Below are 72,089 nucleotides of genomic sequence, written 5' to 3' on the forward strand. Positions count from 1 at the left end.
CCATTTATTGTGCAACCATTTTCGAGTGTCTTTTTCCAAGACACTCATGCTTATATACTTAATTTTAGGAAATGCCACTGGATGTGGTTCAAGAACACGAGCTCACTGCCACAGCTTTTTTTTCCCCAGCAATGAAACCCTTAGTGCTACACAACACTGTTATTAGGATTTAATGAGCTCAGTATTTTTAATAGCAGCCCTTTAACTGTAATGCAAAAGAACAACACTATTTTAGATAGTTGCTACCGTAAGATGAAATTCTACATTACAGTTTAGGAAATCAGGTCCTGGGGATCAATTTTATAATTTTAATTTAAAAAGGCAGATTATAGAAATGTCCTCTAAAGAATATATACTGTAAAAAAGCAAACTAATAAAATCAGACACTTTCTCCAGGCAATTAGAAATAATATGGGGAGAAGAGAGAGCAGAAATAGGTTGTATTGTGTCTTGTCAATGTTGGGGATTTCAATCCCATCTGTCCCAATCAGCACAGATAATGACAGTGATAAGTAGTACATTCTAAAACACATGTGGGAAACTAAGTTATCTATCCCCGAGAGGATGAATGGCTTCGATTCACGTTTATGAAATCACAAAAAGTGTCATGGAAGATATCACAAAATTGAATGAAAAAAGGAAGCTGGAATAAAAAGGAAAATGAAAGTACTTAGACAAGGGATTGTAGAAATGAAAGAAAAGGACTATTCATTCCAATAAACAGTGTAAAATCTAATCAGTAGACCAACAAACTGGATTAAGATTGAAATGGAAAAAAGGCAGCATGTGAAATTAATATATCACTGTATGAAGTAGATGAAAACTGAACGGTATCACTGTATGAAGTAGATGAAAACTGAACGGAACAATTTGATTTATGAAGTACAAATATATAGTTTCATGACAGAGGTCAGCAGAAATATTTTAAAAATGGGTTGTCCGAAACCCAACACAAAATTTCCAGAATTTGAAGAACTATCTGAACTACAAGGAATGCCAACCGGGTAAGTATTAATTTTGAACCACTTCTTACCACACCCAGCTAGGTGACAGAATTTAGCCAATGCACTGATGATGTTACCTAATTTGGGTAATGACTCAAGCTCAGAGAACACCAAAGGTCCCTCATTTCAACCCTGAGCTACAAATATTCTCCTTTATTGAAATTTAGTCAATCTTGACTGCTCTCAAGAAGCCACACAGAATTGGACCTGCTTAATTAGTACACTTGGCTGGAATACATTCAGAAATACCAGAACTATAAACTGCATTAGGAAATTCAACAAACATCTTAGAAGAAGGCAACAGTAACTCTGCATTGATTACACCCCAAAATGTCTATTGAAACACTAAGAGGCAAACCAGGTTTGAAAGAGGTTTTACTGTTTATCCTGTCTGTATTTGCCTATATATGCATATGCGCACCCACCCACCCACAAACACACACACACACACACAGAAAGAGATCAGACAAGACACTATTCACCAATTAAATAAAAACTTGGCTTTAGTGAAGCCCTTACTCTAGTATTAGAATTCCACAAACAGTAATAGTTGAGTAGGAATGGGGCTATAAAAATGAGGTGACAACCACTGGAATTGCTTCTTTACTGGTGATGCAAGTTAAACATACAAATGATGATTCATTATCAAATTCCCATCCCTCCAGCTTAACACAGGATTTTAACCAACTTTGGAATCTCAGCAAATACACGGGTGCGTAAAAAAGCCAAGTTACAGAATTCTGCTATTCTAGGGCAAAAGGAATAGCAACAATATCCCCAGCAATTTAATTCTGTAGTTTATTCATGCACCATCAAGTTTATGTTTTAGCAGGTCACAGACCGAAATATGTTCCCCTTAATTATGGCTTCATAGAAAACATCTATATATGAGATATGGGAAGATCACTTGTAGTATTTAAGGAGAAAGTGATAACTTACCAAAATTGTTTATTTGTGATGAAGTAATTCTTATATGCAAAATTTATTTTCTTTATTATATTTTCTATTTTTTCTTTTCTGCACTTTATTTTTTATATTTTTCCCTTTTTAAAGTTTTTATTAGGTTATATCTTTATAATTGTAACATTTAATAAACTGACCATAAAAATCTATGTACGTAGAGGAAAAAGTGATACTAACTTTCCCTGGAAAACAGAATCTAGGCAGTTCCTGGTAATAGACTGAAGCAACATAAAATTGGGTTTGCTCATGCTGAGATGAAAGGCAAAATGGAAGACACCCTGGACTCAGTAGATCAGAGGTGGAAAAAACAAAGGCAATCTTCACTCGACATGATGGAGGTGGGCAAATTTTATTGTTCAAGGAATGGCCTGTTTCATTCCGGAATTATTGCTGGTTCAAAGATTAACTTTCCCCCCAAATGCTAGATCCCTTAATGATGGAATTGGCAGAGTTTGAAGAAAGAAAACAATATTTTAGAGCTCTCCCTAACAAAATATTTAACATATAGCTAATGCTAAGCCACTTTTTTGTTTAACCATAGTTTACAGAATAAAACATAATTAACTGGTTTTACATAATAAAGCATCCAAGATGATTTACAAACCATAACGTTTGCATTCATGTACCACATTAAGCAACAAACAAGCAAATTATCATTTGGTTTACTATGATGTGTCAAACTAGTCATTGCAGTTTGAGTCATATGGCAATTTGAAGCACAGCAGATTTATTATATAGCACACTGTATAGGGAACTATGTTTCACTATTCTTTTGCTGCAGCATTTTAATGGAGATAGCCCCCTGGAAAAAGTTATTCAAATAAAGTTATGAGAGCATTCAATCACTATGACTGGCTATCTTGTTGCTCTCAGGTGTAACCCTTCTTCTCCAAAAAGACAGCTAAGATTAAATGCAGAATCACATGCTGGCCAGGAATGTGTTTTTCACTAAGCTGGTCCCTTGGAGAGGGGGAAAGCTGGTAGATTCTAGACTATGGATGGGAGAGGTAGAAAAGAAAAAACACATAGGTTTGGTTCCTGGGACAAAGTCCTCACTATGACAGAGCAGTTTATATCTACTAGGCCGCAAAATCCTTTTCAGCCAATCTGCTTGGAGGGTACTCTATATACTCAGATGGTTTTAGTAGCATCAGCCAATCTTGGTGGATCTGGATCAGAAGATTCTAGCTGTTTCTAGATGACTGAGTGCTCTCTCCTGGTGGAATTTCCTGCCAACTAATTTTAAGTATTACATAAGGCTGTGCTTACATTTTTATGTAAAGAACATGTGCCGTTCTGGTGCTCTCGGCCCAAAATGCTATTTATAGACTCCTGGGATCATGCTGGTTATACTTACAGACTCCAGAATACATTAGAAACCAGAATATTTCATTCATCTTTGCTTCATCCTCCAGCTGCCTTCTCCAGAAAAATAAAGGGAAGGAAAACATGAGCATCTTAGTGAAAAAAGACATTTGAAATTGAACATCCTTCAATGCAGATTCTTTTCAGAGTGAAAGCATCCTCCTATCTGCTTCTCAGATTGCATAATTTTGTTTTTCTGTTTTGCTTTAAGAGCTTACTGTTCAATCCTGAAAGCATTTGCTGTGGGTTTGACTCCTGTTACCAGAGTTTTCACATTTACAATACAAAGTTATTGATTACCTCCGTTCTTAACATGCTGATAATCACACAATAGATTAGTAAGCATTTACCACTGATATTACTATTGCCACATTGAGGTCCTGAAGGAAAAATACAACATAAATCTAACAAATAAGTATTGCTGCTCAGTACAGATATAAGCAAGAGGTTTAGAAACATCCCTCTCTTAAAATTATGAAATTTAAAAACTTTTATAGGAAGTCATTTAACTTTTTGGAGCATAAGTATGTGAGATTCAGGATAGGAATTAAAAGGTATTTGACATTAAAGTATTGTGTCAATGTTGTCCATTATTATTATTATTATTATTATTATTATTATTATTATTATTATTATTATTATTATTATTATTATTATTATTATTATTATTATTATTTTTCTTCTGTTGGTTTTAAATCAGTGTTCAATATCCAGAGCTGTAATTATGAAATTTGTAGCTATATAAATCAATATAAGAAATATATCAAGGACTGACTTTGCTTAGTGTTCTAGATCAGTCAAAGCTGACTGGCAAATATAAAACTAGAGGCCCCACTAATTTGAGGATTATGATCCACTGTAACTCACAAAAACACTATTTTCTATTAAAATGTACATAAATAGGTTGCAAAATATTTGAGTTAGTGTAAGGTACATTTTGTGCACCTGCTTTTTACAATCAGACTTTCTGTAGGATAGACTTTCTATAGCCTGCAAATCATCAATTGCTTTTCGAGGTCTTCAGATACATATGGGAATGTCCACAAACAAGCCAGCACGGCTTTTAACTAGATTCTTATTTAACCAAAGATACCAGATAAACTATTACTTGTTTAGAATAATCTGTACTTCCATCTGCACACTCCTTTCTTTTCTCAGTATTAACATTTTCAACATCATCTTCCTGAATGCCCCGGGATTGTGAATAAATAAACTGTGAGAAAATAAAATAAAACCATTTTAATAATGAATCATTACAGTCTGCTCCATTGGGAACTTTGGAAGACAATTATGTTGGGAACTTAGCTAAACTGGACATTCCAGTTTAGCTGTGTCATTACTGGATGCTTAGGTGTTCTCTCCTCTCTCCTCCCTCTGAATTTGTCTGAATATGGTCTAATTAACGTCCAAATGCCAATTATAATTTATGAATTATAATTTATGAATCTTCTCCCCAATATATGTTGCCATATTAGTAAGTTATGCTTTTTTTCTTCCATTCAATTGTGCCCAATTCTCAGAGACTGTCCAGACAATTCCCTGAAGTTTTTCCTCAGGCTGAGAGAAATGACTGGCCAAGTTTACCCAGCTGGCTTTTTGCACCACACGAGAGTAGAACTCACAGCCTCCAGTTTCTAACCTGGTGTCTTAACCTCTACACCAACTAGCTTTCTAAATTATGCTATTTCCACTTAAATTCCATTACATTTGTTGCTGTTCATGTGAGGCAAATTGGCCTATCCTCAACTGGCCTATATCAGATGTCAACCAGCCTATAGCTTTTCTGGATGTTATCCTTCAGCTACTTTTCTATTTTGATTCATTTATGTTTCCAGGAAAACTAGTTCAGAATAAAGTCCTTTTCCCTTGGTTGAACAGCAGCTGCAAAATGAGGTCCAGGGAAAGGAGGATTTCCCCCAAGTATTGGCTGAAACCGACCACAAGCCATTCCTCTTAACATTCTGGTATAAAATAGAAAATGTGTGAAAATAAACCATTTTCCAGTGTGTAAAATTATACGGAAAAAAGGAGCGATGACTAAAAATTACATGTCTGAGCAGGTACATTTTATGGCAGATGACATTGAAAGGAAGAAAAATTAAACAGCACATGTAAAGCTACGTTTCTGCATACTTTTGAAGTATTTAATAAATGATTTAAAACTGCATTGTTGTTTTCATCAAAATTTGAGGATAGATTCCACTGTAGCTTCAATAGCATCAGGCAAACTCTTCCCCAAAATGAAGGAACAACATTCATTCCAGGAGGAAGATAAATTTAGGAAGGAGCAGGACTCCACAAATATCTTCCATACATAAAAAGGTAATTGAGATTAATGCTCCAAAGATTAGAATCTCCTTACCTGTTTGAAGAATACATTTCTCTAATATGCTCATTACTGTGTACCATGACAGATCTTAAACTCAATAAAATCTCCTTTATGGAAGTTTTCAAGAACACAATGTCTGTCTGACTGGATGAGATGCTCTCTGTACGTGCATGTTTAAGGGAGGGGATGTTCAATTCCTTAGTTATTTTATAATCTTTCTAGGCAGATTAGATCTCATCACATAACCATTTCACTGGAAGAACATGAGCCATTCCAAATAAATCCAGGCCTTTTCTAGTCTAAAGTTCCTTGGAAAAAAACCAGCCTGCTTAAAATGATAACAAATGCATTTCATTCTGAGGCTTTCCAATACACTCAATGGGAAAAAGCATTCTGAGTGCCAAGGCTACTTTCTTGCAGTAGCCATGGCTGTACAAGCAGTTAAAAGGTGGACGTTCAACTCTTTAAGAGAAACCTTTCTCCTTATTGCATTCAGGTTGGAAGGGCAGTCATCAGGCTCCAAGACGTAGCCACTTCTAGAGGGAAGGTGAGTTACTGAAGAAGACACAGTGATGTCCGAGAAGCAGGTTAGCCGCTGTCACACGCACAGTGGGGACAATAGCAGCACAATGTGCGTTAGTCAGTGGCTCACCTGCTTCTGGAGAATTAACCAAACAGGCATCAGCTTCTAGGGTACCAATGACAGGCAATCACCCCATCTCACCCCACCTCACCCTCTAATCGAGCACCTGAAATAAAAACATGTATCAGCAGGATCACTGTCCTTATTAACTGCTTGTCTGCATTATTTCAGAAATTTCAGACCCGATTCTAAATAATCTCAAGGCAGTTTCCTTTTCAGTCTCCTTGTCCTTTCCAACTTGTGTAACACAATCGCAAAACAGCAGGACTTTCTGCCACAGCCTTACTTTCTCCTATGCCCTCCAGATCTGCAATTCCCCCCCATTCCTCAGACAGTATAGCCATTGGATTTGAGTTGGGGCGCATGGAACTGTAGTCTAACATAACAGGAGAGCAGAGGAGCGCTTTATATTTATCCTCAGCTCTGTACAATACAAACCCACTCTTTAAATATATTATTTAGGGGACCTTCCTCTCCATCACCACTCACATAGCCAAGGCAAAATTGCTTGGGAAAATACTTAGGAAAATACTGTATCTACATTACCCGAAGTGTTTCAGAGAGGCAAGAAATGTTATTGGGGAGGAATGGGGGGGGGGGGGGGGACTGTTGCTATAAGTCCCGTCTCCCTCTGGAGAACAATTCACCCACTTGTCAGAGTAGCAACAAAATTCCCATTGATTTTAGCGGAATGAATCGGATCTTTGGTCCCGCAGAGGTTTCCTTTCGGGTATACGGCACATAGTCCACGGTGTTTGTCCTACATTATAAGCCAACTCTTGTTTATCACTTTCCAACCCCGCAGTTCAACAAGTCGTTTTGCAACATCCTCCAGGAGCGAAAAGCTGCTGTTTCCTTCTCTATTGCGATCCTTAGGTTCAGAGGGGTGTCCAGGCAGACCGGATAAACTTTCCCAGCGATAAGGCCAACTGGGCAAAGCATCACTCACAATTTGCACTTTCAGGACGCCGCGGGCAACGCGCTAAAAAAGCAAATCGCCACACCGAAAAGTCCAAGAGGCGCCGAGCGCTCTTTTTTTTTAACCTGCCCGGGTGCGAAGCCAGGTCTGTCAGTGACCTCGCTCGAACCCAGCGACTCCGCGTCCTCGGCGTACGTCCGGGAGAAATCACGCAAGCCAAGTTCCGACCCCGCGCGCGTTTTTTTAGTCGCCCGCGCGCAACTCCCTCGGCCGAGCTCTCCCGCTTCAGAAAGAAGGGGCTTTCCTCTAATTGCGCCCATTCGCCAGTCGAGAGGCGGCCGGAGTCCCAACGCTCACTTCTCCACGCAGTTCTGCAAAGTACCTGAACTTTGCAAGCGCTTGCCAGGCGCTGACCGGTACAGCTTCGCGCTCTCCCCTTCCACAGCGCCAGCTTCCGGGACTCTAGCCTGCAGGGACCATTTCCCGTTGGCGAGGAAGAGGGCGGTGGCAACCTCTCGTTCTCTCTGCGCTCCCTAAGCCAGTCAGCCCAGCCCGGCGCGCCACAGACCAACCCATGCCGCGCGACCACTGCAGCCCGTGCAACCTGCTTTCCCTTTTGCTCCTCCACCCCGCCCTAACTTCATGCAAATCCAGCTCGTGACGTGACGCTACGATTGCCCAATGGGAGCTGCGCCCGGCTACCCGGCAGTCGCGCCCTCCGAGGGGCTGGCCAATCTACGGGAACCTCTCCGTGCCGGGGGCCGGGCAACTCCCTCCTTCCCTTCCCTATGAGTTACAGTGCGGGGTGCGGCGCGTTCGTTTCTGCACGTCCTTACTCTTTTAGGGAGGAACCAACTGTACTTGCCCGAGCTTCGGAACCGCGCTCCCGCCTCCCTTCCCCGCAATGGTTGCCGCTAGCCAACCTCCTTTTTCATCGGGGACAAGCTTTCACGCCAGGCTGAGTCTCGGGACTCTGTACATTTGCTTTTGACACGCGTGCTTCGGCTCGCCGCCTTCTCTCCCCCTTTTGGGGCGGGAGGATGGTAAATGGTACAGCCCGGCTTGGGCTTTGCCATGAGGACAGTGTCAGTGTGCACGTAGCAAGCGCAGAAGCAGCAGAAGGACGGGTCCCAAGCGACGCGCGGGGCCGACGGGGCGGGCGCGCGCGCGCCCCTGGATGTTCCCCGGACGGCCGCCGAGGCAGCTGCTGTTTGCAGCTGGCGCGCGCTGTCCTCAAAGGCTCTTTGAGCTCCGGCGCCGAACCTTCCTTGGCCCCGTTCCTAAGGAAAAGGGGAAGAAGGAAAAGGAATCCCGCCCCGCTCTTTTTTACCTCATTTTTTTTTTTTTAAGGATGCGCGCGCGCGCGTGTGTGCGTGCAAAAAACTCAAGGGACCTGGTTATCTTTAGTACTGGAACAGGACATTCAAGACGCTGCAAATCTTGCATGCTGCCTGGGATGGTACGCTTCCTGGGCACCCCACCTGAAGTCTCCTACTTTACACGTTGGCGACCCTTGTAGCTTCCAGACAAATTCTTAGCTGGCCTTTATAAACAAATCACACTATCATCAGAGAAGATGCATTTAAGACTACTGGAAAAAAAAAGTCCACCAAACAAATCCTTCTGGAACGCTTTTACTTCCATTCGTTACAGAGATTTCCAAAAGGGTGTAAAAAGATGGATAATAAATACAGTATAGAATGTCTGTTTGTCAGAGCGTGAATTTGGTGAGAAATCCATTATAATGGTGGTTTAATCTACCAAACCATTCTTAAGTTTATTACGTTCCAGGATTTATCCTGTGGCATAGAAGAGCACTGCACATTTGTCTATGCAAATTAATTGAAGCATACTTGTGCACATTTATATGACTTCTAGACTGATTGTGTGTCTCGTGGTTCGCCACATGAAATCAACGATCCTCACAGTATGAACAAAAATGACAACTGACCGTGTGTTCTAACGGTCCTTCAAATTATTTGTATAATTTGTCATTTTATAATGCGGTTTTCAGAATGGGAACACTGCACTACCATTGTGCTGCTTGCTCATGCAGAAATAACACACAATATTTAAATAAACATACAAATAAATAAATGTAAAATCTTTAGGAGGAATTGGACTAATGTATCCAGCACTTCTGCTTTGGCCCTGGTCTTGAGGAAGAGCTTGCTGCCTTTTTTTACTTCAACCCACCTAGGTCAAGGGTCTGCAACCTTGACAACTTTAAGACTTGTGGATTTCAGCTCCCAGAATTCCTCAGCCAAGGTTGCAGACTCCTGATCTAGGTGCTGCCTTCCTATGGGCCTATTGCATGCAGAAAACTTTGGTGCCCAAACCCCAATTATGCTGAAGGGATTAGGGATTAGGATACACATATATTAGCATGGAGGAACATGAAGACCTTTATTGACTTGTCCCCTTCCTTCATTGCTGGATGATAACAAAAGGCATGCTGGGCCTTTCCTTCCTTGCAGTTCACAGAATGTTCTGGCAACACCAGTATTCCTTTCTGAACACATGACATTGGTTTATCTCATTCCACACCCATGTTTTAAACAGCCTTACACAGATTCTTAATATTCAGGAAAATAACTGGTTCTTCCTGCTTCATTCGACATTAAACATAGGGTTTAAACTTTATAGTGCTTCTATGCACCTTTAGAGAGGTATGATCATGTAACCAGGCCATCCTTGGTCAGACTTTGGTGCATCTCCTGAAAGCAGTCTAGCTTAGTTTAGCAAAATCAGGTCTGCATCTTACCAGCAAATCGATACAGGAAGGGCTGAAGTATGCTAAAATTCCTAGTGAGGAAAGGCTCCAACTCACCAATCTTGCAAAAAAAGGTCACCGTAAGTACTCAGACACTATATAGTAGATTCAACAGGAAAATAGGCAGAAAATTGTGTCTTTCATATAAATACTAGAATAAACCACAAGTACATGGGGATCTCTCTCTGACATACTTCATGAGCTGGGCTAAATCGGGTAGGCAACTGTAGCTTATGAGATACATGAATGTTTCCAATTCCATATTGGCAGTCTCTATAATACTCCAATTAGCCAAAATCCAGGCCAAAATATCCATGGTACACCTCTGCTGGGCTAGCATCCATTTTATTTTATTTTTTATGGATTTTTTTAAATAAAAAAAATCAAGATAGCAAACATACCTAATACTCCTTCCTCCTCCTACTTTTCCCCACAACAACAAACCTGTGAGGTGTGTTGGGCTTAGAGAGAATGATTGGCCCAAAATCACTCAGCCAGCTTTCATGCCTGGGATGGGATTAGAACTCATGGTCTCCTGGTTTCTAGTCTGGTGCTTTAACCATTAGACCAGTCTAGTCTATTTCACTTATATATTTTATATTACATATTCAATATTACTACTATTCAGTTCCCACCCTCCCCCAAAATGGGAAGAAAATTTAGCTTTGCGTCCTTTGGGATATCATTGTTATGACCTGAATGGCTTTAAAGACTTTTTTAATATGTATACATGTTGATTTCTCCCTCTCCTGACAAAGCTTGCCCTTGAAGAAGCCCTCATGCATGAAGAAAATTCAACTGCTTTTCTGTCTAATATTTATGTGGATAAAATCCTATGAGAACAGTAATATGTTTGCAATTTGGTATTCTCTGAATTTCAATCAGATCCAATGTTGAGATCCCTTTTAAAACTCAATAGATTAAATTTTATTTGTCTTCACTTGACTCACTTATGTGGCTCAGAGAAAAAAACTTTACAGCCAGGCAATAAAACAGAGCACTTCATGATGGTGTTTACGTGGAAAATGTGTCTGTAGTTCTAATTATCCCAGTGTTTAGCTATGCATGACATACAGAGAGGAGGACACTGGAGTTTGGAGTAGATTCAAATCCATTCTGTGAAGACAAAGGGTGTGATCATCCCGGTCAAAGTCAGGGATTACAGATATCACAGTCAAGAAATAATCATGATTCCCACTAGAAGAAATGTGACACTTGTTCTATAGAATAGATTATTTTAGTCCATAAGAAAACTTCACATTATTAAATAAATTGAGCAAGTTATTTAGAAAGTGTTTCCATCGTTGACTTTATTTAGAAAGCAAATATTTTGTGCCTTTGGAGGATCCTTATGGAAAAATGATCCAAAGGTATATGAGCTTTTTTTTTTAGATAGCTGAACTACCTCTTTCCTACCTATGTTGTAAAGTTAGAGAATACTTAACTTCCTCACTTCCAAGAAAAACAGTGGAAAAGACATTGACATGATGAAGATACATGGAGAAGCTGAGGCAAGATTTCCCCCCCCCCTGCAATTTCACTTTTGGGGGTTGATTAAACGGTTTTTTTTTAAACCACAAGTGTAACAACTTTTTAAGAGTTGCTAATTCTTAATCCATCTAATTATTCCATCCATTATCCATTAAACATCAGCAGAAAATAATTCTACAGTTGTTTAAAGGTTTTGGGAGATTCAGTGGACCCTAAAAAAGAGAGTTGGGGCCCACAAGGGGCAAATTATCTTGGAGCTTGAGCAATGCTTTCTCTTTTTAATAATAATGTTTTCCTGGCAATGTGGCTCTGAGCTTTCTATATTTTGAGGGAGTTAAATATTATAATCCTTTATTCTGGAGAATGCATTTGTCCAAACCAGAAATGTACGTGCTATATACTGATGTGCATGTCCATTTTTAGAGACTCACCAAGGCCTATGAGTAATATTTTATATTGCTGAGAATGACATTAGCTATTAACAGTTGTTGCCTTGCCTTTTATGTACCTTACTAGTATAATTTACTATAAATTATTTAAAGCATCGGAAAACAGTAAGCTAAAAACTATATCTGCTAACTAGTACAATATTCTATCTAAACAAAAAAACAAAAACAAATCCTCATTATGACACCAGAGTTGCCTATTTTTTAAGATTGTAGATATGTCTGGGATTTTGAAAAGTTTTATTCAAATGAGTTGCTAAGGGAGGTGTGTGGTCAATCCCCAAATATTGAGCACAGCCTAGTTTGGGCTATCAGTCAGTCCTCTGACTTTTAGTTTGTTTCTTGGGTTCCCTTCAAAGTATTTGTATTACCTTTGCATTTCTGAACAGCCTAATACTCTATAACTTTATGAATTATAATCTCGCACATATCATTACTTGGACTCTAAAGTAAGCCTTTTAAGATTCTCTCCAGTGGACCTCAATTCTGCTAACCATATGGAAGTGTTTGCCATTGTCTTATTATGAATATTTCCAATTTAGTTTCAGCCCTGGGATATCTTGGTGGTTTCCCATCAAAGACTAATCATACCCAACTTTGCCTGGTTAGTGAGGTAGATGTTGCTATCTGCAGTGACTCTGCCATTTTTAAGAAAAGGTGCAACAGAGAACATTTCAGCAAAGGTGCCCCTTCTATGGAATGGTCTCCCTGGGAGGTTTGCTTAGCATTTCTGGATCAAAAACAGGGAGGGATGATAATGTAGACTTCTCAAACTCTAGGCTGATTCTGCAAATCACAGGGCCTTCTTTTCCTGCATTTCCCAATGAACTGTTGTGTTTTGCAACAAGAAAAACAATGGTCTCTTTTTTTGGAGTAGTTAAAATGACATCTGTGTAGCCATTTTTTCATAGTGGATGTTTTTGTTTTCTCCTGAATATCCAATATGTCTGTTTCCCCACTCTTCTTGCTTCAGCTCACTGTTGAAGAGGTCAGAAAGGGACAGCTGACATGCGCATGTACACCATGCTTGGCTGTATTTAGTATCATTGGGGAAATGCACTCTCTTTTTGTAATGATTTTGACAAGGAAGCATTTTCAGAAGCACGATTTGTGCTGTCTGTAGAAAGGAAAGAGACAGGTTGCTCTATACATGTTCCAATTTTCTTGTATTCTTTTTTTTTCACCCATACCATCTTAACTAGGTTTTTTGACAAACAATTCTGTCCAATGCTATTCAGATAATCTGACTTTGCACGTAGAAGGCCCTAGGTTCAGTTCCAGGTAGTGCTGAAAATCTTGATATGATGATGGAATTATTATATTGCAGTTTTATTTATTTATCAGATTATTTATTATGTATGTATTTATTTATTTATCAGATTTATTATACTGCAGATTCTACTATGAAGCTGAACCTATGTTTGAACCAGTTGAACTAATGAATTGCTGAGAATGTTTACACCAAATTAGATTCTAATCTGGACTGCAGAAGTTACAATTGCTCTGGTTCCTATAAATCCATAGGATAAAAACTGTATCAGAATATTTCTTCCAATAAAAAAGGGTAATTGCTGGGGAGTGTTAGCCTCTCCTTTGAGAAACAAACATGAGGAGGACACACCTAATTTATTCACAGTCTTGCTAACAGCATCCAGAAACAGAACACAGTTTCATTCCTGATAAGGTGCCAAAAAAATAATGCTTTTCTTTCTCTTTCTCTTTCCCTCTCCCAATTACTGTTTAATCTTATAGGCTGGGAAACTATTACAAAGGACTGGGATGAAGCATTCCAATAACAATATCAGAGAAAATGTATCACAATGCATTTTAATAATAACGTTATTATGCTCCAATCCTCCATATTGAAATAGTTGTCTTTCTTTTAATTAAGCCATTTTCTTCCCCAGTCTTTTATTAATTCTTAAAAGATTTTGTTGTAGAAGTAAAATACAAGTCTAATAAAGAAAAAAGAGAAGAGAAAAGAAAGAAAAAAGATAGTGAAGTGCAAAGGGAAAAAAAACCAAATAAGATCTCCAGCCTTTTCAACAGATTTTAACAAACCCATCATCTCCCCTTCCTCGTAACTATTCCAGAAATCCAATCTTTCCCCCCAATCTGAGGACTTCTAAATACTGCAATCCATCCTTTTCTAGACAAGGTTTTTCAGACTTTTTCACTATTGCCTCATTCCCAGTGCTGGGAGAAAGTGACTGGCCTATGGTTACCCAGCTGGCTTTATGTCTAAGGAGGACTAGAATCTCCCAATCACTTTCCCTCAGTCCTGGGAAGGAAGCAATGGCAAACCGCTTCGGAAAAAACTTGCCCAGAAAAGTGCAGCTATTTGTTCTATGAAATGAACATGATTGAATAGAAGAACACACACACACACCCCTCAAGGCAAATAGCAGCTTGGATAAATAATTAGGAAACTGTGGTGTGAAGGACAGAGTCTCTTTCATATCCAGCATTGCAATCCCAACCTGATTTAGAGGGAATAGCTAAAGCAGCTCTTATCTTTGAGGGTGGGTGAAGAGGAGACAGTTCTGAGCAGTAGTGATTGCTTTATTTATTTTTATCTTGGAGGGCACTAATATCAACTGATAAACAGCAAATGGGAAGTTTATCCTTGCAGAAGTGCTTCATTCCCACTCAGACACATTCATCAATTGGCAATCCTACATTTAGGATCTCCTCAATCTTTTAGTTAAGCATCCTTTCCCTATAAGACCCAGAATAACCCTAAATTATTTATCATTTTTTCTGGCAATGGTAGGCCACCAGCTTGATACGGAGCAGGTTATTAATGGCTTGAAGACTGACGTTTTGTTCAGAGTCAGAAATGTAGCACAATGCCATTTCTTGGGGAACTATTTGATCAACTGAACAATCATCGCCACAAAAGTCACTGTACAATAAGTGGATACTGTATACTTGGATTTCTGAGCCATTCTTTCTAAGGGCTCAGAAAGATAAACCACTACAAAATAAGTGGTGGGTTTTGCTTCTCCTTTTCTCAGGGTGCTTCAAAAAAGAGAAATTCAGAGAGATAGAAATATTGTATCTTCTCACAAAAGAGGAACCTACGATTAGAACTGCAGAATAACTTCTAGCTGAAAATAAGCCTCCCTGAATAGAAGTAAATATATGTATAAATGTGCTGCAAAATGACTGGCAGGAAAGACGACGAAGGGTTATAAAATTATGCATGTTAGGATGAAAGGGAGCAAGCTTTTCCTCATAATTATAAAACCGTACCTTGGCTGGAAAGAAAGCATTTCCTCTTAACACGCAAGCAAATGAGTGGGTTTCACTGCCAGCATGTGCGCGGAGGGCTGCCTAGTTTATGGTCTGAGCCATAAAACCGGATCAAGCCAAATTGATGTACTGTACTCCTGGCAGCATCCGATAGCAGTTTGATTCGTCTATATACTCTTCTAGAACCGTGGTTTATACAACAAAGTGCCACTAAGCGACGTAACCTTTCCCCCTTTGGACCGTGTTCTTTCCATCTCCAAACGTGTTTTTATCTCGCTGAGCTATTTGGAGCTGTACACCCGGGTAGGTTCCTGTTTGCATTAGCGACGTAATCTTTATAATCCCGAACGCCCTAGCGAGAGAATAACGCTGGCGTGCAACCCTGTCCCCCGGTTCCGCGGGGTTTAACACGCACGGCTCGCTCTTGTCAGACTGCAGCGTGTGGGGTCACGGGAGGGGTATTGCAGAGACCTCTTGTGGTGGAATGCTTGCTCGTTTCTTCTATTGGAGGAAAACGTTCAGACGTTCGCAGGAGCGGACGTGAGGGAGCCCTTAAACTAAGAAAAGATCCAGTGGCATCTTACAAGGCAACTTTATTTGACTCAGTGCTACTAATTAGCTAGTAATGTTAATTAAGACTAACTGTTGTGTTTTAGCTTTTAGCAGAACAAATAGTCTCTCACTTAACTGCTTTAAAGAATCCCAAGAAACTCCACTCTTGTCTTGAGCTCAGCGCGTTTCGACTGATTCGTCTTCCCTTTTCCAATTAACCCATCTAGATATGCGCCTGTCTAACTCTAAACCATCATGCAGCTTGCTTGCTTTTTACTGAGTTTGCTGTGTGAACTCGACTATTAGTTTATTAATCGTGCTTTATAAGAACTGGGTTCCTACAAGCCGATTTAAGAGCGTACGGTAGTGCATTTAAACCAACTAATTGTATTTTATTCCATAAACCTTGGTTAAATCACAAACTATGCAAGATGATATATGAATCTTAATACTCATTTGAAAATCGGACGTTTTAACTTTCTATCAAAATCATTAATAGGATTTTATTTTCTTGCAACTTATAAGAGGGGTTTTCGACCTTTCTACCTTTGCGTGAAAGATTGTGTTGCTCAAACTAAATGACGTGTAAGCATCACATTGACATTTCTTGAACATATATGCACAAGACCGGGCTGTCCAAAGGACCAGAATGTGTGTTCGCCTTTGCAGCTGGACAAAAATAAAGCGCTCCGAACAACGTGCAAAGTCCACAGAAAGAAATCGCGCTTCCTTTTAGACTGAGAACACCTATCCCAGGGGTAGGCAACCTTGGCTCTTTTATGACTCGTGGACTTCAACTCCCAGAATTCCTGAGCCAGCTTGGCTGGCTCAGGAATTCTGGGAGTTGAAGTCCACGAGTCATAAAAGAGCCAAGGTTGCCTACCCCTGACCTATCCCTATCAGAAAGTAAAGGCTGATGCCTCCAGTTAAAAAGATCGCTGAAGACCTGTTTGACAGCAGCTGCCGATTACAGTAAAATGTTAATAAACCAAGGAAGGTTGAGAATAAAGCAACTTGGCAAACGCCACGGCAGCAATCCTATGGCTGCCCTATGGCCAACTTCACGCTGAGATCGTATCCTGAACATCTGCGGCGGGAGCAGATTCGAAAGTGCACCTTTAACGCTAATCTTCCTTCGGAATTGGTGCAACCGGAACAATGATCCACGCGAGCAAACCTCGGGCGAGCGCTATGCTCTAAAACGCTCTACTCCCCCACCCCGAAACAAATGGAAGACTCCTATACTTTCTCTTCCTCGCATCTGGCGGATTAAGTAATGTTATCCGGAAGAGATTCCAACCTCTTCCGGGTCAGTGCAGCATTGGCGGTGTTCTTGGCCTTCCAGGAGGCCCAGATCCCTGTCGTTTCGGTTCCTTCCGGGATCTTGGTTTACAAACGGTAGTAACGGTAGCGGAAGCCCCTGCCCACTCTCCGTCCGCTTTTCGACATTATTCCGCGGGGTCGCCTCCTGGCAGGTGAGTGGAAGTTAGCCGTCCGGGTAGTGTTACATTAGTGCCCCCCCCCCCCCAGCCCGGGATGCGACCCTCCCGCTGCCCAGGAGGGAAAGCGGCCAGGCAGCTCGAAATTGAAGAGGCCGGAAGATCCCTAAAGAGACGCGTTTGATCTAGTCGTCTGCAACCGGCGACGGGCGAGGATCCTGTGGAGTTGCAATCTGCGGCTGCTGGCACAGAAAGAGCGGAGCGCGGGTGTATCTGCGGGGTCCTGCGAGAACACCCCTTTTCGTGTTATTGTATTGCATTTGCTACCCGTGTTTCTGAGCCCGGTGTGGCCTGGGACTTGGCCGAAGGGCCCCTTTCTCCCCGTGGGTTTCCTCTTGGGCAATGTTTTCGTCTTGCACTCAGTGACGTGGCCGCAACGCTTGTGCTCTGCGTGGTTTTCGCCCGGCTACTCAGGCAACGGAACTCTTGTTAAAGACCGAGCTGAAACGACGGAGCGAATTGTTTGCTCTTTAAGTCAAGCATAAAGCGTATGCACACTTACTCTTTATCTTAGGAAATCTCCAAGGTTGCTTACAAAGATGGTAGAAAAAAAGAAGTAGCAGGCGGTTAGTAAAAACGCCTTGGAAAATGCCAAATGTCTCCGTTTGGGACAAGAAAAGTATGTTACTGGGAAGGGCAGTGTGACTGGGAAGGCCTTGAAGCTGATCTAAGCTTCTATTCTTGCAAATGCCTTTGGCAGGGACAATTGCTTGAGGGTTTCTGAGGATGATTGGAAAGCCTAGGCCAGGGATAGGCAACCTTGGCTCTTTTGTGACTCGTGGACTTTTGTGACTTGTGGACTTCAACTCCCAGAATTCCTGAGCCAGCCATGCTGGCTCAGGAATTCTGGGAGTTGAAGTCCACGAGTCACAAAAGAGCCAAGGTTGCCTACCCCTGGCCTAGGCAAAGCCTGTATGGGAAAAAGATGTCCCTTGAATGGTCTCAAGCCATCCAGGGCTTTAATGATTAGCACCAACACAGAGAATAGAGGAAATGTTTCTGTTCTATATACCAAGCTGATTTAGTATAATTACATATACTTCTGGACTGAGATTCTTTGAAGATTTAAATATGAAGATTGATTTCTGTTTGTGTATGTCAGGACAAAACCAAAATGACTAAGGCTTCCAGTGAAACAGGAAGCAAGTATGTCAGCGGAAGATATTAAAATTCTATTTAATCAACAAGAATGCATCAGTTTTAAAATGTTGCATAGTCTAAATACAGAAACATATAGTATATACGGTAGTTATCTGGAAGTATATTATGAGTAAATTCTTACATGTGTCTGTGTATGTGTGTGTACTCATATAATCCCCATTATCTTCAATAGGACTTCCAGATAAGTGAGAACACAGAGATAAGCAACAAATATCCCCTGATTAATACAGGTTGAGATGAATTGATTGCAGCATGCTGTTTCTTAGCATATACTTTATTAATGTCTTTCACATTAATTACTTGCACATTAACTGTCTTGCACATACCGTATACAAAAATTTTAATCACCTGAAGTTTCAGGTGATTAAAATCTTTCCAGCATTCTAGTATTGTATTTGCATGCATATCTTTTCCAACAATATTTCATTAAAGTGATTCCTGAATAATGTAAGAATCTAATCTAATATGGACATATGGCTGTATGCTTTTCAAATCAGCAGTTAGAAACTACTGTGTGTGTGTGTGTGTGTATGTGTGTGTGTATATGTGTGTGTGTGTGTATGTATGTATGTGTGTATATACACACACACACACACACACACACACTTTATTCTTTAAAATGCTAAAAATGCGATCCTGGGCATCATATTAGCCTAAGTTAAAAGAAAGAAAAACGAAAGCTTAGTGATTTTTTAACCACAGGCTTGTTTACATTAAACAGTCTGGTTTATTCTATCCTGGTATTCGTTTTTCTTTCTTTTAACTTAGGCTAATATATATATATGCCTTATTTTTTCAACAAAGTTGGTAAAGTTGTGTATTAAAACTGAGAAGGAGGGATCAATTTTTAATTTTCATTCAACATATTTTTGAAAATTTGGCTATTATAACCTGGAGATGTAACTGTAGAACTGAAACAGAAAATCTTATTGTTGGATTCATTCACCTCTTCGCTATATTTTGAACTAAAATCCATAAAATTGTTAACATAACCCTGATAATTCTGTTTATTAAAGACACTTATATAATCTTATACTGTTATGCATATCCATAGGATACAGGTAGGACTAGAAGAACTACGCCTGATGTATATAATTGGAATGCTTGATATATGTTCTTTGTTGATTTTGAACTTTTTCAATAGATAATATGTCTGGGCCATGGGCCTCAAATGTGAAAAGGGACCCAGATCCTGGCTGTATGAAATACTTTCCTCAGCAGCTATGCATTTTAATTTTAGTTTTTATAGCTATAATTGCTGTTCAATAAATTAGAAATAAAGAGAAATATTGTGTATAGCATTTGCTAGATTTATATTCTGCCTTTCATTTAAGGTAGCAGGCATACTAATTATTCTTCGTATTTTTCTTCACAACTATCCAGAGGCACCAAATGAGGTTCTGAGGATGGACTAAAGTAATGGACCCTAACCTTTGCGGATTGTCAGCCCGGCTGTGGGGTGGGAGAGGGGAACCAGACCATGTAAGTGGTAGGCTGGTGCGTGCGTGTGCATGCTGGCCCACTACTTTTGCAAGTTGAGTTGCATGTGCGCGCACCAGCCCACCACTCATGCAGCCTGGTTCTGAATAGACCACCGCCTGGTAATGGGCTACGGCCCGGAGGTTGAGGACCTCTGGACTAGAGTATGGGTCTCCCTGGTTTCAGTTCACCACCCTAACCATTGCCCTACCGAAGGGATAGGCAACCTTGGCTCTTTTATGACTCGTGGACTTCAACTCCAAGAATTCCTGAGCCAAGAATTCCTGAAAGTTGAGGTCCACAAGTCATAAAAGAGCCAAGGTTGCCTACCCCTGCCCTACCGTGTCATTTGAATGATCTGGTCAAATTTACTTGTCTAGTTTGCATTGTATAGCCTTAACTTTTTTCTCTTCATATTCAAACATGTATGTTGGAATATAATACATTATTGTCATCTCCAAAGAGAAGTTACTATGTCCCTTTTAAAAAAAGAGAGAGAATTAGGCTGGCTCTTCATAGGTAGAAAGGAAAATACATATTGTGTATATTCAGAGGTATTCTTATAATGTTTAGAAAATATTGCAGAAATATATTCTGATCATATGTTTGTATATATTGAAATTAAAATTCATAGGGTCAAAGAAAATGTATTTAGGGGTTTTGGTATTTTCCATTTTACAAATAATTTCTTTCTGCTTGTAGGAAGCCAGTTCCAAATGCCCCGCAATGGATGAAGACAGCCAGGATGAACTCATAAACAAGAATGCTGCAGTAGGCAAAGTTAAAAGAACAAATGCGCTGCTCTTTAGCGATGCAGGTAAATGAAATTAGTCAGTGTGCATTCCAACTTTCTGGTCTTTAATAAGCTAGTATTTATAATAATATATCTCCTAGTGGTTTTGATCATTCCTTGGCTCCATAGTTATAAACATTCAAACATAGACATGGTTTTAACTGCTATTCAGTTTAATGTTTGAACGGCATTAAGGAACTAGGAATTCCTACAGGAAAAAAAATCCTGAGATCCTGAGATTTTTTTTTTGCTTTTTTTTTTTACATTAGGATGAGGCGCCTGATACTCTTGCTTTGGTTGCAAAGCCCTTTGTTAAGTGATCAATTCAGACCTATGGCGAGAGCAAGCTCTCTCTTTTCTGGTATCCTGCTAGGTGAGAGAAAGTTGTAGTTCTGCTCATGCTTAACTGGTCAGTCCTAGAAGCGATCAACCCCAACTGCTCTTTAGAAGGCCAGATCCTGAAGTTGAAACTCAAGTACTTTGGCCACCTAATGAGAAGGAAAGACTCACTGGAGAAGGGCCTAATGCTGGGAAAGATTGAGGGCAATAGAAGAAGGGACAACAGAGAATGAGGTGGCTGGATGGAGTCACTGAAGCAGTAGGCATGAGCTTAAATGGACTCCAGAAGATGGTAGAGGACAGGAAGGCCTGGAGGAACGTTGTCCATGGGGTCGTGATGGGTCGGACACGACTTCACAACTAACAACAACAAACTGGTTCCATCCACCCAGATCTTTGAACTTGCTTGTGGACATCATTTAGTTCCCAGAGATTACCCACAAAGGAATGCAGCAATCAAAGAAAAAGGGTTCTTCTCCATTCCTTTATATCAGACTGACATTTTCTGGGAAGGTGGAAAGCTTTGTATATGGGGTCTTGTAAATGTTTTAAGAGGTCAAGGAGTAATTTACACTATGAAATTCATACTGTAGGACTCCTGCCTATTCCTTTACTCTAGACCAGGGGTGTCAAACTCGCAACGTCACGTGACGTGTCGTGACCTATCGTGACTTTTTTTCCATTGCCGGCACGGTTTCGGCATGATGCATCCAACCCACGGGCCAGCAGTTTGACACCCCTGCTCTAGACCATAGCAGTTCTATGGATTATGTCTCTAATGTTTTGGCATGAATGCATTCTTTGTCATACTGGAGCCAGGGGAATTTAGTGTGGTTTTTTTGCATTGGCAAAGACATGCATTTCTGCATTAATCTAATAATATCTTGGAAATTTATCAAAAGTGGTATGCGTTACACTTAGTTCAATTATAACTTGTTTCAGCTCAAAATCTCCGAATGAATGCATGAATTCAGTACAGACCTTAATTTTGTAGCTTATATGACCACTTGGATCAGAAAAATGTCTCGGTTGTAATTTCTGAGTCTGGCCCCTCTATTATTTAATTTATGCATTATTGATTTTGTTCCAGCCCTTACTTAAAACCAAACTTGACCCATCTTCTCTGACCAGTAAACCAATCTCCATTCTGCTATATGCCTATGCTGCTGCAACTGTGTCTGTTTCCCAAGTAAGGCTGCTGCAACATAGCCTCTGTGCACTAGCACCCTGCTGCCAATCTGAAATGCTAGAAATCAACCATGTGAAAACTAAGGTCCTTGTATTCACCAAGCTATCTGGAAGATCAATAATGATCAAACTGAGTAGATCAAAGCTTTCAAATGCCTTGCCATCTATTTCCAGTCATTTTCCCAGGAAGCTTCCCTCGTCAAGCCTTTTTTTGCGATCCCAATCAGCACTAATGCAATCCTTAGATATTCAGCCCACAAGGGTAACAACTATGTGCCTGTAGCAATTACACTTTTTGAACTCAGAGTGCTAAGTGTTTTATTATATGGCACAGAACTGTTGCATTTGCAAGGGCATCATCGGTGCCTTAGAAGCTGTGCATTCTTAATTTCTGAGATCCTTACTCCAGATTCTCCATTTGGTTGCTAACACCCTTGTCCAAGTAAAATTCAGTCAAAGCTTGATTACAACTCTGCTCGTTGAAGGATTGGTGTAAGAAAAATTGAGAAGGAGAATCAACTTGTTCAGATAGTTCTGCGAGACAGATATCAGTCTTCTTGGAAGAAACAAGTAATGGATACCCCTGCTAATTGTCTGCATGCATGCTAGGCTTGGATGAAATCTGGAGGAAGCTCAAATAGAGAATTTTAGATCTTAATTTACAAAGCTTTAGAATAAATATTTCTAATCTTTGCTACATTGAACCCATGCACACCCCATTCCTCAATACTTGTATCTTTTATTAGTCCCATCTCATCGGAGAGCCTCCATATTTGTCATGTTCTGGATATTCTCAATAATATTGTTGGGCAGGTGCAATGATTTTTCTTACAAAGAACATTCATATATCTGGTCAAAAAGAGAGACAGTAGTACACATACTTCTGAAATGTCCTGTTTACTACTTTACATTCTAATTGATAATGTCCTTTCTCGATTTTCTTTACTCTGTTTTTCAAAAGAAAGCAGTGATGGAAATAGCGGAGACTCTGATGACACAGGAAGTGAGGATGAAGGTGATACTGAGGAAGATGGAGATGAAGAGAATGAAGAAAGTGAAGATGAAGATCTAGAAGGTGATTATAGCAAGTCTTTCATTAATATTAACTAAAGAAGGTTTATGTTCAATAAGTGAGCTATTTTTAAAGCTACTTTAGGTGAGAGTTGTTGCTAACTTGCCTAATTTGCATCAAACCACTATAATAATTGAACTGTAGAGAAGCGCATTGCTCTTATAACTGGTTGCTTGCTTGCTAGTCATTCATAGTATTGCAGGCTGCCATCCAGGCATGGAATACACATGCACACATACACAAACACACACACACACACAGAGAGAGATAAATAGAAAGAGAGATGCTCTTTGTCACATACTATGAGAGTTTGATATCTTGGCCCTCATCTTTGTTATTGGCAGTTAGGATTTGGGGGAAGATATAAATGTTATTCCAGATTCAATTATACTTGATTTGTGCATATCTTGCTAGTAAGTCTGGGTCACCCATGACAATGGAAATAGCTAACAAATCCGTATCCAGTATTACACAGATAGTTTTCAACTATTGGAGAAGGTACTCTCTCACGTTCCAGATAAAATAATTTTCCAGCGTTCCACAACAAGTTTGGGATACGTGTATATGAGAGTATTATTTTTTGTTTCTTTCTTAAGATACTGAAGAGGAGGCAGAAGACGACATGGGAATGACTTCTGAGCAACCAGCATATTCTATTCAAACAAAGCCTCAATTTAATGGAGGAATTCATTCTTCTTCTGATGAAGATGCTGAAAACTGCCCAATATGTCTCAATACATTCAGAGATCAGGCAGTTGGAACACCTGAGAATTGTGCCCATTATTTCTGCTTGGATTGTATAGTTGAATGGTCTAAAGTAAGAACTCACTTAATTGATAAAATTATGCTAGAGCTGATCCTATTTTGTGAGCATTGTGACTGTTTCATAATGTATGCTTTTACAGGTCATATTTGATGGACAGCAAATAATTATTAAAGATCTTCTAAACTTCCCCCAGAAGGCTAATTTGTATATATGTGAACTGGGTTATTCTAATTATTGTTCTTTTTCAATTCTTACAATGAATAATTGCTGTCTGCTCTTAAAATAGTTTAGTGCAGCAGTCCCTAACCCTTGCGGTTTGGCAGCCGAGCCGGGGGGGGGAGGAGGGGAACCAGGCTGTGCAAGTGGCGGGCTGGCACACAGATGTGCTGATGTGCAGCTCAAATTGCGCAAGCAGCGGGCATATAGCTTGACTTGCGCAAGTTGAGCTACACATGCATGTGTTTGAGCTCTGCCTGCTGCTTGCACAAGTCGATCTGTGTGTGAGTGCTGCCCCACTACTTGCGCAAATTGAGCTAAGTATGCATGTGCGCAGGCCCACTACTCACGTGACCTGGTTGCAAACAGGCCACAGCCTGATAGTGGGCCATGGGCCAGGGGTTGGGTATCCCTGGTTTACTACTTAGATTTGAGGAATATAAAGCCAGGTCTTGTAACAATGAAACAAAAGTTGACAATGTGTATAAAATTATTTCAGTTCAGACTTACTAAGCTATGAAAATAGAGAGTATCAGGTTTTTAAGGCAGGTCCTCAGCTACAATCAGTAAGAACTTAACCTGTTGAACAACTATGAATGTTTAATTTCTTTAAAAATGGAGATGCTTTTGAAACTGGTAAACTGTCCTTTCCTCCTCCCCCCGCTCTTTTTTTTCATTTTTTGCAGAATGCCAACTCTTGTCCAGTGGATCGGATCATTTTTAAATCTATTTGTGTTCGTGTGCGTTTTGATGGAGAAATTTTGAAGAAAGTAGGTATTTTGTTTTCTTAAAAATAGCAACCATCAGCGTATGTATTGCAAAACATAATCAGTGCTTTTTATATCTGCTTTCTCATTTGTAATCAACTCACAGTTCACTGTGCTTTTTCTGGATTTAATCTTTCTGAAATAATACACGTTTTGAATGCATGATTTTCTAGTTTTATGAACTATTTTTCCCCATTTGCATGAGCTATTCACATAAACATCTGCAAGGTTTTTTGTGAATAGAGGGTATTATGCATGTACATTTTGCACATGCTTTCTCTCATGCTTTCATTGCTCATGCTTTCTCATGGGAGAAAATTGTTCTAGTAAAGAACATTGTGGCTTGTACTGCAGCAGAAATATCAATAAAGCATTATTAATCAGATGGGAAAGGAGATAATGAATGCTAAATCACACTGCATAAAAGGTAATAGTGAAAGAGATTTGCACTTACTATGAATTTAACAGATGAATTGCTATGTACTGCTGTATTATTGTAGTGATAGCAGTTTAGTGTTGTTGCCAACTAGCCACGAACCTATGCATTCTTGAGCATAGTTCCTGTTAAATAAAATGGGTTTTGCCTCAGAGTAAAGTTTAATGGGTTTTTTTCTGAGGTGAAAATGTTTTTTTGAAATATACATGAAGTTCTCACAGTACTGATTTTGAAATTCTTTTGAAATATATATACAATAAATATTTTACTGCTCCTTGTTTAATTTACTTTCATTTACCCATTCATGAAATAGAAATAAACAAGTAAGATTATGTAGAAAGAACACAAAGTAAAATTTGGAAACTCTGACATTTAAACTGAAAATGTTTTAGGTTGAAATTTTTTTAAGGTTCCCCTTTGGGGAACTCTTGAAGAAAAAAAAATCCATATAAAATGGAATGAGAGTAACTTTATAATGTGGTGATACCTCTCCTTAAATCTGATATCACGATGAAAAAACACAGAAAAAAACTCATGCTTGGACAGAATTAAGCATAGATGAGTTGTGGCTACAGGAAGTGTACTTATTTTGCTGTGAATAATGCAAAATTTCCTTAAATGTTTTCTTTAGATTCCTGTTGAGAATACAAAATCTCAGGAAGATGGTCTGGAGGAAGATCCCACCTTTTGTGAAGTATGTGGTCGAAGTGACAGAGAAGATCGCTTGCTTCTTTGTGATGGATGCGATGCAGGGTAAAGAGTCCTTGCCTTTAAAAATCATTCTTGATTGTTACATTTGTCAAATGCTTTTTGAGATAGGATACCATTGAAGGGTGTTAGTTTGCTTTTACTATAGACCAGTGGTGGCGAACCTATGGCATGGGTGCCAGAGGCGGCACTCAGAGCCCTCTCTGTGGGCACGTGTGCCATTGCCCCAGCAGAATTCACCAGAGTAGCGATCACGTGATGTTTGGAAGCGACAGGGCAAGAAGTGAGCGAGCAAGTGGCATTGCCCCCTCGGGGATGCCCCGGAGATGGCGTGGGACTGGCCCTGGCCACGCTCACCTAGTCTGCCATGACTACTGCAGCCACACCCACCCAGTGGGCCATGCCCCCCACCCCCCCTGAGGGCACCACAATGCTGATGCAGCCCTGGCACTTTACGATAAATAAGTGGGTTTTGGGTTGCACTTTGGGCACTCTAAAAGGTTCGCCATCACTGCTATAGACAATATTGCATTTTTGCTGACATACCTGACCGTAGGTCTCCTTTAGATTTTTCCAGTCAATCCTAATTTGTATGTTTGAAGAGTGACAAGGATACTTTGCTATATCACAAAGTAACTGGAAACCTTGCAGCAGAAATGTAATTGCTTTCAGGTGAATCTGGTTATAAGCTTCACACTTGAACTGTGACTTCTGATCATCGGTCACTTTGTACTTAACTTGCATACAATTATACTTTTTCTGTTAGATCTTTTGACAAAGATGGGTTGGTCATAGATGGACAGGGTGAGGCTCCAGTGAGCTTTCTTGTCTTACTGTGCAGTTACAGGTTGTGAATATCTAAAGAGGTGCCCTCATACAGAGAATTTCAAAATACGTTTTATCTTTCTCCTTAGCACGCTCCTAGTTAACAGGCCTTATAAATGTGTTATATGTTAAATAAATGATCATTTTAATTGGAACATACACTTTTACTGGTTTCTTAGATTTTGGGTATTTTGTTAGCTCTTGGAATATTTGTTAATTCCATATCAATGAATGTCTCAATGTGGTTAGAATAGGAAATTGTGCATGCACATTACTCTCTGTATGAAGGATTAGTCTGCATAATAGGCAAAAAGGCAGGGTGTTCTCTTCTACTTTTACAATTTTGTAAGAATCCCTTGTGTACTCTTTCTTTAGTTACCACATGGAATGCCTTAATCCGCCTTTAAGCGAGGTACCTGTAGATGAATGGTTCTGTCCACCCTGTGCACCTGCAAATGCTATGCCTGCTGAGGCTGGCAAGTATTTTCTTTATAACATATTTTTAGTTTGAATGACAGAAAAATAGGACTTTTTTTACCATTACAAAATATATCAGAATTTAAATTTAGCATTACTGTAATTTTACAGAGGCATAGTTGCCTGAAAAACCACGTGAAAAGATTTATCCTACGCAGTACCATTACTATGGCAGCAAAATTCAGTAACCAAATGTTGTTGCTTGGACAAGCAAGTTTTCTGAATGTTTGACTATATTGCAACATAAATTGTTAATCTAAATACCTACATATCAACTCATTTATGTGTGAACTGTGTAACTCTTGGTCTCTTGAAAGGTTGCTCAAGTGATGGTTGAACACTGACACAGGTCTTCTTTTAAGAAACAGATCAGGTGAGCGAAGAGGAGGTTGCTTCACTCATTGCTGATGTAATCCCTACCACCAGTCGACTGCGCCCCAGTGCCCGAACACGAGCTATCGCTAGAACACGCCAAAGTGAGCGTGTGCGGGCAACAGTGAACCGAAATAGGATAACAACTGCGCAGAGAATTCAGGTATTGCTTAATCTGAGGGACCTCAGACTTCAGACAGCTTTCCAGTTAACGACCAAGTGTACACAGCGTAGCACTGTTTGTCCATATTAAAGGAATGGGGTGCATACTTGCAGTCATTTCTGGCGTGTAAATCAGAAGTGTGAAGGTTTCTGGTAACAGTTCTTTGGTCTTAATGAATTAAGTACAAGTTTAATAAAAAATAATAATACAGTGTTGGTGTTCAGTATTCCTCAGGTTCTGTAGATCTGTACAGCAAATCATTCCACTGATTCCCCCCCCCCCACTTTTCTGTCCTTATATTCTAAAGTACTTTTAGAATGGGATAGATTTCATAAGAATCTTCAAGCTCCAAGGCCTGCTATAAATTTGCAGGACTAAGGTAACGTATACTTTGTGTCACAGCAGACATTCAATATATAAATATATTTCTAAATATATAATTTCATTTAAATGTGTGTAGGCAGGTGCAGATCCTCACCAAGCAATTGTAATTGAGTTTGTTGTGCTTGTCATTCTGCAGGTCACCACATAATTGTGCCTGATTTTACGACCTTTTTGTGCGATGGTTGTTAAGTAAATTACTGCAGTCATTAAGTGAATCTGTTGTCTGCAGCATTTTTTTCCTGGAAGCCAGGAGTAAACACCAGTTACCAGCAAAAAACCCCCCACCATAAATTGTGGTCTCATGACTGCAGAATAATACAAACAGCTGTAAATGTGAGCCAGTTGTTGAGCTCAAAATGTGATCACATTACAACTTTGAATGCTATGTGAATAGTCGTAAGTTGAGAACTACATCTCCCCCCCCTCTCATGAAATGCCTGCAATACTACATAAGTGTGCAGAGCTGCTTCACTTCTAAAATTAATGATGCAGTCAAGCCCACAACATTTTAAAATGACCTATTGGCAAAAATACATCAATGGTCAAAGGTAACTTTGGTTAAATTGTAGAAAGAGATTGTTTGCCTTGGCTTATTTCTTGTTCCTGCAGATAAATGCAGAAGGTCAAGAAATGCTTAAGATAGATAGTTTTCACGCAAGCATAATCACTGTGTGGACAGGACATTACGTTCACTTGTGTTTCCTAATGGAATGATGGATACATTGACCTGATTCGCCATTTATTTGCTTTACCAATAATTTATGGTAGAGACAAGTTTATGGATTCCTGGACTGAAGGACTTTGAATGATTGAGAGGGAAACACCTGGTGGTAAGAAAGAGATGACATAATTTGGGAGAAAAGTTAGAGGGGAAAGGTTTTCTCTTACATCTTTTCAAGTAAGATTTATGAGTTTAGCATTAGTTAGCTTCAACCAGTAATTATAAACATTTATCTTGATTTTAGCATGTACCAAGCTACCTTATGTCTTCCTTTCTTGATGAAACAATTGAGGCAGTTGCAGCGGGTCTGAGTACAGCTGTCTACCAGAGACCATTAGGTCCTCGGACCACAACCAGAAAAAAACGAAAAGGAGGTAATTCAATCACAATGATGGAATTTAGTCACATTTTCTAGGGAAGCTTGTCACGGAGGAACATGCCTGACTTATCCACCCATCATGCCAGTACAGTTCTGATTGAACTCAGATCTCTTTGCCCTTAAACTGAAATACCCTCCCGGTAGACTTCATTATTTATGTAATGTTTTCATTCTACAATGTGTCTCTCCAGTGTAAGTTCAATAACTTCCATTTAATAATGCGGATGTGAACAAACAGAAGACGAAAAGGAACATTCTCATAAAACATTCTTTTGGGGGGAAAAAATAGCAAACGGCTAAAGGATGGCAGAATAGGTAGAAAAATTTTCTTCCAAAATTTTACAGCTGAAAAATGCATGTGAGCAGCAGATTTTCTATTTGATGACTGTAGGTCTCAGAAAAGAATAAAGCAGTTCCTGTATACGGAAGCTTTTGATAAGCATCCGTATATGGCCGTAGACCTAATGAAATCTGTGCATCCGTATATTAATGCATAGAATTGCTTTTGATGAGAAAAATCATTCAATTAGAGATTAATGTAGGTCGCAGATGTATAAGGAGTGTGGACCTTGTGCTGCTTGGTAAATACCGGTATGTGAAATGTGGCATGAGCTAATATTTTGCATTATGCAGTCAATAAAATTGTCAGTGCACTCAGAGGATCAGATATCTCAATCCTCCTAATAGTTTTGGGCAAATAGCTTTGGGAATGTTAAGAACAAGTCCTGTGTCAGCAGGGATGCCATAGAGATGTGGCTGTTTACAAAGCATGTGTCTTTTAGAACACTGTTTAACTGATGGGAGTAATAGTCCCTGCCATTCCCTCTAGCTCCAACTTATATTTCTCTTCTCTCTGAGGAAATTGGCACATTTTTAAGCTAAAAAGTGCATAGCAGTCACCTCCCATTTTTCTTTTCTAAAAGAGACTGAAGCATTCCTGAAAATAAAACAAATGCTGGAGTTGAGTTCTTTGTTTTGCATCATAATTTAACTGGTGGATAAAGAAGAGAGCCATGGGGGGTGAGGGGGGTGAGCACAACAGCCTGTTTTGGGGTCCTTGAAGTTTTCTCATTCATGCAGATATCGCAGAAAATCTATCTGAAATTGCCAACTAGGATGGTGCAATGTGATAAGAGCCCCAACAGAGCATAATCTCTTTATTGTAACTTCCATTTATTCTACATTAAAGCATAAGGCTATTTAAATTTAAGTTGACATCTAGTTGTATATTATTTTAAGCATGGAGGTACACCAGGCATCTCATGTTTGTGATTACTTAATTCTAAAATCTTTGTATTTTGCTTAATTCAGGCAGGAGAAGAAAAGGCACCAGTAAAAAACGCCGTACAAAATCATCTGCTGGGAAAAAAGGCACTGGAAGTTGGATTAAGAGACGCAAGCATCGGACAAAGAGGAGAAAGGGGAAAAAACTCCAGGTATTTTCCCATGCTGTTTTCAGGAGTGCAGAAATATAATTGGTTAATCAAGTAGCATGTTTTATTGGAATTTTTTTTTAATTCAGTGATAATTTTTAGAGGATGTTGGTGGCTGCTATTGTGTATTTTCTGTTTTGCCTCTTAAGTCAACTGGACATTTTTAGCTTAGTTAACTTGCTATCCTATCCAGATGAAGGCCGAGGTGACAGCTCGTTCTCGAATAGCAAAAACCCTTCATCTTGGCAAGCCTATACATGGTACTTCATTCCCTTCCATCTGCAAGCCGATAGAACCATCGCTTGGGCTTATGAGAGCTGATATTGGAGCTGCCTCCCTCTCTGTCTTTGGGGATCCCTTTGAATTAGATCCATACAACAGGTAAGCATAAGATAAACGGGAAGAAGAGAATGTTTAAAGAAACCAGAAACCATCTCTCTTTAAAGAACAATCGAGGTTGCCCAAATTCCAGCATGACATCTGAGTGTAGCAGTAGCAATAGCACTTAAACTTATATACCGCTTCACAGTGCTTTACAGCCCTCTCTAAGCAGTTTACAGAATCAGCATATTGGCCCCCAACAATCTGGGCCTCATTTTACCGACCTCGGGAGGGTAGAAGGCTGAGTCAACCTTGAGCCATTCAGAATCAAACTGCTGGAGTGAGCAGCGAGTTTCCCTGAAGTACAGGTAACCCCCCAGGTACAAACGTTCATTTATCGAGTTTTCATAAAAATGAATTTATTCAGAAAGGGTAGTTACATTAGAAATTCAAAACTGCGACCAAAAAGAGGCCTCTGTAACCATGTGACTTGGATTCAGTCACTGCTGGAGTGGCGGCCATTTTTAATTTTGTGACTTGTCTGGGCCATTCGAGTTACGAGCCGGCAGGGTTTTTTAAAAAAATTGTAAAATTGAGTCTGATTCATTTGACTTTTTTTTTTTTACTTATGATCCTAATGGACAGGCTCCATTAAGCTTGTACCTCGAGGACTATCTGTATTGCATTCTAACCACTGCACCACCATGGCTCTGTATCTCTTCTTTTGTGTATATTGATGTTTTCGGTGGTACATATTTCAAGTCTGAGTATATTACAAATTTGCTTGTCTTCCTTTGAGAACCTCATACTGATGCTCCCCTCATATTTTACTTGGTATCTTCTTCCTCTTGAATTTTTTTTCTTTGTCTTAACATAACAACAGGTTAAATGTTTCATATACCTCCTATGTAATGGGTTTTCTCATTTTGTTTTGCTTGAAACTGAAAACCTCTGGAATGTTCCATTTCCTGCCTGGGCCTTGCTAGTATGACCATTCTAGGGATAATCTAGAAATTAATTCTCCAACTGGAAGCAGTTTGATGCTCTGAACATGGTCCCTCTTTGAAGCAGACCTGTTTTATCAAAACACTATGTCCGGAACATCATAAGCTATATTTTGTTCAGAAAATTAACTTCTAGAAAACTGACATAACTCATAAATAGCTCAGTCAGTATGCCAGAGAAGAAATAGTGTGTTCTAGAGTTTTCCAGAATGTTTCACTCTCTAAATGTTAAATTGTGTACATTCCTATTTGGGACTCTTGAAAAAAAAGTTTAATGTATTCCTTACTGCAATTTTGACATTTCTTAGAATTATTTGTGTCTTTTTAAATACTTACTGCTAATACAGCACCGATTGCATGTTGCATTGATCTTACCAGGAAAGGAAAAAATTGGGTCTAGTGCCAAAGTAGATCAGGACATTTACTCAAGAGAAATGAATGCATTGCATGTATGCTTTCCCTCAATTTCAAACATTTTCCATCTAATTTTTTCTATAATAATAATAATAATAATAATAATAATAATAATAATAATAATAATAATAATAATAATAATAGCATCACTTGAACACCTTTGGCATTGACAGTCACCGTTGTGCAAATGGAAAAGGCAGCTCTGCTAAGAATAGCTTAAACATGCTACAACAATTCCTTTAACAGCGTCAAACAATAATGTCTTGGGAAGGACTTGGGAAGGTGGATCAAAATGCCAAATCCAGTCTAGACATCTGGCTGACTGTGGAAGCCACCATAATAATAATAATAATAATAATAATAATAATAATAATAATAATAATAATAATAATAATAATAATAATAATAATAATAATAATAATAATAATAATAATAATAATAATAATAATAATAATAATAGGTAAAGCTGAGCTATGATTGGACATTTTCAGTGATTTTTGAGTTTTTCTCTCTTTAGCAATGAAGAGCTTCCTGTTGCCAACTCAGCCTCACCAGTGAGCATCAAAAGAAGAATTCTTTCCCAGTCAGCACTTAGATCTCATCGCCCTGTTGCTAGGCCAGTGGCTGTTGGGCTCCCAGGGTAAGACTAGTCAGAGAAGATGCTTTCTTGTATAAAGTACTTGCTTGAGCTTTCTGACAAAGTTTTCTTCTGCCTGGGGATCTCTTATGGTTTCTTTGCATGCCATGTCGAAAAGCTACCCTTCCCTCCAGTGCAGGTAATATAAACAGAACATATACCATGACAGTCTTGATGGTTAATCGTCTTTGGATAAGATATGGATGATTTCTTTCCATTTTTCTTCTGCTGAAAAAAATCACAAAACAGTATAAAGGAAGAATTGACACACGTAGCTAATATTACAAAAGGAACATTTTCACTGAATTCTGAATCAAGGGGAAAGTAATGAGGAAGTAGTGCAATACTAATATCTCTCACAGTTGCATATATTGTGCTTCTTGATAGCAGTTTGTCTTCCAGGATAAAAGCCTGTTTGACATAAAGAGTTTAGGGTCCCGTTGTAAACTTTTCTCTTTGTAGGATCTTCAAGTTAAAAAACATATACTTCCAAGAATATTGGGAAAAGCCAGTGTGATGTAATGATTGAAGTGTTGAGTAAGAGAAAGGAAACCCAGGATCTAGTCCACCCTCAGTTACAGAAGCCCATTGGGTAACTTTGGGCCAATCATTCTCCCTCAGCCTAACTGATCACACAAATTGTGTTGGATTGGGGGGGAAAATAGGAGAAAGCACTCTACATGCCTGAATTAAAGATTGGACATAAAGTGAATGAAAAATGCGTGTGGTAAGCTCAGAATATTTAATTAAAAGTATTTTTTAAAATACTGAAAAGAAAGAATATTTAATTAAAAAGTGAATTTCCTGAGAGAGTAGCCAAAGTTGATCTTTTTGACTTTATTTTGTACATGCATGTATGGCTTTAGAATTAGTTGAGAAGTACTGGTTTCACAATTCTGTCTGCTTTCTCTTTAAAAAAAAGCTTAATGTGTCTGCACTAAAATTGAATTTAGCAAAATGAAAATATTCAGTGTGTGCCTTGGTGATCATTGTCAATGTTAATATATGGTTAATGTTTAACTTTAGATACATATATACGTATATACTAACTTTGTGGGGGGTTTTTTTGGGAATATGAAAACATTTAATAGTTTTTTTCAATATATGGAAGGTATGGTAGTTGAAATAAATGTAATTTAAGAAATGGTATTCTTCTATAGAAAATCTTATACGTACTCAAAACAATATGAAACAATTGATGGCCAGAGGGAGGCAATTCTGTTTGCAGCCTGGGGAATGTGTCCTAAAAATGCAGGAGATTTTTTTCTGTTGTACATAAAAAGGTACAGTGTGTATTTCTGGAGGACATTGTCATCACTGTCCTCTGTTTTGATGGAGAAAGCTGAGGAAAGCAAAGGCAAAGTCCTATTCCTTTTTTTTGATACACAGTTCTGCCTTTTTTTGGTGTGTGGGAGTGAGGAGGAGGAGGAGGAATGGGGATGGAAGAAATGTTACAAATCAGATTTATAGACCACAGAAAGTAGATTTCTCTTTTAGAGGAATCAACTAAGCCAGAAGGTAGCTTTGTTTATAAGCCATAGTTTTTGACTCCGTATACTGGGGAAACAAACCATGGGTTGTTTAACAAACCATCTTCAAACAACCCATGGTTAGTATATACGCCTGTTTCTCTCAATTCTATTTTAAATTGAATTTAAACTGCATTCCGCTATAAGCATTTTTGTTTCTTGATTTATAATAGAAAATGTAAAGGAAATGTTTTTGTTCTTGTGTAAGCATACTTCTGCATGCAGGTAGTCCTCAACTTACAACTACAGTTGAGCCCAAAATTTCCATTGCGAAGCAAGGCACTTGTTAAGTGAGTTTCGCTCCACTCTATGACCTTTCTTGTCACCGCTGTTAAATGAATCGCTGCAGTTATTAGTTAGCAACACGTTTGTTAAGTGAATCCGGCTTCCTCCATTGGCTTTGTCAGAAGGTCGCAAAAGCTGATCACATGACTGCAGGACACTGAAACCGTCATAAATACATGCCAGTTGCCGAGTGTCTGAATTTTGATCACATGACCCTGGGATGCTTCAGAGGTTGTAAGTGTTAAAAACAGCCATAAGTCACTTTTTCCAGTGCTGTTGTAACTTTGAACAGTCACTAAATGACTGGTTGTAAGTCTACGACTACCTATATTTATTAACATTTCCCTTTTTTTTAATGTTTGCTTATTTAGGCCAGGGTTAGATACCAATCATGTTATAAGAAAGTTAAGCAAAAGTTAAGCAATCTATAAAATAAAACAGTAGCACAGCCAGTCACAAAGTCCTGAGTTACCTATAGATCTTTAGAGTAACTGCTTCTAGTGATGAGTTTGTAGGATGCAACTTGTTTACTTCATTTTAAATAGTGACCCTGTTCCTTTAACAGGCATATGAGAAGGAATGTTGGCTCTGGGGTGTTCTTTTGCAGTTGGAGACTAAGTCAGGGATTGGGGATTTGGCCAAACAGGACGATTACTTAGGGGTATGAAAGGAAAGGGCAAAAGGGGGGCTACTTTATGTTTTGGAGGAATGAGTGAGACAGTTTTATATCATCAGCCAAAAACTGTTATTATTAGATGCGGTACCAACTATGTCTTTGGTTCTTCTTAGAAAAAGAGAAAATAGGTCCCTGCTTTAAAAGAGCGTACAACTGACTTACAGGGGGGATAAAAGTCATGGGCTAATCAGAGGAAGTACCTGATCTTTTTTTTTTTTAATGTGAAATGTATCAATATCATCTTAAAGTAATTTATGAATTGCTTAAACGTAGCTACAGTGGAGATTGATTGTGACAAATCAATTGTAGAAAACTGGATTTTAAGGAAGAATTTGAGAATATAGCAGTAAGAGAAATGACATCGTAGATCTTGAAGGCTCAAAGCGAAGAATTCAGATTCTGGATCTTTGCTACCCTACTTGAAATCTTTCACTTTTTGGTTAGGAAGATAAAAGGGGAGTTGTAAGTCATCCAGCAATGCCAGAATTTGTGGTTCCAAACCATTCTTGGAAGTTATTTTCAACGTAATTACATTTGTATCCAAAATCCAAGCCAGCAGAGTTGCAGTTGAAGACGCCGTGTTGGCAAAGGCTGCCCTCTAGGCCAATCAGCTTTGAAGAGAGAGTTTGGATATTATGATGATATTTATGGGAATTCAGATAGAAGCAAACTAGATCTAATGAGAAGCAATCATGCTTACTATTCTTTCCTGTCCACAGTCAATATGGGAGTCAGTGAAGTCAGTTTTCCATATCAGGAATACTAGAAGACATATTTGAGGAAGAGCTTTGTGATACGTGATATGTGGCTCTTTTTTTCCTTCAACACTTCAGTAAAAGTAGCTAATTTACAGTTCTTCAGTGATATTGAATAAGCCAGATTTTTTTTTTAAAACAAAAATTACTTGGTATTATTTGGTATTACTTGGTATTAAATTACCAAGTAATACCAAATAAATATACGTGGTAAAATTACTTGGTATTAAAAGAAGGTACCTGGCCTTCTTTTCAGTCTCCTCTTCCCCCCCCCCCCATATTTCTATCATAAGATTGCTGTGAAATACTAAGTAGTAGAAGGTGAGAAAGAGAGAAAGGATCCTAAAGTTTTGACTAGTAAATTTGCATACAAGAAATAGTTTCCATGTTTAGGATTTGAAGAGGGTCATTTGACTGGATTCCTGCTCCTCTCCCCAAGAATTATAAAATGAAAAGAAGTTTCTGTCCTGTGGATCCATGCCTGTAAAATACTATTACTATTAATAAATGTGCTTTAAAGTTTAGGGAGCTTTCTGCTTCCTTTTTATTAGGAGCCATCCTGTAAGCCGAGTACACTGAGATGTCTCCTCTAGAGCCAGAGGGCCAAAGCTCATTGAGATTTAGGGGAGAATCTACTAAAGAGCAGGAATGCAGCCAAATGTTAACCTCCAAAGAAGGCAAGTTGAAGGTGAGTTTCTGCAGGTAAGGTGAAACCAAAATGGCACCAGTAGGAATGCCATAATGACATTCCAACGTGGGAGCAATTCATTGGGTTTTGTTTTGTTTTGCAAAATATGCGTTGAACTTTAGCTGAACATAACGGTTTTATCGGTTTACATATAAATTTGTAAGCTGTCCTTCAGAATTAAGTTCTTGGATGCAGGGTATTTTTTTTTTTAAAAAAAGTAGAAATACAGGTAGTGACCTCAATTAGTGACCACAATTGAAACTAGTAACTCTTGCTAAGCACCACGGTGGCGAAGCAAAACATCACGTGACCATGATGGACTCATGAACTCACTTCCACTGGGGTTGTTAAACAAATCACATGCGGTTGTTAAGCAAGACATGACAATGACTTGCAATGACTTGCAATCTTGCTTTCTCCACTCACTTTGCCTGTTGCCACCCAGTTGCTAAGCACACAAATGGTGATCACATGACTGTGGACACTACGGTGGTCATAAATGCGCACCTACAAAGCACTCAAATGCCAATCATGTGATCTCTGGAATGCTGTGATGGCCATAAATGCAAAGATTGGTCATAAAATTACATTTTCAGTGCCATTATAGCTTTGAGTGGTTGCTAAATGTGGTCAGTAAGCAAGACCCACCTGGATAGTTTTAGATGTCACTTGTTCAAAGTGAGTGCCTATCTAGCGTCAACTCGTGATGTATTTACATAGTGGCCTTTCATTATTCCTGCATTTTCAAGAAATATTCCTAGTGACAAAATGGCAAGATAATTTAAAGCAATGGGTTGCATGTAGCAAAAGCCTCCCTTGGCTGGAAAGATGCCTTCAATTATCACAGTGGTTCTCAACCTTTTTAATGCCGCGACCCCAACCGGTCGTAAGTCGAGGACTAAACCGGTCGTAAGTTGAGGACTAAACCGGTCGTATGTCAAGGACTACCCAACCGGTCGTAAGTTGAGTACTTTCCCTACCCGGGAGCACCGCGCATGCGTGGTTCCGCCCCCTGCGCCGGCCGAGGCGTAGCTGGCAAGCGGCAGAGACGGAGCAGGCCGACCACCAGCTGGCCCAGCCCAAGGGAGGTAAGGCACCCGCCAGAAAAGGGGGGGAAAAATGGCGGACAAAAAAAATGGCATATAGCCTTGCTTGGCGACCCCCATGAAATGGTCAATCGACCCCAAATGGGGTCCCGACCCACAGGTTGAGAACCACTGAATTATCAGGAAGCTTTCGATCTGGTGCAGTTTTGCTGTTTGCTGAATAGGAGTCATGCTCTCAAGTTTCTCCATTCATCTTACTGTGTGGTGTGAATCACAGATCAGTGGGAGAGTTGCTGCTGGGGAAGAGAGAGGGAAGAAGGATGGACTAATATCACCTCCCATTCTGCCCATTGATATGTTCTGAGATGATCCCATGAAGTTAACACAAATTTCCTATATTTTCCTAAAACCGCTCAGTCAAAATAGTACTCAAATAATCCTATTAAATAGCAGGTTTTAATTATTTACTGAAAAAGATAAGCTACCGTAGGCAGGGCAAATTAATTGGGCAAGGCTTGCCATAATGTAGGTGGTACTGCAAAAAAAAAAAAAAAAGAAAATCTTGTATGCTCTGAGTTCATTTTATTTCTAGCAAAGAATACAAAGCTGGGCCTCTGTGTGTGATCTCAAGGTTCAGAAACATTTGTATAGATAGAGGAGGATTTAATGTGCTCCATTGTAGATTTTTAGGATCACTTGTTAATCAAAATGGGGGGGGGGTATAAACTTGAAGATATGTACAGTATTTCATTTGCCAATTCCAAGCAAATACTCATTTTGAAAGAAAGAAAAAGCTCCAGTCATTCTAAGATTTGTTTCTCCTTTGTTTTTTCTTCCTTTTCACATATTGCTATTTTTGCTATTTCTTTTCCACTTGTTTCTCTTCATGAGGAATGGGACGTGTCTTAGATTGTGTTATGCTATATGTTATAATTTAAAAGCCCATTTTGCAATTATTTTTTTTTAAAAAAAACAATTGTTATATCTGACACATATTAAATTCTTAAATTTGCAACACAGCTCATTTAATTCAACGAGATTAAAGACTTGTGGCTTTTTTTTTTTACATTTGGTTGTTTCTAACCGTTGTACTTACTTGGACATATAATTCACTAGCTTTCTTGCCACAGTTGTTAAATGAATCGCTGCAGTTGTTAAGTTAGTCATGCAGTTGTTAACTGAATCTGGCTTCCCCATTGACTTGCTTGTCAGAAGGTCACAAAAGCTGATCACATGACCCCAGTACACTGCAACCGTCATAAATATGAGTTGATTGCCAAACATCTGAATTTTAATCATGTGACCATGGGAATGCTACAACGGTCGTGTGAAAAAAAACAATCATAAGTCACTTTTTTCAGTGCTGTTGTAACTTCAAACGGTCACTAAACGAACTGTCGTAAGTTGACCAGCTGTTCAAAATCTGGAGCAAGGAAGGCCCACTTCTGCATCTTCATATAACATACTAATCTCAGACTAATAATAATAATAATAATAATAATAATAATAATAATAATAATAATAATAATAATAAAAAACAACAACAAAGACCTACTAATAGAAATAGAAAGATTGTGGCAAAGGCAAGCAAGGGTAGTACCAATAGTAATAGGTGCCTTGGGTGTAATCCCAAAACAACTGGAACACCATTGGCATTGACAAATTCACCATTAGTCAATTGCAAAAGGCGTCCTTACTAGGAACTGCTTCCATCCTGTGACGATATCTCTAATACCATCAAACATCCACATCTGCCTATCCCAGGTCCTTGGTAAGGACTCGATAGGTAGACAAAAATGCCAAATCCAGTCTGAACATCTGGCTGACTGTGCGATGATCCTCAATAATAAAAATAAAAATAAAAGTTGGAAGGGACCTTGGAGATCATCTAGTCCAACGCCCTGCCCAGGCAGGAAACCCAATACCAATTTGAAGATGAGTTTGTTACAGAGCACACTGCGTGTTCCTTTAAAATCTGAGTTACACGGCCTCTGGAAAATGTTTCAAAGAAGAAGCCTTTTCTGCATTTTCCACCAGCTGCATTTTCAGTTTGTCTTCAAGGTCAGCCCTACGTGTAACATGCATTGCAGCAGTCTTAACAATGAACCTAGTTAGTAGAAGATAGACTACTTTAACTACTGGGCCATTATTGCCTAGAAAAGATTGCACTTGATGGGCCAATTGCTGAAATGCGTTCCGGATAGCTGAGGCCAATTGGGTTCTGATGAAAGGGAAGAGAACTCCAGCCTGCTCTGCGCTTGCCCCTTCCGAATCAGTGCTACCCCATTCAGAGTCTGAGATCTCTCCCAGTCCCCGGAAACACATGTTGCTCATCTCCAGACCTTTCGGGATTTTCATTTTCTTGGCCTTCTTCCAGTCTGTAGCGAAACTTGCATGGAATGATGTGTTGCCATATTGCATGTCTTCCAACTCTTTCCTTTCAGCGGTCTCTAGAGAAAAAACTGTACCTGACCTTTTATTTCCTTATCATAATTGTTTTATTTCATTTTTTGTGCTGCCTTTTTTTTTTTTTTTTTTAGAAAGAGCGGGCAGCAGTAATTTAAAATAAGTGTTGCCTGTGTAAAAACCATATCGTTGTGCTGAGTTCATGGACTATACTTCTGAACTTCTAAGAAAAGCTAATGTCCTAAGCCAGTGTTTCTCAACCTTGACAATTTTAAGGCATGTGGACTTCAACTCCCAGAATTCCACAGCCAGCAATGCTGGCTGTGGAATTCTGGGAGTTGAAGCCCACATGCCTTAAAATTGTCAAGGTTGAGAAACACTGTCCTAAGCTGATGCAATTGGCGTACTTCTGTGCAATACAAAACTCTCTGATTTATAGGAGGGGCGTTCCTGCCTTGATACCTGAGCCAGAAGCTGAGCCAGCCCCCGTGCCCGACTTGTTGGGGAGCATCCTGACTGGACAGAGCCTCCTTATGATGAGTGGTTCTGATGTGGTGATTAACAGAGATGGATCCTTAACAGCAAAGAAAACAGGTGAGTCTAAAGCTTTTAACAGCCTTGTTTTTATTTTAGTTTTATCTTTATTCATTTTGATTCATACAGCCACCCATTTCAAAAATGTGGTTCTAGGTGGGGTTAACAAAATGTACACAGCAGCCAAGGGCAAAACAAAACCACGCAATCAAAACAACCAGAAAACTGACTATATGACACACACACACACGGGGCCCCAGGCTTGAGCAGAGAATCAAACCTTCAAGGCTTTGTGGAATGCCAAAACAGTCAGGGCCCTTCTACTCTCCAGAGGGATGATATTCTAGAGCAGGGGTGTCAAACTCAATTTCATTGAGGGCCGCATCAGCATTGCAGTTGCCCTCGGGGGGCGGGGTGGTTGTGGCTAGGGTGGGTGCGGCCTACTGGGTGGGCGTGGATGGAGTGGGTGTGGTCTACTGGGTGGCCATGGCCAGCTCTACATGGTTCGCGTCAAGAGTGCCTGTGGGGGCCTGGGCAGGAGTGGGACAGATCTGAGGGTCTCTGGCAGAAGGGGGCAAGCGCCAAGGCATGGTCCATTTCTTCATTCCTCACAAAGGGTGACACCTCTCCAGCATGCACCCAGGGGACAGGGCCGACATGGCAGGGGCTGATTCCTTGCTGTTTCTAGACGGCCTTGTGGAGCTAAGACTGAATGCGTTTCAGCATAGAAGGCCACCACAAAATTGTACATTGGCTCCCAGCCAGCCTGGGCCAGGGCCAAGGCAGTGGGGGCCCTTCTCTCACTGTTTCCAGGATGGCTTCGTGGGCCACATGAAACCACTTCGCAGGCCGCATCCGGCCCCTGGGCCTTGTGTTTGACATGTCTGTTCTAGAGGGCATAGGCCAGTGATGGCGAATCTTTTAGAGACCGAGTGCCCAAAATGCAACCCAAAACCCATTTATGTATCATTGGGTGCTGGGTGGGCATGGCCCATTGGGTGGGTGTGGCTGCGGTGATAACGGCAGACTGGGTGGGACTAAAAAGGTCAATCAATCAATTCCAACTTTGCGAGATCTTTTTTTTCCCCACGAGAAGTTGAAATTGATTGATTGATTGAACCTTTTTTTTTTTTTTTGCACACGGCGGAGGCCTAAAGCGAAAACCCTTCAGCTGGGTTTTATAAAACCCAGCTTTATAAAACCCAGCTGAAGGCCTAGAACTGGGGCGACAGCGCACGTGCCCACAGAGAGGGCTCTGCGTGCCACCTGTGGCACTCGTTCCATAGGTTCACCACCATGGGCATAGGCCATAAAAGAAAAGGTTTTTCTTCCTGAGTGCTGCCAAACAACACTCTGGAGCTGATGGGACCTGAAGCATGCCCCTCCTGCTGAACCTGATGGGATGGGTAGAAATATCCAGGGAGAGATGGTTCTGCAGGTAGCCTTCCCACCAGCATCTTGAATTGCACCTGGAAGCATATTAGTAGCCAATGCAGCTCTTTGAGCAGAAGTGTCACATGTCACATTCTGTACCATGAGTGACTGAACAGAGCCTCCTGGTCCAGGAAAGGGTACAAGAGACATACGACCAAGAGCTCTTGAAGCAAGAGCTTTGAGTCTAGAAAGATCCCCAGATTGCACAGTAGTTTTGTCTGAAGCAGCGCAATCCTATTCAACTGAAATGTGCCCAGAACTGGGGGGGGGAGGGGGGTTCAAATACCCAGAGCCATTTGGTCTCATTTGGACTGAGTATTGCCAGTACAAGACATAGGCGGACTGAGTCTAACGGGGGTTTTGGTTTTGGTTTTTTATTCTAATTGTAGTAACATTTGGTCAAACACTAAGATAATTGCTACATTCACATTCTGCTAACATTAAAATCTTGGGTTGGAAGCAATTAGAGAATAGTGTTTATGCTTATTTGTTTCAAAAGAGGAACTCAGTATACAGTATATCTAGATTTTGTAAAAGGAGACAACTTTTAAATCTGGAAGCAATACAAATAGATGTTTTGAATTACAGTGAAATTGTTTTGAAATAGTTTACATAAGAAGAGGGGTTTTCTAAAATTAAGACTACTTTTAGAAAAAGAGTATTGATTTGAGCATGAGCAGATAACATATTGCTGTGTTAAAAGCCGCTAAGATTGAAGGTAGCATTTCAATATATGGTTATTAACTTTGATTATATCATGAGGAATTGCTAAGAAAAAGTATTTGAGAAATCATTTTCCCATTAATCAAAAATAATGCAATATGTTCCTCTTTGTCATAGATCTCAAATTTTACAAGAAAAGAGATTATTTTTAATTTGAAATGTTCATGTATTGCTTAATACTTAATGTACTGGTGACTTTTTAAAATAGTCCATAGTTTTTTTCCCCCTTTTTTATTAATTCTGTTTTTTTATTTTTGTTTGTCGTTCTTGGGCGTTCTGTAGTTAGGCAAGAGTTTTCATATTTTCATCTAACGTAAAAAGACTTGCAATAAAATAATTTTGTAAAAACATTTCAGTGGTAGTTTGTTTCATAAGGATAATAGCTGCTCAAAATGCTTTTATTTCATTTTAACATTGTAATGTTTTTTTGTATTCGTATCAGCACATGACTGAAAACTTGTTTTTCTCTTAATTGTTTTCAGTCCCATTACTGCGTGGCAGTTCAAAAGCGGAGGAAGTTTTGGAGGACCATTCCCAATCAAGGACACCAATTTTGGAGACCTTAATTACAAACTCTGGCACTGATCCTTCCAACTCTAAAACTCCCATCTCAAAGTCTGGCTCGTCATCTCCATTGCCACTAAGCGTGACAAACAGAACAGCGACTCCTCCACATGGTACAATTGGAAGGGTGCCAATTCGATTTGATTACTCCATGACTCCCAGGTCTGTTCAGACTCATAATTTAGCCAGTCTGAATAGAATTGGGAGCAAACCAGGTGACTTGTCCAAATTTAATGGCGGCTCTAAACTACCTATGGTCCCTCTTTCTGCATCTCCTAAATTAAACAACAATTCCAGTTCCACTTCAAAAGCAATTTATGGAAAACAGCCTTTGAAAACTTCTCCTAAAAGACCTGATATCTCTGAACTCCCAAGGATACCAAAGATTAAGAAGGAGACAAGCAGTGGACATCTGGGACTACAATCTGCCAGTGACCAAAATAATAACATTCCCAGCTCTTGCATAACACAGTTGACTGGCAAAGGAAACCCAAGCCAGCCAATCAGAAGCAACAGAATGGAAACCAGCAAGCCACAAGCTACTCAGCAACAAACGCATGCAGCAGGAGTCTCTTCTGGACGTGCTGTTGCGCATGGCAGTTCCTCGCTTTCTTCAGCAAGAGGGAAAGTTGGAAGCTCCTCCTTTGAGAGCTTTAAAATCAACATCCCTGGAAACGTGGGTCATTTGAGCAGACTGTCTAATCCCGGATTTTGCAATACGTTTCGACCCGTGGACAATAAAGTGCAACAGAAAGAGAATCCTTCACCCCTTTTTTCACTGAAAAAAGCGAAACCCGTCAAAAGTGAAATATACGATCCTTTTGATCCCACGGGCTCTGATTCGAGTTCAACACACAGCAGCCCTGAAAGGTTACCCCTCACTAATATTACCAGAACAATATCCATAGCAAGTTCAAAAGTTCAGACCTTCCAAACCGTGCGCCGCATTACTCCTTACCCGCTGGAAAATATCTTCGAATCTGAGGTTGATTCCTTGGAGGCGACATCAGGTAACGCAGAATCTCCTGATTTTATGGTAATAAAAGAGAGATTTGTAGAACAGATTTCTGATGCAGAACAAGATAAAGTTGATGATAAGGAAGACTCAAGTATGCCCTGTACCTCCTCAGCTATTCAGCAAGTTACTGACTCAGAGCAGATAAATGACAATGATCAAGATAGCCCTGGGGTAGTTTTTGAAGATGATCGGGATACAGTTAGGGTAAAAATGGAATTAGTTAGCCCCTCAGTAGAAAAACAGCAACAAAACATTAAAAGCGAACAATCAAGAAAACGCTCTTTTTCAAGATCCCCATCGAATTCCAGTTCTCAGAGTCAGAGAGAAGTTAAAATTAAAAAGGTAGATATCAAAGAAGGCAAACATACTAAATCAAGATCTAGATCAAGGACACATTCAAGGGACAGAAGTTCCAGATCAACTTCCCACTCCGTTGAAAAGAAATACAGCAAAAGCCACGGAATTAAGGCAAAAACCCGTCGGTCATCTAGCGATTGTTCCAGTAGCCATGAGCGATCAAAAAAAAAGAAAGCAAAAAGTAAAACTAAAGAGAAAAAACCAAGTTTCTGGCCCAAAGAGCATAAGAGATCTTGGTCACAATCTGGTAGTCCTGGCAATTCTTCTTTTGAATTATATGGAGCCAAGAAAAAGAAAAAGCACTCTAGGGCAAGAGATCAAGAATGTTCCCGTTCAAATAGTGCCGAGAGAGCTAAAAAAAAGAAACACAAAAGAGAGAGGAGCTATGATAGGTATGAGAAGGAGCAGACCTCAAGCTCAAGAGATACAAAAAGATCTAGATCTCGGGAGAAACATAAAAGGCGTTCAAGATCACCTCCTGAATCAAAGCTCCATGAATCAAAGGGATCTAAATCTAAGGAAAAGCCACTACAATCTCCATCATGCTCCAAAGAAAAGAAACACAAGCCAAAAAAGATGTCTCTACAGCCATTTCAAAAAAAAGAGCTCAGATCTTTGAATGACCAAATTGGAAATTTTGAGCATTCTCTTTCTTGGGGGCAGGCGTTGGAAAACACAGAGCAAGAAGTGACAAACATTCATTGTGATCTAATGCCTGTACAAGAGATTTCTTCAAAATATAACTTCATTGCATTTGACGATTCTCCTAGAGTGGAGGATGATGAGTTAGGTAATGAAGAACTTCCTCCTCAACTGGATTGCACAGATTCTGAAGCGTTACCTGATAATATAGATTCCTCCACTGAGGAATTGACCATAGACTATGATTCATCACTATTTGATAACCAAAGCAGTGAGAGACAGGAGGAACTTGAAATTAAACAAGAAGACAGCGATATATGTCCTTTCTTAATAGATTCTCTTCCAGAAAAGGAGACATATACACCAAGCTGTGATGAGGCAAGTCTATCTCAAACTTTGCCTGAAAGCAAAATGCCAGTACTGTCAAAAGATGTAGAGCCTGTATTAGTTGAAAGTACAGTTGATATAAATAAGGCTGAACTGGAAGCAGTAGCTCAGAGTCCTGTGTTGAAATCAAAAGCATTAGTGAAGAGAGTTACGTGGAATCTTCAGGAAGAAGAAAGTGATATGGTGACCATAGATAAAACAGCAAGTAAGTAAGATAGATTTTTAAAAAAAAAAAAATATTGAAGCGCAATTTAGAACAAAATCCAATTTTTCCCTTGTAAACATTATGTTCGTCTTGATTCAAACGTCATACCGCTGATGTGATTTCTGATATACATTTACAGTGTGCAAATGGGAATTGTGCAGATACAGATTGGGAGATTGGGGGAGTCACATGTGCCCCAGTTCCATGGAGGCAGCGTTGTTGATTCCTGTCTCATATGATTGTCCTGAAAATGTTTCAGATTTGTAGTCTTTATAAAGGAGAAGGTTGAGGATTATTGTGATAGACAGGTACAGATCAGGTATGTGCTAAGTTTAGGAGATCTCTTTCCTGAGTAGATCCCTGTTGGTTCTACTTAACATATTTTTTGTGTATTGTATTATGATGATGGATTCTAAATTTTTAGTCCGTGTTTTTTCTCCCTCTTTTGGCCTCCTTCATTCTTTTGGTTTTATGAACTGGCAATTAACCTCCTAGCCAGTATTGTAAACCAAAGCTTGACTGTAATTTGGAGGGCAATTGCGTATCATAACTTTCTAGTTCAGATGTAAGTGCCAAAGGAAATGTGAGGCATAGTGTTAACTGACTCATGTTCCCTACACATAATGAATATGCAGTATATGTTTTTAATCAGTAAGAATATTTACCTCTGCCTTATTCTGGAATTACCCCAGGTGTGCTAAAATAAGATTTGCTTCAAATATATTCTTAGACAGTTCTAATGTTGGTTAGATGAAGATGTGTTATCTGCTGTGATAATCTGGATATATTGCTATGCTGAAATTATTTTCTTCTTTTGGGGGATTTTTAGGGACACCATTCTGTAAACAGCAGAAACCGAAAGAAGAGGTCTGGAAAGCGGAGGATTTGACCCAGTCGTTAAATCAGGTGCAGTTAACTGAGTCTCCTCCAACCAATTATATGATTCCTGAGCCTATGTTTCCCGATCTAGATTCCTCTCAGGTTGGTTCCCACTCCAGAGGTTGAGCATGATGGAAGGCCATTCCACTCCCATCTGTGAACTTGTGTCCCACTCGATTTCATTGCAGAATGCTCTTCCTCCCCTACATGCAGTACTTTTCATATTGCCCAGATTACTCACTAACCGTTGGATTACAACCTGTTCTGTTTATGATCTCTTCCTTCCCCTAATTCAGAGGTCACCAACCTTTGTCGATTGGCGGACCGGAGGAAACAGGAGGGGGAATCATTTTACACATGTGCGTGCGAGCGCACGAGGCCACGAGCATACATGCACTGCAAATGGGGCGGGGCTAGCGCCCACATGATACTAGCCCTGCTCTGTTCTTGCGTGGCGCAGTGTCTTGTTTCTATCTCCCGCCGCGTGGCAGTGGCCATTTTTGCACGTTGCAGCGCAGTGGTGGCCCATTTTTGCGCCCTGTGGTGCGACATCCTGCTTTTGCACCCCACAGCCGCGGGGATAACGCAAGTGAGAGGGTGTGCACGCACACGCATGCACACTGGCCAGCCTGTCCTGCGGCCCGGTGGCCAGGAGGCCACAGTCCACTAACAGGAAGCAGCCCACAGGTTGGGGACCCCTGCCCTAATTCATTTGATGATACTTCAGAACGTTTTAAATTCCCATACAAACATTTTTTTGAAGTTAAGGACCATTCATTGTTCATTAGTAACCAGGAGTGAGACCCTTTTGAATTGGCAAAAGGTCATGCAAATTTCTGGTGAAGACAGCGCTTCCTGAACTGTTGGGAGGGTTCTGCAGACTCAGTGTTTAAGCATAAATGATGGCTAACTACTGTTTCTCTTCTTCAGGTTTACGATCAGAATCTGGCGTTGACAGTACCACTTTCTTCAGCTCTCCCCCCTTATGCACCTGTCAGTCAGCCCACTGTTCAGTTCATCATACAAGGGAACCTTCCTCTGCTCACCTGCATGGCAGAGCAGGGGTTAATTCCAGAACCTGAGGGCAATTTGACCACAGCTTCAGAACCAAGTATTCAGGAAGCTTCCACAGGAGATGCAGAAGAAAAAGTCAAAGCATCTAAGTCTCCAGTGGATAAAACAAAAAATGAAGAGGTGGGTGGCTAGCTAGGTGATGTCTTTTAAGGTCAATGGGTCCATTTTTAAGGATATAAAAACCTGAAAATTGAACTGCTGGTCTTGAATTTTCTTTGTTGATGGTTTTACCTATTATTTGGTTCCAGATGTGCATCGTTGTCACATGTCTGTTGGGGAAATAATTGCTGAAGGCATCCTCTATGAAAGTGCATAACCCATGGTTGTGGCCAGGAGCTGCATACATTAATGTTGCAGTTCATATTTCTTGTAAAATATTGCTGATTAGTTTCATTGGATGATCTCATATTCTAGCTTCTATCCATTCAGTATTTCATCTGCATCGTGTTCTTCCTCTTCCTAAGAAAAGAATCCTGTATCTCATAGGCCTTTTTCAAAATATACAATACAGAACCTATTCCCTCTTTTGTAATTAAAATGGAAAGAATGATATTTGATATCTCAAAAGCATGTTTAGTTACATTTACATTTATCTCCACTTTAAACCGATGGGACGGCCAGAACTGTAAGAGGGCATATAATAATTATAAGATCTTTGCAGTTAAAGCATAAGAATGTATGGCATGAGTAAGGTTTATTTTCTCTATCTGTCTGTCATCTAGCTGCTGTCCACCTATTATTTTATTTTTTTACTGAATATTTTTCTTCCACTTATATCCCACCATTCCTCTAAAGCAGATACGCAGGGTCATCCTTTTGTTTTTATCCTCATACCAAAATTGTGTAAAGTAGTTTTTCCTCACTCAGAGTCACCCCAGTGACTCAAAGTCAGCTGGGGACTTGGGTCTTTCCAATCTAATGTTCTAAACCAGGGGTAGTCAACCTAGCATGGCTGGCTCAGGAATTCTGGGAGTTGAAGTCCACGAGTCATAAAAGAGCCAAGGTTGACTACCCCTGTTCTAAACTCTTATCTTGCAAGGATGTTTTGTTTAGGTAGGAATGTGTGCAGTGTTCACACTAGAGCCCTTGTTGGAACAGAAAATCTTGCAAATGTGTTAGCCTTATGTTTATTATTTCTTTCTTTCTTTTTCTTTAAATTGTTATGCCACCCATCTCCTCTACAAGGTAGTTCTGGAAGGCTTCTTACTGTTTAAATGTACTTACCTGTCAAATGTTTCTGCAAACTTCACCATTGCAGCTGAGTCTTACGGGGCTGTTTTTGGTGAGCAGCCAAATATATTAAAAATATGTCATTTACTATTGCAAAATTTTGAGATGGCTCTTAATCTCTATCTTTTAAGGCAAATGCATGTAGTGCATCAATCGCTCCTGGTATGATGGCAGTATGCATCTTAATACTAATCATAGGAAAAGTTAGAGAAGACAGTATTGTTGTGCTTGTATATCCAGGGCCATCTGGGGAAAACATTCCCAGACTACACAGATTTGGGTTCTAATCCAACATGACTCTTATTTAGTATAGATATTCTTCACTTATTGACTGCAACTAGGACTGGCAACTCAATAGCTAAGTGGTGCAGTTGTTGAGTGAAACATCACTTGATTGCACTGACTTACAATGTCACCTCTGGTCGGCGTATCTCTATGGGTCATTAAGCATGATATCACATGACCCTGACTTGCGACTTCTTGCAGTGGCTTCCCCATTGACTTAGCTTGTTGGAATCCGGCAGGGAAGATCACAGATGGTGATCACAGGATGGTGGCGACACTGTAGCAACTGCAACTTCAAGGTCCTGTCATAAGTCTCCTTTTTCAGTGTTATCATAACTTTGAATGGTCACTAAATGAGTGGTCAGTAAGAGAAGGCTACTTGTGCAACAAATCTAAATTAATGTTTAAGAAATTGGCTCTGAGCTTCTATTCAGGTCACACTTGGAATGCTTTCTCTCTTATGAAATCCAATCACTCATCTTTTCCAAAGAACTTAAAAGACAGAACAGTTAGTGCTATTAATCCTGAGGAAAATGTTCATGTTGTACATAGTGTGTAGTATCTTATTGGTAGGTAGAGTAAAATGCAACCTCTGCTCCTCTCAACAAATGGGTAAGAGCTGGAATGATCTCAAATTTCTGACTTCTGTTGCGTTGCAATATTGATGATCAGTGAGTAAAATAACATTTTTTAAAAAAAAAAGAAAGAAAGGAAGCAAAAAAAAAATGTATGTGCCAAAAACTATGTAACGGAAGATGTTTTGACTGGGTGTTGTGAGATGCTTGTTGTGCAGAGGTCATTGAATTAGTCTTCTGCCTGTCCTTGCAGTACATGAAGAAACTTCACATGCAAGAGAGGGCGGTGGAAGAAGTGAAGCTCGCAATTAAGCCCTTTTACCAGAAGAGGGAGATCACAAAGGAGGAATACAAGGATATCCTTCGGAAAGCTGTGCAAAAGGTTGGAATTGTGGAATTGTTCCGTTTTCTTCTTAGGGTGGCTGTGATAGTGTATGTGAAAGAAAGAGAAGACAGAAAAGAAAGGTAAGTAAACAAGTATAAGTGTGGGTTGTCTTGGCAGCTGGTTTTTAGCTGCTGACACAGTAATATCCTGCTAGTTCAGTGGTTCTCAACCTTTTTAATGCTGCGACCCCAACCGGTCGTAAGTCGAGGACTAAACCGGTCGTAAGTCGAGGACTAACCAACCGGTCGTAAGTCGAGGACTTTCCCTGCCCGGGAGCGCCGCACATGTGTGGTTCCGCCCCCTGCGCCGGCTGAGGCGTAGCTGGCAAGCGGCAGAGACGGAGCAGGCCGACCACCAGCTGGCCCAGCTCAAGGGAGGTAAGGCACCCGCCGGAAAAGGGGGAAAAATGGCGGACAGCCTTGCTTGGCGACTCCCGTGAAATGGTCGATCGACCCCAAATGGGGTCGCGACCCATAGGTTGAGAACCGCTGTGCTAGTTAATCTTAAAGTCAAGAAATACAGAAGGTGTGTGCTTGCATTAACTCCTGGAATTGACCTACCCTTTTGATCTCTCTACAGATCTGCCATAGTAAAAGCGGTGAAATCAATCCCATGAAGGTGACTAATCTTGTGAAGGCGTATGTGGAGAAATATAAACATATCAGGAAACACAAAAAAGACCAATGCTGAAGAAGAGCCTCATGACTCAACCAAGAAACGAGAAGCAACCGTGGAGAAGCAGAAAGCTTCTCTAGATGACAATGTTTCCCTTCCTTTTGAGGGAGGCAGAAAATACACCATTGCATGTTGCAATCCCTTCTCACCCCCACCCTGGATGCAGAAGACCTTCCTGCAGCCGGACACATTTTCACACATAGGAACCTGTCTTCTTGGAGTTGATTGCTGATGAGGAACCCTTGGCCCCTTAACCTCTGAGGAAACTCTGGGGAAAGAATGTGTGTGCGTGCGTGTGTGTGTGCATTGGGGATGGCTAGTTAATTTCTCATGGTTTTACTTCAGCCTCCTTTTTGTTTTTAATTTCTGTACCACTCGCCAGAGTTTAAAACAGACACTTTTATATCCGGCATACAACAGTGTGTGCTCCTCCCATTGTGTTCTTATTTATGAAAAATACAGATTCTTTCGTGATTCTCGAAAATTGGTTTCAGACTTGAACCGTGGTATGTTTTGCCTGTCCTATGAAAGAAATATTGAACTTGTTCAGTGAAATGGGACATGCAGATGTATGTTAACCTTTATAATTTTTTTTCTGAAAGTCCTGCTATGGAGATGGTAATTATTTACATTCTGTTACAATGTACAATGTCTCAAGGAGGAACTTCATTTGGGATCTCTGGGACAGTGTGGCAGTGAACTGAGTTGTGTGATGCTTCCTGTGAATAATGTACTGAAGGCTGGTTCTGAGTCCATCTTGCATTCAACAAGCTGCCTTTGAACAAGAGGGACAGAGAAGACCAGAGTTTGGAAAGCAAACACAAGGAATGCAACCAGACCATGTATACAGCAGAAATCTTACAATTTATAAAATTATTTTGAATTGTTTCTTATTCATACTTGTTTATTCGTTGATTCTGGTCTTATTCCTGATTTCTAGTGTTAATCAAGGTCAAATGGGCACAGTTTTCAAGAATTTCACTTTCTTTAAAATATTTAATTTAAATAAAAAGTATAGACAAGGAAAGGTAGAAGTCATATAAAAGGAAAAACTACAGTAGTAAAGTACAAATTAGTACTAATTTGTAAATCTAAAATGTCACAGAGGTTACATTTTTGTATTATATCCTTAGTTGCTTTTTATAAATTATGAAATGTATGACCTTTTAAAGAAGTTTTAAAAAAATCACCATTAAGCTTTAAACTGGAAATTCCTGGTTAATACAGTACAAATAATCAACTAAAATGATAAACTATAATAAATTAGATAAATATTAAAAATCTACTTGCCCGTGACAATTGAAATATAAATTGCATATGTAGGAAAAAAACAAATGTTGGGGTATGGCGCAAATCCCAGGGCTTTTTATCTCATAGAACGCCCAGAACGGAGTTCCGGCACCTTTTTTGGATAGAACCTTGTAGGGTAGGCAAGGCGGGTTGTATGATGTGTGTGAGTTCCAGCACCTTTTTTTTTTTTTTTTTTAGAAAAAAAGCACTGGCAAATTCATATATCAAATTGCAAGACAGGAATAGTTTCTAGCTAGAATGGGAATTCTGCATCAGATTTTCTTTTTAGACAGGAAGTTATTTTGGAGACTGAGGCATACTGCCACCAGTTGGTTAACGATTCTTCCAAGGAAGGAACCAAGCAACCGTAGGTATAAGAAATATATCCCTATGGCAGTTAACATATTCAAAGCTAGTTAAGTTTGTTTATTTATTAGAAAGCAAAACAGAGAGATTGTTTACCGCTCTTCCCTCTAGCCTTCCATTATGTTCCATCTGCCTCAGCTGAACATTGTGGGATTTATTTTTTTAAGCAGCTAAGCACATTTTGAAAACGTATCATGGGCTGTCACAATTGACCATTTTATTATCGAGGGATGTTGGTCCTAGAATAATTCTTTGACTAATATGCTAGAGGCTGATTTTTGCATTTCCTTTAAAAAGATTAAAAATCCATAAGGCTGAAAATTAGGTGGATATCAAAAAAGAGGATTTGGCAGATATCATGTTACTGCCTGTAATATAATTTTTTTGTTTTGTTTATTTAAATGATGACTTAAGCCACTTTTTAGTCATTGGGCGAGCTGTTCAAGTAATTCTGGATTTTCCCCTAGAATTTATTATTTGACATCCCAAATTAACAACACCCCTAAGTGACATCTGCTTGAGTAAAGTAGTATAATGACATTTAGCATTCCTAAGGGTTAGTAATACATTCCAACTATTGACTTAGCTTTCAGGCCACTGCCACTGTCTTAAGAACTCTGCTGATGTGGCAAAGAAATTGGAGAAGACGCTTTGCTGAGATAGCTGCTGTCAGATTGCCAGTTCTGGTGACATCTTAGTGTAACTTCTTTTTCTTTTTATAAGTTTATTGTTTTATCATAGAATATAAAATACAGAACAGAAAAACAAATAAGCAGAATATAACAAAACAAAAACATACATTCAACCCTAACCACAACAGAAAAAAATAATAATAGTGTACATACAGTAAAAGGAGGAAAAAGTGGTAAATTAAATTTAACATTTAACATGTAGGATCCACCCAGGTTGAGTGCTGAAAGACAAGTAAAAAGCAATACATTTTCCTCCCCTTTTACAAGTGTGTGTGTGAAGGAAGAAGAAAGAAAGGAGAATAAAGAGGGAAGGAAAAAGAAGAAAAGGAAGGAAGGAAGAAGGGATTACAATGAGAGAGAGAGAGGGTCTGAGGGAAGTGCTGCCTTAGCACTTGGCCACCAGCAGCCTTGCTGTCCTTTTGCCATCCCCTTGTCTCCTCCTCCTGATCTCTCCTGATGGTCTCTCATCCTATTGCTGAGGATACTTTAGTTACAAAGCCAGGTTTCCTCACATGGAGAGGGAGTGGGCCTCCCTCTGACCCACATACTTTGCCCTCCCACACATCATGAGCAACTTGGCCAAGGAGAGCAAGAACAGCAGCAGCAGCTTCCAGGAGGAGGAGGTAAGTGCAGCAGGACACCCCCTTGGGACAGCAGGGCTAGGCTGGGCTGTGGGGTCCCGGTACCCTGGGAGCTCGACCAGGCTGGATCCCCACAGCCCCGCCCGGGCCACACAGGTGCCTCCCAGTAAAGCGATGTCGAGCTGGCTACGCCCACCCCGATCACACCCACCCAGCCCCCCAAGGTCAATCACAACCCTGATGTGGCCCTCAGTGAAATTGAGTTTGACACCCCTGGCCTAAGAGGATGAATCTTAAAACCAGGGTTAAATTTTACTTTGACATACCACAGATGCCACCCAAATATCAAAGCGAAACCTTTGAGGTCTAACAGCCTTGAATTCTTTAAAGTTATCCAATCTTTTAACCATACCAGACAACAAGCATCATAATATCTAAGATCCAGCCAATCCAGACCTCCTCTGTCTTTAGAATCTTGTAACAACTTACATATAATTCTTTGTTTTTTATTTTGTCAAATAAATTTAGATATATATTTTTCTGCCACTGTTTAAAGGTAGAATCTCTAATCAATATCATTGTAGTCTGAAACAAATAACATTCCAGGTAGTACATTCACTTCAATTACTGATTTTCTTTACATTAATGACAAATCTAACTTTTGCCATCTATTTAAATAAAATTTTGTCTCCTTCCATATTTTACTGTAATTATTTTTGTAAAGCTTAGAATTTTCCTCGTAAGAGTCACCCCATATAATGTCACTTTTCTTAATTAATGTAATGTTTAATTAATATGTATTGCTTTTTCCCTCTTTTGGTTTTAAGTCACAGGGATATGCAACAAATACATCATTAAAACCAGCAAAATGATTTCTAAAAACATTCAGAATAAAATGAGTGAAAAGATTCTAAAAACTAAGAGTAAGAAATGCTTAATGTTGCACCTACCACAATTTGGGAACAACATACAGATTACATTGGTTTCGTGTGTGCCCTTCAAAGGAACTTGTAGAAGGAACAGCATCCTCGCAAGCATTCTGCTGCCTTTAAGAGGTGAATAAGTCATAGGGAAATACGTTAATGTTCAGTGGAGGAATTATTTTCAAAGCTGATAATCAGCACTTTCAATTGTGCCTGAAAGTCTATTAGTTTATAATCTAGAAATATATTTCCAGACTGATTGATTGACGAAGTGCTTTCACATCATTTTTGACTTCTAGGAACCACACAGATAGACTTTCTCCATGTTTCTAACCTGTTCTTTCATGTCTCCCAAGTCATCACTTTGCTGCTGGTTGTCCTCTTTCCTTCCATTTTTTTTCCAGTATTAGACCCTTTTCCAGAGAGTTTGGTCCTCATAATTTGATCAAAGTAGGATTATTTGGGTCTGGTCATTTTTGTGAGAATGTTGGCTTGATTTGTTTAATGATCCATTGGTTTATTTTCTTTGGCTGCCCATGGTATTCACAGGGGTCTTCTCCGACACCCAAATTAAAAAATGACAATACTTTATCCTGTTTCTTTAAAGTCCAACTTTCACCTCCATAGGGTGTCACAGAATTCCACGGCTTGTACAGTTCTGATCTTTGTAGAATTAGATACATCATGACATTTGAATATCTTTTCTAAGGCCTTCAGGTTTGCTCTACCAAGTGCTAGTTTGCAGGGTATTTCATAATTATTTGTCCTTTATTGTTGACCGTGTGAAGCTACTCGCCATTTTGATAGCTTCATTGTCAATTCTAAGGCTGATTGTTCTACCTGTTGTCATGAGTTTGGTCTCCCTTATATTGTAGTCCCATTTTTTCACTGTGCCCTTTGAATTTTAGTACTAGGGCTTTCAGATCCTTTGCATTTTTGGCTATAAGAGTAGTGTTATTGGCATAGTGGAGATTATTAATCTTTCTTCTTTAAATTTTAAAACCATTTTAATCTTCCAAGCTAGCTTTCCTTAACATATATTCAGCATATAGGCTGAATAAATAAGCACACTGGGCGTGTAGAAAGGAACAGAATGGGATTTGGTGCAGCTCATCAGAATTTCTATAGTCATGTTGGAGGCTGGAGAATGCCGAAGGAAAAGAGCTGAATGCTACGAAGAACATAAGAAGATGAAAGACAAAGTGGCAGTGGCCACTGGTGACAACAGATGGATGGGAAACAGTGCAATGATTCAGTATATTTTGTATTAAATGTAAACATGAACATTGCTTGGGTGGCAGGAAGAACCAGTCATTTAATTCTGGTGACTATTTCCTTGGAGTCAGTGATGATTATCCAGAAACTCACATTGCAGGAACAGACATTTTGGTGCCCTAGGCAAAGACATATTCTGGTATCACATGTGGCACTGATGGCGAACCTTTTAGAAACCGAGTGCCCAAACTGCAACCCAAAACCCACTTATGTATTGTCGAGTGCCGGGTGGGCGTGGCCCATTGGGTGGGCATGGCCATTGGGTGGGCATGGCTTCGGTGGTAACGGCAGACTGAGTAGGGCTAAAAAGTTCAATCAATCAATTCCAATTTTGCGAGATCTTTTTTTTCCCCAGAGAAGTTGAAATTGATTGAACCTTTTTTTTTTTTTTTTGCACATGGCTGTGGAGGCCTAAAGCGAAAAGCTTTTATAAAACCCAGCTGAAGGCCTAGGACTGGGGCAATGGCACGCGTGCCCACACAGAGGGCTCTGTGTGCCACCTGTGGCACTCGTGCCATAGGTTCGTCACCACGGACCTATGGTTTAGCTCAGGGGTCTTCAAACTTGGCCCTTTTATGACTTGTGGACTTCAACTCCCAGAATTCCTCAGCCAGCATGCCTGGCTGAGGAATTCTGAGAGTTGAAGTCCACAAGTCATAAAAGGGCCAAGTTTGAAGACCCCTAGTTTAGTTCATCTTCTGAAAAACACCAAAGCTTTAAGAAAGGACAGTATTACAACTGAGCATATGAAATGATGCTTTTTTTTAAAGCTTGTATGCACATCATTTTTCTGGAAGTGGTGGGAGCATTTTATCAGTCTGCTCTCAATGGAGAATCCAATTCTTCCTCTTTCATTTCCCTTGGGTTGCACAAAGAGAAGGGAGGGGCTATACAGTATTTAGAAATATGGGGGGGGGGAAGGTGGAGCTCAAGCCTTTTCAAAATGAAAAGATTTCAGGAAATGAAAATAGACAGCAGGATACAGCTGCTGCTTGCCAATAGAGAGCAAAGCCCAAAATATGTCTGAGCACAGACCTAGTAAGTATGAGTCTTTAATTCCTATTAATTGCTATGTATAGTTGAGAAGATTAGGTGAGAGGTGGTCTAGGTGTCTACAGCCTTATACTACCTGGATTCTTGTACTAGGGCAAACGTGGGCCAGGGGTTACCCATTCCTTGTTTTACAGATGGGCTGTAGCAACTTTTATGCAACTTTTTTAAAAAGTGATTTATTTTTCAATTGGATTCATATAAGATGCTAAGCCCTAAGTCATGGTTTACATCACATGCTAAGCAGTAACTTTAATCAGTTGTCCAACAATTGGACCCATTCATAATTATAATTTACTTCTCATTGACCTGCATTCTTAAAATCAGGTTGCTAAATTTTGGTACAAGATTGTATGAATCACAGCAAAGTCAGTCCTTTGACTCACATTTTATGCAATTATAAGATGCCCAACTATCTGCATAGAAGTTATTCCCTAATATACTATTTTGGATTGCACTGTCAGAACTGGGATATTACTTCTGTGTCTGTGGTACAGAATAAATTATTTTCAGTATTGTTAGAGAGAAATAATCTAGTTTGTTATTTCTGATTTTTTTTAAAAAAAAATAGAAGGAATGTTTGTGTTTTGTTGAGAAAATGGTTTGAGATAAAGTTAGATGCTCTATTTTAAAAATGGGTAGTATCAGCCATTTTTATTATTGTTATTACCCCTCCATTTTGGGGGACAGTCCTGAGTCATCTGAAATTATCTCTATTTGCAGCTTCCCCCCCATTCTGTTTGAAGCTATATATAATACATTTTTCCAATATTGTATTGTCCACTTTCTCTCCTTCCTGCTCTTTCTCTTTTCCCCATCCCTTTCTCTGCCTGCTCTACTGTATGTAAAATTTGGCTTAATCAAGTATTTTAGAAATTTGAAAGTTTAACCACTTTTCCCCTCCTCCACTGCCACTAAATGGGCTTCCCTAACAATGAGCATGTTTCAGTCTTTTTGCTAGCACTGGCACAGATGATGTTACCTAGTTTGGGTAATAAAACATCTGCAGGAAAACAACCAAGTTCAGAGAGCGCCAAGGACCCCTCAATCTTTTTTCTCCCTTAATCACACCATCTTATATTCTTTATTCCCCAGGGCACGAAGTCGATAAAGTGACCCTTTCCAGATTAAGACTCCGAATTCTTCCACTTGAAGTGCTACAAAATAGTAGTATAGAGAACCTGAATTTGGACCGGAACAAGCTGAAACATATCAATGGGATTTCTAGTCTTTACAACCTGAAAAAATTGATTTTGTCTAAAAATGCTATAACAGATTTCCCAGTGGAAATCCGGAACTTGATCCACCTGGAGAAGCTTGAGCTCAATCAAAACCAACTCCGAACTATCCCAGAGGGGATCTTCTCTTCTCTCCCTAAATTAAAACATCTCCGACTTAACAACAACTGTTTAGACAGTCTTCCTAAGGATCTAAGTTCTTGTGGGGAGTTTCTCCAGTATCTGAACTTGTCTACAAACTTATTCCAAGCCATCCCTCATGTAATCTTGGAGTTGAAAAACTTGCAAGAATTCTATGTGCAAAATAACTTGTTGCACTACCTTCCCAGAGAAATGTTCACAGAACTGCCCCTGAAGATGTTCAAAGTAAATGGGAACTCACTGAGGGAACCCCCAGATGAAGTATGTGCAGGGGGTATCAAACAGATCATCACTTACTTCAATCAGCTACAGAACGGCCAAGCTGAGGAGGACAAGCGTGTCAAGACAATGTTTTTGGGGACATCCTTAGCAGGAAAGTCTACAATGTGCAAAAGCTTAAGGCAGGGACAAGTTATTCGACTATCAGAGGAAGAGCGGACAGTTGGGATTGAGATAAGTGAGTTCCATATCCAAGGCTTCACCTTTCTCTTTTGGGATTTTGCTGGCCAGCTGGAATACTATGTGACCCACCATATGTTCATTACTTCACAGGCTCTTGTCATCTTGGCCATTAACCTTCACCAGTAAGTGTTCTCTGGCTTCCATTGTGAACATGTATTTACTTATTTATGAATGAGATTTATATGTCACCCAATTATAAACTGTAATTCTGAACAGCTACTGTGGGTTTTAGGCACACAACAAAAAATAACCACTACATTTGAAAAACACAAAGATAGGATGCAATATAATCAAGGCTGAACTGCAATCATATTTATATTTCTGATGCCATCAAGCAGGCTCGCCGTAATGCCAAGAAGTGTGAAGTGTTTTTTAGTGACAGTTCCCTTTAATTTAAGTGGAATAGATACTGTATATCTAAACAAACAATCTAATTCTAAAGCGTCAGATTTAAATGCTTAAACTTTGATGGTGGCATTATAGAGACAACAATCACCCTTTTTCTCCTACTTCAGTGCTATTTGATAAGTGTGGCATCTAAGGCTAAATATCATGCCAGCCCGTCTGAATACACTTCCATTAAACCAGCATAGGATTGCACTACACAGTTTCTGAAGAAAATACACAATTTTTCTACTAAAATTAATTATTGTAAGAGTTTCTGATCCAGAAGGAACTTTACCACAAAACGGTAGGAAGTATCCTTTTAATCAGTCCTGCCCAGAGTTTTGGATTTTCAGCAATGGATATCTGAGTTGAATTCTCAGCAAGCCAAATGTAACAATCAAAAGATTGATTCCCTATTGTTTCCTTCTACAGTTGAAATACAACTGAGCACACAAAGAATGTATATCTCATATTTGGTGACAGAGACTTCATACTTTTCTGCACATCTTTTTTAAATGGTTCATTTTTATTGGCTTGTCTTTTGCCTCCAACGATGGATATATTAAATAATGTTACACTTCAGTTCACGTTACAGTATGCTGAGATCATATGTTTGATATGCCAGCCCACCCTTTTTGATTTCAGGAGAAATGAACTGCTTGTAGTGTCACTGATGAGCAAAGCCTGGCAGATGCCTGCCTGAGCTCGTGTCTCTTGGTTTGTATTTTTACTAAAGGAGCTCTGCCTTATTTTACAAGTGTTAGTATATAACTTTAATGAGGAAGTTGAGGAAGAAAAAGAAACTCCATTTGCCAGTATGATAATTGGGACTATTGAAAATACTTGCATTTAAATAAGCTAGTTGATCAACTGGCTCAGCGATTCATCACTTTTCTTTTTGTAGGTATCAGCCTACTAATGACTCCTTCAAGGATCTTGTTGGATTTTGGATAAGCAACCTCTTTATGCGAGTGCCAAATTCTGTCGTCCTTCCTGTGGGAACTCATGTGGATGCTTGTTCCAAGGAGGAGGTTGAAGAAAAGAAAAAGGATATCATGTGCAAGATACAGGCCATGCTGGAGGAGAGACAGGTCAACCTAGCTCACCTTATTACTAATCTGGAAGACAATGAAGAATCTGAGTTCTATGAGGACCAGTGGACTCGACTGAAAGAAATGGAAAATTGCACCCTTACAGTAAGGAATATTGTCATATATATTTCATATACAACGATCTTGACCCAGAAACTGCTGGCATGCAACTGTCCAAACATCTTGGGAAGTAGCGATGACATGCTTCCTTTTTTGTCTGTCATGAATCTCTAGCCCAGGGGTGTCAAACTGCCGGCCTGCAGGCCGGATGCGTCATGCCGAAACCGTGCCCACCCCCAGCTCCGACAATGGGGAAAAAGTCACGATATGTCACGACATGTCATATGACGTTGCGAGTTTGACACGGCTGCTCTAGCCAATCAGATGATTCCTAGTTTTAGGACAGAGGGATTGCAGTTTTGTCATGCTATGCATAAACATGTGTGGCCTCTCCTATTCCACTCTGTTCTCCACTGAGCTTCCACAAAAGCAGAACACCAAGCAGTACGTCAGTAATTCCCCACTTTCCCGCTTTGCTTGTTTGGAGTTCTCTTTGTCTCTATGCATTTTCTGTTCTAGATTCTAGATCTTGTTCCTGTCAACTGCATGGATTACCTAGACATTAAAAAACTTGAAGAAGCAATCTTGGAGCATGTCAAGAATGAAGAACTCTTCCCCAATGTCATCCAAGTGCTCCCCCCTGTCTATAAACAAGTAGAAGCAGCAATTGTGGATATGATGCAAAATAACGAAGAGATGACCGAACATGGCAAGTAAATATTATTTTATAGATGTCCTCTTTCTTTTCTTTACTGTGTTGTTGTTAAGTGAGAGCAATGCCTTTTGGAACCTGTGCAAAGTGTATTTCACCACAGCCGTATGGCCATAACTAGCTCAGAAGAATTATTTGGGACATAGTTCCTAAACTGTTTGGGTGGGCCTAAATTAAAACTCTGGATTCAATTGGGTACCTAGAGCCATTGAGGCAACTGGATGCCTCCTCTTGTGCAACCTAAGTTTATTTGGGTGCTAGGTTTCCTGATTATCTAGGGCAAACATTCATTTAAAAACATAAAAATCCATATTAAATCAATGTTTTAATTGATTTATTAAATTAATTATAAGCCTGTTGGATAAAAAGTTAATTGACTGGGCTCAAAGATTTGGAAGATTAGAAAGAGAAAGATTGCTTTGAATGAAGTTCTCACGGGAAGATTCTTGTGTGTGTGTGTGTGTGTCACACTTACAACCATTGTAGCCCTATGGTCACATGATCAAAATTCAGATGCTTGGCAACCGGCTGATATTTATGATGGTTGCAGTGTCCCAAGGTCATGTGATCCCCTTGTCACCTTCTGACAACCAAAGTCAATGGGGAAGCCAGATTCACTTAACAGGTGTTACTAACTTAACAACTGCAGTGATTTACTTAATAACTGTGGCAAAAAACCCCCTCATAAAATGGAACATAATTCACTTAACTGTCTCAGAAACAGAAGTTTTGGGCTAAATTGTCGTAAGTTGAGGATTGCCTGTAGTTTGGACCATAGAACATACGGTTGGTTGACTGCCTGAGACTGTCTTTCTCGAATCAGCCCTCAACAAGTCCTCTTCTGATACTTTAGGGATGGTGAATTTCAATCTTTTACACAGCAAGCTCTCCTGCCAGTATCATTTGGATAGAGAACTTCTGCAGGATATTTTGAGATATCTTCATCGCATTGGATTAATTGTGTGGTATGAAAAGATCAAGCAGCTGAAAAACACAGTGTTCTTACATCCAACTATTCTGATCACTCTCTTCAAAGTGAGTACCACCTTTATTCCACCCTAGAAGCCTCCTCCAGCACCATGGGGCCATTGCTTCTCTGAAGTTAGCTAGAAGCCAAATTTCCACAGACCATAGTTTTTAAAAAATTGTTCTATCATATGTATAACCTCCTCCCAATCGTAACAGACACTTTGCGGGGTACTACAAAGTCAAAACAAAACCAAACAACAAATTTAAGCCATTAAAATAATAGCATAAACAATCTTCCATAGACTCAACAGTAGCTGCCAAAACTTCCCCTTATGTTTTCTCCCAAGTCCCATTTAGCAAAGATTATTAATATGAAGGGAAAGTGCTGGATTTGGGGAAAGGGGTGGGGTCATTCATGAACAGACTCTCAGTTTTCTTCTGTATTGTCTCTGAATTAACCCAATGGTATATTGGGAAATGCTTTTATTGTATTTTCCTGTGATTTTTTTAAAAAGCAAAATAGAGCGAGAACTGCAGTGAAAAACCAAACTGCCCATAAGGTGACTTTCACATAGCAAAATGCTTCCATTTGGGCAGGGGGGGGCATCCTATTTGTTTCTACTCTCTACTCTCCTCCCTTGGTCTTTCTGACAAGCCATCCAAGGGTTGAGAGACCCCCGTCAGAACAGAACAAAATATAATGTGAAGCAGGAGAGGCAGATGGTAGTCAAGTTATATGAGTGCAATGTATTAAATCACATTACACTCCTATCCAGTATCTTTATCTAACCAAGATCAGTGCTTGGGGGGGGGGGGGTTCATAATTTTGAAGTGTGGATGGTCACTTGGCATTCTGATTGTATCTTATCGCAGAAAACCAATGGCTTGTAGTAATCAGCTAGTCAGAATAGAAGTGGATATTCTGTCCAGAAGCACCAGCTAAATGGTGCAGCCATCCAGTTCAATGCAGGAATTCAAAATACGATTCCAGGTTATGTTGCAAGGTGGAATAGCTGAACATATGTATTAAATTAGCTACATACACTTACCACTTATCAAGAAGAACTTTTAAAAGCTTCTTTGTATGTTTCAGCTTAAATTTGTTGGACACCACATTTCCTATACTTTCCACTTCCAACAAGTAATACAAGGCAGTGGACTATTTTAGGGCATGCTTCAGACTTGTGGGATAGGTTCATGTCCTGTTCAAATCCCAAGGGTCAGATACAAAAGTGTGGTCTGATCTCAGTTTATAAACTTGTTTAAGAAGAAGATAGGACAGAAGTAGAATGGTTTTATTGTTGGTACGATTAAACACTTAGGAATCAGAAAACAATCTACTGCAAGACACCAAAAGGTTTATTTGTAAGTCTTGATTTATCTTCAGTCAACGCCGCTAGCAAAATTGTGAGCCTATTTGGGCAAATATGCTTCTGTTTTTCTAGACTCTTGTGAGGTATGGCCTAAGGCAACAGCTGGAGAGCATTTCTGTGGACATCTTGATAGGAGAACATGCCACCATCCGAGACCGGGCCAACTGGGCATTGACGTTTAAATCCAAAGCCATCTTATGCCAGAAAGCTATGAGAGCTTTGCTTAAGCAGCAGCTTTCTTTAGACAACATGGTGGACATCTTTGAGGAAATGGTGGGAAGCAGATTCCAGAAGGGGAAGCTCTTCAGCCTGCTAGAGCACTTTGAGATCTGCCTGGAGATCAAAAATGTAGAAGGACTTAATCCTAGAGCCAGAACATTTGTACCTGGGGAGCCGTGGGAAACTCTGCAAAGCCTGGAGAAGGACACACACTACTTATTTCCTAATTATCTCAATCAAAGCCAGGAGGTTTCAGCAATGTGGGGAGAAGATCACAAGGAGGACCTGCATATTCGCTTGTACTTTTCTCCTGAGATCCCGGAGGGCTTCTTCCAAAGGTATTGAATAGTATTTGCTAAGTGTCCAATATCTATAACTGAGGGCCCCTTTGAACTGGGGACAGTTGATTTGTACAAGCAGGGGTCAAATATAAGGATGAGGCCACCACTATTTACTGGACAATTTCTGACAATATGCCACCTGTGTCTTACAAAACTGTGAGGGTTTTGCTGGGTGCTGGTAGTTTGACTTATACTTTGTGGCCTTTAATTTGTTCTAATTATCTGTTGGAGTGTTTTCCTGGAGACTGTCAAATAGAGAGCCACTCAAATCTGCAGGAAAGTAAATTTGTGATGATTTTGCAAATACAAAAGCAGAACATGCAATTGCAACCAGGCTACTTAATTATGTGCCCCAATTGCAGGCAAGAAGCCTCAAGTCTAAGAGTTGATTGCAACCGGTTTCTGAAAGATACAATAGCCTTCATCAAACAGTAACCATCCTTCCTTCCCAGAATTTAAAGCTACCTACAGAGCATTTCTACCTCTGGTTTTCTTCTCAACACTAAGGGTTAATGATTGGACCAGAATTCTTCAAGGAGCTTCCATGCTGAGTGTGAGCTTGAATCTGATCTCTCAAGCCCTGTGCCACCATTAATAACTGCATCCCACTGATTTTAAGCATTAGGGACTCTAGAATATGGGCTGTTTAGTCCCCTCTTGAACTGATTATTGTTCTAATTGCCTGGGCCCAATTTAGCAGTGCCAGTAATGTTGGGGAAAGAGAGAACATCTTAAAATAGGATCTGAAAGCACTGACTGTTTTTTTCCCCTCTCTTCCCAGACTCATGGTGAAAGCTTGTTCCTTCTTTTCAACTCACTGGGTTGCTAAAGCCATCTGCCTGCTCATATGTAGTGGCACACCTTTACTGATCAAAGCAAATAACCAAAAAGGTTACAGCTACATTGAATTCAGATGTAGAAAGCCAGGGGAAAGGGCCGGTATGTACATAGGCATTTACTGCTTTCTAGTGTTATACCTTCAAATGTAATGTAAATGATATAGAACAAAACAGTAGATCTAAAGCCAGAATCTGTGTAATTCTTAACAAAAGAGCTCCTTGGATATCAGTTGAAGGAAGTTGTTTGACAGGCTTGACTCTTGGAATGGCCTGTCATATGACCACGAATGGTCAGCCCCATCTCTGGATGCCAGCTGAAAAAAGTCTGTATTTCATACAGGCAAATCCCACTGATGCTGAGTATGGGAGAAGGACCCACTGATAAATAGTGGTAGATTAGAAACGGGCTTCAACTCTGTCCTAAATCAAACGGTGGAACTGAAGAACCAACTTTAGAGAATGGATTTATTGTTTTCTTTTAGTCGTTCTTCTTAACAAGGATGAATCGAACTCCTGTGTGACCAAGAAAAATGTTGTGTGCACGGTGTCTATGGATATTCTCAATCATCCAGGTCATGGTTATCCCAAAAGTTTTAAAAGACAACTGGACTTAACTTGGTTTTTTCCCTTGAAAACATTTCACTTCTCATTCAAGACGCTTCTACAGTTCTTCAGAAAAGCTTTCAAGAAAAAAACCAAGAAAGTCCAGTTGCCTTTTGAAAAGCACCTTTGTGCACAAGTTGTTTAATCAGCAAAATTGCACCTGCTTTAATGTATCCTTTAAAGTTCAGGACAGCTTTTTGCAGCTTGGGGCTCTACAACAGCATCAAATTTTAGCTCCTCCCAAACTCACAGCCTTTGGCTGGACTAGGTGGTAATTAATTTGGAGTTGAAATTAGACTCATCTGGGATTCACCAAGTTGGAGAAGGCTGACTGCTATGGATGTTTCTTAAGACCCCTCTCTCCCTGTTGCCTTTTACAGGATTCCAATCAACCTGGGACTTTATTATAACAATCATCTCCATCAACCAAAAACTCCTGGAGGAATGGCCTGGGCTCCATCTTTGCATAAAGGCTCCTTGCCGGACGGTTGGATGTCCTGCTGAATTTGTCTGGCCAGATCTGGAGGACAAGATGACTGTGTGCGTATTCATGCTGTGCACCGGCAAAACCAAGACTGTAAAAGTTTTTTCACGGTTTGCGGTTTAAATTACTTCTTTCCCTCTATCCGGAAAATGGCCTTTATCCAGAAAATATACACGATAACATTTGTCTTTCCAAAGCAGATCCTCAGCTGAGATACTTTGCGGTGAATCCGTGTTTCCTAAGTTTAACTGAGGGATGGCTCTGTATCCTCTAAATTGACTTTAAAAAGAAAACAAAACCTCCAAAATATTTCAAATAAAGCGCTTATTTTCATTTAAGCATTCCTTCTGATAGTGCTATTGAGGGTTTCACTTCTACCACTTTTATAGTCCTCCCTCATTTGGTTCATCAGCCTCCCTGAATCTGCTGCCTTCTAAATGTTTTAGGTCTCCTCCCCCATGGTCCCCTGCCAGCACAGCCCAAACTAGACTGGAGATTAAGGAAATGTGGATGGCTCTAGATTAGAAAAGGCTGTGCTGCAGGATGACTGTCAGTTCTTTTCTTTAGCTCATAAATACGGTAGGGCTTCATCTTTCTTTTCTTTGACCTTGTGAAACCTAAGCTAGAGGATATGATTTATAGTCAAGCTAAGGGATTAATGTTTTTATATTCTTCAAATTACTTATTTGGAGATGTTATATTACTAATTTAAGGTCTCTAAAGCGACCTTCTTGAGAAGTCAGCCTGAAATCTGTGCCTATCCCATAGGAGCCTCAGGCTGCACTGGGGATTGGGACTTAAATCTTTCCTATTCTGTCCATCACCATATCACAAACCTGGTGTGTGCAATTAAGACTAACCCAAGCTATTTCTGAGCAATTTCTACTTACCCAGTAGTAGTAGCTGTAGGGAAGAATAGTGGACCATTAGTCAAAGGGCAGTTTCTTTCCATTTTCATCTGCATCTTTTTTCCAAATCACAGCAGTAGAATTTTAAATATGCCTTTGTACTTTTATAGCTTTTCAAACTTTCCTGTTGACTGCATTAGCAAAAATCACTTTTGGTAACCAAACCAAACCAAATCCCAAACAAACCCACCCACATTTTAAGAATTATTTATGCCTTTTTCTTTGAAAGTTCAAAATGAGGTATATCAAGGTCTCTCCCCATTAGTGGTCAATCAACCACTAAGTCACCTCCGTATCAGATGACAGGTTCTCTTCTGTTTTCCCAGAGAAAACTATGTAGTGATAAGTTGGTGTGAAATAGGTGTAACTGGCCTAAGTCAATCAGTAAATTCCATGCTTGTGTAGCAATTTGAACCTCTGATCTTGTCCTTAGTCTGACACCTTAGTAACAACCTATCACAGTAGGGGCCAATCTGTTTAGTGATGCTTGGTCCTTCATTCCAGGTTCAAAGAAGACATTAAAACTTGTGGAATTTGTGCCCATCGATTTGAAGCAGAGCTCCTGTTACCCAAAGGTGAGGTTGGAATATTTGCCATTAACGTCAATGACTCTGTCTTAATTATTTAAATACTAACTTTAATGTTATTTCAATAAGGTAGAATGTTGCATGATGAAATTGTGAGTGGGCCTTAGGGTAAATGTCCAGAAAAATATAGGCTTAGTACATTATTGACAAAAAGCTTTTAGATACAAAATTCCACAGTTGCTGGCTTTGTTTAGATTATTTGTAGCATTTTATTGCAATTCAGTTATAATGACCATAGCCCTTCAGTTTTGGAGGGTTAAAGCAGAATAACCTTGAATTATTCCAATATTGGGGATTGCACTTCACACTAAAGCAAAACTCTTGAGAGACTGAGCTGGTGATCTTGCCAAGGTGGGGTTGTCTGAACTGGATAATGGAAGGGGAGTTTCTGCCTCTTAACCCTTGTGCATAGCCCAGTGACTTGATACTTCTATTGAGATAACCATACACTTGGATGATAGGGAGGCAGCCTAGCACATGTGTCTGCCATAGCATGCCATAACATTATTGCAAAGGCATAATATTACTAAACATTTTACTTTTTTCACAGTTCCAAACAAACTAAGCAGAACTGAGGTTCCTGCACAATATTATATCACCAGCTATGGGAATGCTACCTTTGGAACCAGCACTGTCCATGTGGAAAGACAGGTTTGTTAACGTGGCAGTCTAAAGCAGCCTTCCTTAAACTAGCTAGGAATTATGAATTATAGCCCAACATACCTGGAGAACATCGAGTAAGGGAAAACTGGTCAGAAAAATGGAATGTTAGTTTGACTATGATGTCAAAAGCAGGTCACAACTGTAATGTACAGCACTTTTGGTACGAATTGGATCTTTTCATTCATGTCTCTCCATTCTAGCATCCACTATACTGCTATGAAACAGACAGTAAGATTTCATTCACTTGCTTAATATGATGCAAAGAAATCTCACATACTCTTTGCCTGGGACATGTCTTCAAAACAGAACCTCTGTATTGTAGGCAGCCCATTGCTGAGGCAGGCTGAAGTGGGTTCAGGGAGTTACAGCCTGGAAATACATAGTTTTCTCTGGGAAAACAGAAGAGAACCTCTCATCTGATATGGAGGTGACTTAGTGATTGATTGACCAGTCCATAAGGATTTGAGAGAAATGATGTGTATGTACTAGAGGGCACCCCACAGCTGAACACTACTGAATCCTGTTTCTTGAACTCTGGCTCCAAGATCATGTATGCAATATACTGGGATCTTAAATCACCATCCTGGTACATATTCCGCATGGCAATGGGTGGTGGCTTTACCCTAGTTGATGACATTCAGCCAGGGAAAGCTGCCAATTACTGTTCTTACAGCACGGGTCCCCAACCCCTGGTCCGTGGGCTTGTACTGGGCTGCGGCATGCCAGCAACCAATCCACACAAACAAGCAGGATGCAGGCAGTACGTGAAATGACGCCCCCCTCCGGTCCGTGGAAAAACCTTTCTCCACGGAACCGGTCCCTGGTACCCAAAAGGTTGGGAACCTTTATCTTACAGGGTCACGTGAAGTTGTTGTATAGGTAGCAGCAGGGCATTAAGAGCAAGATGTGGGGGACAATATGATTTTTGCCAACATGATTTTCTCCCATTGCCCCGGATGGAAGGAATGTATGGTAAAATGGATGTATGGATGAGCTGTAAAAACTAAAATTCTGCAGGATTTGAGACTGGATCTCCAAAAGCTGCTTTAGATGATGCAAGAGCGCAAACACAAATACCTCTTTGCCATACTTTAAAAAGTTGCAAAAGTTTTGTAAAACAGTTCTTGTTAAGAAGTTCCACCTTGGGGCTCCTATATCGTTGAAAGCAATGGAGAACTTTATTCTGTAATTGTAACACTTGGGTTTAGATCTGTTTAATCTGTTAAACAAAATCTGTAATACATTTCCTGGTATGTTTTGTTTTGTTGTAGAACATCTCGGATAAATGAAAACTGCCACATAGGATAAATCACTGGCCAACATAATTTCTGTCAATGTTATTTAATGATCGGTTCAAATAAAAAATGTACTTCTTAAAATTTACATGGAATGACAATTTATTTCCATAAAATATTATTGACTGAAGTTGTAGCATAATGAGCTTACACAAGTTACATAAAGACTTGATTTCTCATTACAGGTTCTCATTAGATTTTTCACATTTTATGAAATATTTCCATGAGAAACCGAAACAAAAATAATAAGACTTAATATTAAATTCTAGCATTACAATATGCAGGTAGTCCTCGACTTACAACCACAGCTAAGCCCAAAATGTATGTTGTTAAGTGAGACATTTGTTAAGTGAGTTTTGCCCCATTTTACGACTTTTCTAGCTACAGTGGTTAAGTGAATCATTGCAGTTAAGTTTGTAACACGGTTGTTAAATGAACCTGGCTTCCCCACTGAGTTTGCTTGTCAAAAAGTTGCAAAAGGTTAGGGTGACCCGGGACACTATAACCAACATAAATATGAACCAAATTCTGATCACATGACTGCAACAGTCATGTGAAAAATCCCTTTTTTTCAGTTTGGTTGTAACTTTGAACAGTCACTAAACGAACTGTTGTAAGTTGAGGACTACCTGTGATTCAATTCAGTACAAATAAGGTTTTCAGGCATTCATAGTCTAAAAAGATTCTTGAGATCCAAAAGCACAGTAAGTGGCTTCAGGTCTAGAAACAGTGACTAACAGCAACATTTGAAAAAATGTATTATAAAACTCACAGCCATTACAATATAACTGTCAAACCAATGAAGGATTCTAAGTGGCTTCCATAAAAGCCTGATCAATGTATCACAATGTAAGTATTTGTCTGAGTAAGTCAATGATCTTCTACAGATAATCAGAGTTAATGGAGCAAGGCTAGTTCAGGATTGCTGAAGATTAGCCCTTTGGGAGCCCTCCAACTATTGCAGGCATCCTCCCAGGAGCCTTAGACAATCGATTTTTATTATGGTCACACACTAGCAATACACATAAAAGCATTTAAAACAACAACCATAGTAATAAATAAAAATAAATGGCAGACAAAATAACACATTATCATTGGTGGTAGATTATCACTGGGCAAGTTAAGAGTCTGCCTAACTTTGCATTCAGCATAACAAAATTTGGCCACGTTGAGAGAAACTACTTCATACGGTTCTGATAACTGTAGTTGTACATAGAAAAGATCAGTGTTTCCTGGATATTTTATTAGGTGAGGTGTTATAAACTCAGCCCTAGACACCTTAGCCAAATGAGGGATACTGGGAGCTAAATTCCAGCAACACCCAGGCCCAGGTCTCCTTACCCTGCTTTAAAATATTATCTAGCAAACATTAGAAAATGAATTTTCAATCTCTTACACCAGAGTTCCCCAACCTTTCTGGCTTTGTGGACCGGTGGGTGGTGGTGGAGGGAATGGCTCCACGTGAGAGACCAGGAAGAGTGCGTGCGCAGCTCCATTTGTGCAAGTGGCCTGCACACAGGCCTGCCATCTACACAAATGGAACGTGTGTGCATGCGCTCGTCCGCTGCCTGCACTGCTTCTACAGCCTGGTTCTAAATGCTCATGGCCCAATAGTGGGCCACAGCCTGGGGGTTGCAAAATATCGCTTTAACAGGCCTCCATTTAAAATGGACTTCAGGTGCAATGGACAAAATTGGGGACTCGATTTCATCTTCCTGTGGGCCATTAATTTTCCCAAGGGGCCACATGAGAACCTGGGACTGTTGTGGCGGGCTGTTCTCACCACTGTGCCCCCTGCCCTGCACCCCCTGCTGCCTCTGCGCCCCCTCCCCCGATCATTCAGCAACTGGAAAATGTACTCTATGCTTATGGCTCTTCCTGGCCTGAAAGCACT

At 39.9% G+C, this 72,089-nt stretch overlaps 1 protein-coding gene across 1 annotated transcript; it reads left to right on the plus strand.

Moving 5' to 3' along the window:
- The first annotated feature begins 17,054 nt into the window (after positions 1 to 17,054).
- On the plus strand, positions 17,055 to 52,519 carry PHRF1 (PHD and ring finger domains 1). The gene is made up of 18 exons (XM_015821882.1): positions 17,055 to 17,215; positions 20,582 to 20,696; positions 23,161 to 23,274; positions 23,868 to 24,088; positions 24,940 to 25,023; positions 26,088 to 26,209; positions 27,365 to 27,465; positions 27,835 to 28,001; positions 29,351 to 29,480; positions 30,797 to 30,921; positions 31,112 to 31,299; positions 33,175 to 33,297; positions 41,119 to 41,273; positions 43,853 to 46,543; positions 47,373 to 47,449; positions 48,353 to 48,616; positions 50,840 to 50,968; positions 51,551 to 52,519. The coding sequence occupies exons 2-18, from the start codon at positions 20,606 to 20,608 to the stop codon at positions 51,659 to 51,661; spliced, it is 4,893 nt and encodes a 1,630-aa protein (XP_015677368.1). The 5' UTR covers positions 17,055 to 17,215; positions 20,582 to 20,605; the 3' UTR covers positions 51,662 to 52,519.
- The last annotated feature ends 19,570 nt before the right edge of the window (positions 52,520 to 72,089 follow it).

This window comes from Protobothrops mucrosquamatus, unplaced genomic scaffold, assembly GCF_001527695.2.
Source record: "Protobothrops mucrosquamatus isolate PMUCROS unplaced genomic scaffold, P.Mucros_1.0 scaffold1417, whole genome shotgun sequence".
NCBI classification, from domain to species: domain Eukaryota; kingdom Metazoa; phylum Chordata; class Lepidosauria; order Squamata; family Viperidae; genus Protobothrops; species Protobothrops mucrosquamatus.

What these genes read in the sequence shown, in the direction of transcription:
- PHRF1 (XM_015821882.1), top strand. Translation starts at nt 20,606, where the DNA reads ATGGATGAAGACAGCCAGGATGAACTCATAAACAAGAATGCTGCAGTA. An exon ending in TGTGATGGATGCGATGCAGG is followed by an intron (nt 26,210 to 27,364) that starts GTAAAGAGTCCT and finishes CTCTTTCTTTAG; the next exon opens with TTACCACATGGAATGCCTTA. An exon ending in CAGAAAAAAACGAAAAGGAG is followed by an intron (nt 29,481 to 30,796) that starts GTAATTCAATCA and finishes TGCTTAATTCAG; the next exon opens with GCAGGAGAAGAAAAGGCACC.